At 36.3% G+C, this 72,089-nt stretch overlaps 1 protein-coding gene and 1 long non-coding RNA gene across 5 annotated transcripts; one reads left to right on the top strand and one right to left on the bottom strand.

Moving 5' to 3' along the window:
• The first annotated feature begins 12,193 nt into the window (after positions 1-12,193).
• On the top strand, positions 12,194-56,440 carry wnt7bb (wingless-type MMTV integration site family, member 7Bb). 2 transcript variants are annotated; one of them, XM_048158753.1, is made up of 4 exons: positions 12,194-12,612; positions 28,094-28,320; positions 48,716-48,987; positions 55,085-56,440. In XM_048158753.1, the coding sequence occupies exons 1-4, from the start codon at positions 12,542-12,544 to the stop codon at positions 55,562-55,564; spliced, it is 1,050 nt and encodes a 349-aa protein (XP_048014710.1). In that variant the 5' UTR covers positions 12,194-12,541; the 3' UTR covers positions 55,565-56,440. The 2 variants fall into 2 exon arrangements, with proteins under 2 accessions (XP_048014710.1, XP_048014709.1); XM_048158752.1 differs by lacking the exon at positions 12,194-12,612 and adding an exon at positions 16,232-16,577.
• LOC125247450 lies at positions 38,020-71,471 on the bottom strand. 3 transcript variants are annotated; one of them, XR_007180087.1, is made up of 3 exons: positions 71,421-71,471; positions 69,491-69,620; positions 38,020-38,627 (listed from the first exon to the last, which is right to left on the bottom strand). It is a non-coding gene; the product is annotated as an uncharacterized LOC125247450 (long non-coding RNA). The 3 variants fall into 3 exon arrangements; XR_007180089.1 differs by having other exon boundaries at positions 71,428-71,456; XR_007180088.1 differs by lacking the exon at positions 71,421-71,471 and adding an exon at positions 69,749-70,126.
• Positions 71,472-72,089: the final 618 nt, after the last annotated feature.

Here is a 72,089-nt window from a genome sequence, read left to right as displayed (position 1 = left end):
TAGTTGCCTGATCAGAAACATGGCGTAGCAGGCTTTTGGAGTCAGACCCTGATGCAAAGTGAACCTCATCTGCAAACAGAAAATTAGCTTCTGAGGGTTTTTACATGAGGGGAACATAGCTCCTTATTGACTTCTTTCGGATCCTTATCCAAGCGCTCAAAATGTGGCATTCAGGCTTTGGCGAGCAGCACCACAACCTCAAAAAAAGCCTGCTTTCCACTAAAGACATGTCCCAGCATTCAGACTCAAGGTAATCATGCTGAGAAAAGAAGCCAGACTGCGGATTCGGCCCGGTGTATCTGCATACACTGGTCCTGGATTGAAAACGAACATGACTCGGCATTCATTATCCATACCAAACTGTGCCTGAATGGAAGAGAGTTTGGGATTTATGTTGCTCCAGGTTGCTGATTTTATGTTGTGCAAGTCTAGTAAAGGTCGTCTTGATGGTCCAATTTGAGGTCAGTCAAGTCTAACCAAACGCTTTCCATTACAGTAGCGTTCATTGTCAAAGGTGGCTGACGGCACGGCAGCTGATGTAAGCGCTGCTTTTTTTGCAATTAGAAAATGAAACTAAATTTACACCTGGTCACTTCATGCGTTTTTATTGATCGGATAGCTATCCGATTTATTAAAACGGTTCCATTTACACTTGGCAACATAAATGTGTCTCCGGAAAAGGAATATTAATCCGATCTTCAAACGTTTATTTTTTAACATTTTGGGTTGAGTAAAATTTACATATGCGGTTTCACTTGAAATGGGTCTCGAAAAAGAGCCCTGCCCCCCGCCATCACGGAAATGATTGGGGGCTTGGGGCAAAAATACCACCCAAGGCCGACAGCCTAGTGGTTAATGCATCGAAATACAGCGCAAATGCGTTGACGGCGACCCAACTTCGATTCCCGTCTCGAGGTCCTTTGTCGTTCCTGCCCCCCACTCTCCGCCCAATGCTTTCCTGTGTGGTCTCCACTGTCCTCTCCGAATAAAGGCACAAAAAGCCCATCAATATAACTTAATAAAATAGAATATAACTTATAAAAATACACTTATAAAAACTCATACATCCCTGTATGAGTTTAATATTTATAACAGGATATAGAGTGATGTTTTCCCGAATATCAGCACAATTGCAAATGTGATTGATTTTATTGAACAGTTCAATAAACAAGAAGTTAATGTTTGGTGACTTTCATTTTAGACTTAGAACCTTGTCTGTTTTTGCTCTATTTCACAACAAATCCACAGTAGAATTAAAGCTGCAAGCAGCGATGAAAGGGCCCTCGCACCCGGTGGCCTTAGGAAAACAGTGAATAGTGGGCGACATGCAAGTAAGCGAGTAAATACAGAAGAAATATGGTGGTGCTTTGACTATTACTGAATATTGTCATGTAGATGTCTTCAGGCCAGGACTATTATCAAACGTGAAGTTTGGAGCAGATCGGACATTGTATGCCTGAGTTACAACAGCTTCGTCTTTCATGGTGAAACATCAGACTTTGTCAGGCCACCACGGACACGCCCTTTAGCAAAAACTCAAGATCTTCGCAATTTAACATCACTAAGTTCTTAAGATTAGCTTGACAACATATGATGTTGATCTGGTTAAATCACTATGAGGAGTTAATCACAGTGTAAAACGACATTTCCTGTTGCCCGCAGGTGGTGCTTTGACTATTACTGAATATTGTCATGTAGATGTCTTCAGGCCAGGACTCTTATCAAACATGTGAAGTTTGGGGCAGATAGGATATTGTATGCCTGAGTTACAACAACTTCTTGTTTCATGGCGAAACATCGAATTTTGTCAGGCCGCCACGGACACGCCCTTCAGCGAAAACTCTAGATCTTCGCAATTTAACGTCACAAAGGCCTTTAGATTAGACTGACCAAATATGACATTCTCTAGGAGGAGTTCATTAAAGTGCAACATCTGGAAATGGCAAAAACTGCAAAAATTTTGCAAAGAAAATTCTAAATATCTCAAATTCTAAATATCTCACTTTCTGTTGGGTTTTCAGATTTTGCACCCAGGACTTTTTGTAGGTATAGGGCTGTTACATCTGTCTACCGAATTTCATACTTGTTCATGAAACGCAGCGCAAAGGATGCTTAATTGAAATTTAGGTGGTTCTATCGAGCCATTTTACCACACCTAATTCTGAAACCCATATCAGACGTAAATTTTCACCACTTCTGACACATGTGAAAAAAGTTTCTTGAGTTTTCGAGTATGTTTAGGCCCTCAAAAAGAATAATTGACAGAGCAATTACAATAGGGTCCTCATACCATCGTTGCTCGGGCCCTGATAAGTCCACGTTTTGAAGGAATCATTTGACTGAATGATTGAATGACTCATTAAGACAATGATTTGCTGCCACCTACTGGCAGTTTTAGTTTCATTACATTTTTTCCCATCGTTTCAAAATCTGAAGATGTCAAATGAAGATAACGTTATGAGATCCCAAGGATAAACTTGTCAGAGCTTTTGCAGCAGTCCCTTATCGGAAAGCCAAGTTCAAAAGGTCAAAATCGGAGTAGCCTAAGTGTAAAACATTTCGTATTCATATTGTATTAAATCACTTATCTAATCCCTGTTCTCTAATTTTTATTTATTTGCTCTCATGGCCTGGTCATTATGGTGTCCACAGTGCTCTCTGAGGGGCTGAGAGAGTGACGAAGATTGAATGTTGACTTTGTTTTTTTTGTGATTGTAAAGCATGGATAGTGGCAGATAGAATGCGTTTATTAGACTATTTAGAATGAATAAGAGTCTGTGCCAATAGCCTCGTGGGCAGTGCGGCGACATATAGCGCAGTTGTGCATTCTGAGTTTGAGTCCCGGCTCGTGGACCTTTCCCGATCCCGTCCCCTCTCTCTCTCTCTCCAACTTTGCTTCCTCCAACTGTTTTATCAGGTGAAATTTGTTAGTCTGATAATTTAGTAAATTAATAGCACACTAGATTTGAGGAATCATTCATGCCTGCGGGACAAGTTACGCAATTATGTTTAAAACTTAAAGTTAGTTGTTCAGATCTTCAGCCCTAAATATGAGAATTATTAATAGCGATGCAGTTTTTGTTATAATTGTTTGCAGAACCTACGTCAGCAACTGTGTGCGTCCTGAAGCACATCATAGCTGTAGGAGGCCTGTAAGGGCTCAAGCCGCGGACAACCAGAGGCAAACCTAGACGCCTCTCTCGGGTTTGGCATGTCGGATAAATCTGTTTCCCTGGCCAGGAGAGGGGCTTCCAGCTGAACCAGCTCCTACACAAACACAACCTTGCCCACTGGCTGATTTTATTTAGCCATTGGTCAAGAGTACTTAATAATATTTAAAGAGACAGAAAGACGTTGCTTCGCCAAAACAGAAAAAGCTTAGTTCACTTCTCTGTCCTCCAGGATTTCCAGTAGAGAATGAGAGAAATGCAAGGAAACAGATTCTATTGGGAGCATTCAGCTGGTTATGAAGCTCAGAAGGAGAATGAGAATTACGTCAGGTTAGCGCAGATGGCGATCTAGTGGTCAAAAATCAGAGAGTCTAGTTACTGGCAATGACAGACTTAAATACCCAGAACTCCAGTATATGTGTGTTATTTTTCAGGCCTGTACTGGGTTATTATGACTAACCCGATTACAGATAAAAAATACATTTAACTCGAGAAGTTCTGGAGAAAGTATCAGTTACACTACAAAAAAAAAATTAAAATTTTTTAGTCTAAACATTCTTAAATCAACATACATTTACTTGTGATGCGAAATGACCAAATATATTAAGTCTTGTTTTCTGAAAAATTTATCAAAATTATGTGAGTTTATGCATAAAACAAGAAAAATATACCCCAGTGTTGTAAGAAAAATTAAAACTTAATTGTGAACAAGTTTATTTTTCTTACTTCACTAGCAGATATTGTTTCTTGTTTTCAGTTCTAGGCAGTTGCTAGGGAATTGATAGATGGTTGCTAGGGTGTTTCCATATTGGTGCTGGGGTGTTCTAAGTAGTTGCTAGAGAATTGCTAGATGGTTGCTAGGGTGTTGCTATATTGGTGCTGGGGTGTTCTGAGTAGTTGTTAGAGAATTGCTAGATGGTTGCTAGGGTGTTGCTATATTGGTGCTGGGGTGTTCTAAGTAGTTGTTAGAGAATTGCTAGATGGTTACTAGGGTGTTGCTATATTGGTGCTGGGGTGTTCTAAGTAGTTGTTAGAGAATTGCTAGATGGTTGCTAGGGTGTTGCTATATTGGTGCTGGGGTGTTCTAAGTAGTTATTAGTGAATTGCTTGATGGTCGCTAGGGTGTTGCTATATTGGTGCTAGGGTGTTCTGAGTAGTTGTTAGAGAATTGCTAGATGGTCGCTAGGGTGTTGCTATATTGGTGCTGGGGTGTTCTGAGTAGTTGTTAGAGAATTGCTAGATGGTCGCTAGGGTGTTGCTATATTGGTGCTGGGGTGTTCTGAGTAGTTGTTAGAGAATTGCTAGATGGTCGCTAGGGTGTTGCTACATTGGTGCTGGGGTGTTCTAAGTAGTCATTAGTGAATTGCTTGATGGTCGCTAGGGTGTTGCTATATTGGTGCTGGGGTGTTCTAAGTAGTTGTTAGAGAATTGCTAGATGGTTGCTAGGGTGTTGCTATATTGGTGCTGGGGTGTTCTAAGTAGTTGTTAGAGAATTGCTAGATGGTTGCTAGGGTGTTGCTATATTGGTGCTGGGGTGTTCTAAGTAGTTGTTAGAGAATTGTTAGATGGTTGCTATATTGGTGCTGGGGTGTTCTGAGTAGTTGTTAGAGAATTGCTTGATGGTTGCTAGGGTGTTACTACATTGGTGCTGTGGTGTTCTAAGTAGTTGTTAGAGAATTGCTAGATAGTTGCTAGGGTGTTGCTACATTGGTGCTGGGGTGTTCTAAGAAGTTGTTAGAGAATTGCTACTTGGTCACTAGGGTGTTGCTATATTGGTGCTGGAGTGTTCTGAGTAGTTGTTAGAGAATTGCTAGATGGTTGCTAGGGTGTTGCTATATTGGTGCTGGGGTGTTCTGAGTAGTTGTTAGAGAATTGCTAGATGGTTGCTAGGGTGTTGCTATATTGGTGCTGGGGTGTTCTAAGTAGTTGTTAGAGAATTGCTAGATGGTTACTAGGGTGTTGCTATATTGGTGCTGGGGTGTTCTAAGTAGTTGTTAGAGAATTGCTAGATGGTTGCTAGGGTGTTGCTATATTGGTGCTGGGGTGTTCTAAGTAGTTGTTAGAGAATTGCTAGATGGTTGCTAGGGTGTTGCTATATTGGTGCTGGGGTGTTCTAAGTAGTTTTTAGAGAATTGCTAGATGGACGCTAGGGTGTTGTTATATTGGTGCTGGGGTGTTCTAAGTAGTTATTAGTGAATTGCTTGATGGTCGCTAGGGTGTTGCTATATTGGTGCTGGGGTGTCCTGAGTAGTTGTTAGAGAATTGCTAGATGGTCGCTAGGGTGTTGCTATATTGGTGCTGGGGTGTTCTGAGTAGTTGTTAGAGAATTGCTAGATGGTCGCTAGGGTGTTGCTATATTGGTGCTGGGATGTTCTGAGTAGTTGTTAGAGAATTGCTAGATGGTCGCTAGGGTGTTGCTACATTGGTGCTGGGGTGTTCTAAGTAGTCATTAGTGAATTGCTTGATGGTCGCTAGGGTGTTGCTATATTGATGCTGGCGTGTTCTAATTAGTTCTTAGAGAATTGCTAAATGGTTGCTAGGGTGTTGCTATATTGGTGCTGGGGTGTTCTAAGTAGTTGTTAGAGAATTGCTAGATGGTTGCTAGGGTGTTGCTATATTGGTGCTGGGGTGTTCTAAGTAGTTGTTAGAGAATTGCTAGATGGTTGCTATATTGGTGCTGGGGTGTTCTGAGTAGTTGTTAGAGAATTGCTTGATGGTTGCTAGGGTGTTACTACATTGGTGCTGGGGTGTTCTAAGTAGTTGTTAGAGAATTGCTAGGTAGTTACTAGGGTGTTGCTACATTGGTGCTGGGGTGTTCTAAGAAGTTGTTAGAGAAATGCTACTTGGTCACTAGGGTGTTGCTATATTGGTGCTGGGCTGTTCTAAGTAGTTGTTAGAGAATTGCTAAATGGTTGCTAGGGTGTTGCTATATTGGTGATAGGAGTGTTCTAATTAGTTATTAGAGAATTGCTACATGGTCGCTAGGGTGTTGCTATATTGGTGCTGGGATGTTCTGAGTAGTTGTTAGAGAATTGCTAGATGGTTGCTAGGGTGTTGCTATATTGGTGCTGGAGTGTTCTAAGTAGTTGTTAGAGAATTGCTAAATGGTTGCTAGGGTGTTGCTATATTGGTGCTGGGGTGTTCTAAGCAGTTGTTAGAGAATTGCTAGATGGTTGCTAGGGTGTAGCTATATTGGTGCTGGGGTGTTCTAATTAGTTATTAGAGAATTGCCAAATGGTTGCTAAGGTGTTGCTATATTGATGCTGGGGTGTTCTAATTAGTTCTTAGAGAATTGCTAAATGGTCGCTAGGGTGTTGCTATATTGGTGCTGGGCTGTTCTAAGTAGTTGTTAGAGAATTGCTAAATGGTTGCTAGGGTGTTGCTATATTGGTGCTAGAGGTGTTCTAAGTAGTTGTTAGAGAATTGCTAGATAGTTGCTAGGGTGTTGCTACATTGGTGCTAGAGGTGTTCTAAGTAGTTGTTAGAGAATTGCTAGATAGTTGCTAGGGTGTTGCTACATTGGTGCTGGGGTGTTCTAAGAAGTTGTTAGAAAATTGCTACTTGGTCACTAGGGTGTTGCTATATTGGTGCTGGAGTGTTCTAAGTAGTTGTTAGAGAATTGCTAAATGGTTGCTAGGGTGTTGCTATATTGGTGCTGGGATGTTCTAAGTAGTTGTTAGAGAATTGCTAGATGGTTGCTAGGGTGTTGCTATATTGGTGCTGGGGTGTTCTAATTAGTTATTAGAGAATTGCTAAATGGTTGCTAAGGTGTTGCTATATTGGTGCTGAGGTGTTCTAAGTAGTTGTTAGAGAATTGCTAGATGGTTGCTAGGGTGACTGTGTTGTCACCTTGCGTTGGCTGCATCTGGGCCAAAAACCTGCACTTGAACACAACACATCTGACTGCCAACTAGCATGTTCGTTCTGCGCCTGGTGTGTAAGGAAATGACTGTCTATGTCAGCAGGTATCATTAGTGTATATATTCGCCAGTATATTCGTAAGCGCTTGCTTACCATTCTAAATATCAATCATTTGTGACTGGTCCTACTAGCACTGCAACGGCCGAGATTCGAACCCGGCATGGGAAGCAGCCGCACTAATAAGGACTCTAAAGACCGCAGCCTCTAGTGGAAGGCAGTAGCTAGTTCGCCTCTTGAGGCCAGGGGTGTGAGGTTTACCTGCACAGCTCTTTACTAGCCTGACAGACGTTGGCTGATGGCTGTCATTTTGGTGTGTGTCAGCCCTTTTAGGTAGTTGATAGGACATTGCTAGATGGTTTCTAAGGTTAATAGCTTATGTAATTTTGCTTCTCAACTAAATGCATTTTGATTTAGGAATGTTAAGATATTTGAACTGGAAAACCAGACAAAAACACAAAGTAAGAAAATCATTCCCATTCATCCTAATGGCAGTTGTTTGGTCACTGGTGAAGCATCTGTGTAATTGCAAAACAGCACTTTTGTGGCACATATACATGCTGAGGCTAACTGGAACAGTTAACCAGCCAAACCCTGACCTATAATGACAGTCTGGGGTAAATCACCATCTTTACTCCTCTGCTTTGCCCAAGTCAGTTGTGTCATCTGCCTGTGCTAGAAACACATAAATTATCTAAGACAAATGAAATGAGTCAAAGTGTGGTTTTCCACAGGACTTTTGTGTAAACTCAGCCATTAGCGTTTACAGTAAATAGAGGTTGATCATTTCACTGACTCGCACGGTTTGGTATTCAGGACAATTTTTATGCATCTTGTCGTTTATTAGTGGTGTATGTTACTCTTAACACTAAGTACACCGTAAAAATGATTTACATAAAAAAATTATGTAATTAAAATGTATTATTGGAGTACGTTTTACAAGAAAATACTCTTTCAGTCTTTCCAGGATGTTCTAGGGTATTGCTAGATGTACACATTTAAGTGTTTATTTGCAAAATCAAGCCCTGCCCTACATTTGTTCTTGTTTGGGAAGCCATTTTACTTGGATATTCGTCACAACAAAACACTAGTGCACCTTCCTTTTTCATGCTGACTTTATTATTTTGGCTTTGCTCTAAAACCTAGTTTCTACCTTCTAAGACTGCATCATAACTGGAATGGATCACAAGCATCAGAAATGAAACCTCTTAAGTGATCAATCTGGAACACTTTATAGGCCGCAAATTGTGCAAAACGCAGAGATTTGACCTTTGATTTCAATAGTTTGGTATTATAATGTTGCAAGGAATGCAATTCATATTCTAATAAGCAAAAAAATACAATATTGGGAAACCTGAATGAATTCGAGCGTGCTTTAAATTTCTGCCCACATTAAGGTTTTGAAACAGAGCCAGAGTATGAGAGTAAGTGCTAGTTAACCGTGTGTTTGTTTTTAATAGCTGTTTATGTTGCGTAGGGGAATTTCACATCTCGCAACTACCTACTTCGTTTCGGTGATACGATATTTTGATGAATTATACTTAAAATAAATTACTTAATGAATAGACAATTAGGTCCACTGCCTCACAAAGCTAGTGTAAGCTAAGCTAGCCATTCATGGAGAAGCAATCTGTGTGCATTCAACCTGTTTGTCTTACATGACATCATCCTTTGTCTTTTTTGAAGTTCGTTTGGAAACACATTTGACTCAAATAAAGCACAAAACCCGTCTGCACGCACACAAAGATGTGGCGTGAAAATGCACTGACACATGCCGTCCTGACAATTGGACTCCATAAAAGCAGCAGATTGGTTGTCCTTTAAACATTTTAATGAAGCTAAATCAAAAAATTATGGCCATGGTGACAAACAAGACCATGGTTTTATGCAGACGCTTCAAACACCGCCACGCCGCAACAATCACCCCCTGAGCAACTTTATATTGAGTTTCAATCCGTCAAGCGACCATCTGGTGTAACAGTGAGCTTGTTTTGAAGTGCGCTCTTAAAACTGTAAAAGAAGGGATGTCAAGGAACAAAGCATTTCTGTGGTTTGTTGGGTTTCTCTGTCAACAAAAATGAACCATCTGAACAGATGAGTGACATACTAGTGCCATTAACAGGAAGTACTGGAGAATCATTACTTCATAAGTGTGTGTGCGTCCATCTGTGTGCCGCCACGTTTACATTTGTAGGCCTCGGTTTTTGTCTCTTAACATCTCAATTGTTTCTCCTAGGAAGGTGATTCAAAGGGGAGCAAATGGAGATTTTAGCTCAGGTCAGATGTTTCTCATTTAAAATCAGCTGGACGGTTGTTACTGTGGGTCAGTGATGTGTTTTTAATGATATAAAAATATGCAATTTACTTATAAAGCCATTTCTTTTTTTTGGTCTAATTATATGCTGTGCACATCGGTAATGTCTTTGAATTACCATTATTTGAGAGCATTGCAATTAAAGGGACAGTTTACCCAAAAATGAAGATTATCCTATGATTTACTCACCCTCAAGCCATTCTAGGTGTACATAACTTCTTCTTTCAGAAGACTCTTTTTTTTTTTTTGGAGTTATATTAAAAAATCTCCTGGCTCTTCCATGCTTTATAATGGGAGTGAAAAGTAACTGAGATTTTGACGCCTAAAAAAGTGAATCATTCCATCATAAAAGTGATCCATACGACTCCAGAGGGTTAATAAAGGCCTTCTAAAGCGAAGCGATGGGTTTTTGAAAGAAAAATATCCATATTTATAACTTTATAAACTATAATCACTTGCTTCTGGTAACGGCCGTATGCGAGTCGAGTTATAAATATGGATATTTTTCTTACAAAAATCCATCGCTTCGCTTCAGAAGGTCTTTATTAACCTCTTGAAGCCGTATGGATTACTTTTAGGATGGATGAACTTGCTTTTTTTGGGCTTCAAAATCTTGAGCCCCATTCACTCCCATTATAAAGCTTGGAAGAGTTTGTGTTAGTCTAAATGTAGATAGTCTTATACCTAGGATGGTTTGAGGGCAAGTAAATCATGGGATAATATTCATTTTTGGGTGAACTATCCCTTTAATTTGATTGCAATTTTTCATATTGTTAGGCCTATCTAGTTCAGTTCATGTTGCCATTGCAAAAAATTATTTTCTTAATTAAAGCCTGTTCACACTAAGAATGATAACTATAACCATATCAATAACTATATTATACACACCAGCGGACGATATCACTCTGTTGATGGATTCTGATTGGCTGTCGATGTTTTTAGCATTCATCGGCTGGAAAAAAAACGGTTCTGAAAGTGATTCAAACAATATGATTCCTTTGTGCCGTTGGCGTTGCAGCTGTGATGTGGATTTAGAACATTTAGAAGGATTTTTAGAACTATATCGTTATCGTCCTTGGTGTGAACGGGCCTTTACTCAGTATTCTTGTCTTGTTTTCCATTACAAATATCTAAGCATTCTTAAATCAAGATGCCTTTACTTGAGATATTAAGTCTTGTTTTCTGAAAAATATATTAAAATCAAGTAACTTTACGCTTAAAAATAAAATGGGGTAAGAAAAGGCAAAATTTAAAGGGAAAACTAATTTTTCTGACCCCACTGGGAGACGTTTATTCTTGTTTTAAGCATAAACTCACTTAATTTTGATAAATTTTTTCAGAAAACCAGACTTAATGTCTTTAGTAAATTTAGCTTCTCAAGTAAAAGACGAAAATACTGAAGAAAATAATTTCTGTTCTAAGGCTTGTTCCTTAACATTGATTTTATTTAAAATAGTGCCCTCAAAGAAAACTGCATGACTACTAGAAATTCACTGCTTTGCTTAGATTACTGCATTACCACTAACCCCTAAATTTAGACTAAGTCATACATCTAAAAACTCCTGTTAACTGATTCAATTGTTGGTTACCAGGAGTTGTAGGTATGCCAGCTAGAATTAACCATCGACAGGCACTGCCATACCACACACACACACACACACAATACCACCCAAAACCATATGAACGCATGTAGAATAGAAAATATCTCGAGTTACCACAGCAACGTTTTTCTACTAAGAATGCAGAGTATTAATTATAAGCTTTAAAGTATTAGTTTCTCAGAATATGCTTATTAAATGTACTCCATATAATCCAGTGAAATCATATGTGTAATCCTGGGCGGTTGCAGTGAGATGTTTGCTCTTTACCACAAGGGGGAGTGTTGTTTTCTCATTGCTCAGATACAAACAGTCTCTAACAGAACCTGTACTGAAACTGCATGATAGTACATATGGAAAAGTGTATATTTTAGATGTTTGTTTTTAATCTAATCAACCTTTAGCTTTTGTGTAGTTCACTTATTTTAAATGCTCACTATTTGAAATATTTTTTTAAATGGAGAGCATGTGGAACTGCTGATATATTAAATCTATAACTGCTTAAGCTTTGCATATGCAAATATGCATCTTTTTTTTAAGCTCTTAAAAGCAGATTTTGTTGCTCATTTGTCTCCTAAAGTTCCTTAGAGGATTTAAATACAAACACAATTCAATCAGCTCAGTTGCTGATGTACAGTAAGTTTACAGAGCAATAAAATGAATGCATTTTGAAGACTTTTTGATCTTGAGAACATTGTTGAGATCTCTTCTGAAGCTCTAGAGGAGACACATGTGAGATTACTGAGGTCTTTTTATCAGGAGAAACATCTGAGATGCGGGAGACTTCAAGTCTTTTGCTACCCATTTAACTTGCAACAACTGCGATATTAAACATTTTATGGGAATGCATCCAAAAAACCAACCTCTGATTCAAATGCATTGCTTAATATGATGTTAGCACCCACAAAATATCTTTGAATGTGTAAAGGGATCAAATCAGCTAAGATAATCTCGTTCCCGCCTCCCCCAAGTCATGAAATATCAACCATGAAATGTATGCATGGAATGATCACTTGATTGTGCAACAGACTTACAGCCAATTTCATTATGAAAAGAGAGGGTTGAGCCTCGATGCCTTTCATTTGTGGTCTGTGCAGCCGAAGCACGTGTTTCATGCCTGTAAAATGCTCTCATCTGTGAGTGTAAAGCCGAAGGGGCGTGGATAAAGGCTTGTGTTACCTGCCCTAGACTTTCACCTGCGGAGAAATGGAAAGAATTTAACAAACCACCACCAGCAGCAGCAGTAGCAGTCGATGAGAGAGAGAGAGAGAGAGAGAGAGAGAGAGGAGGAGGAACTTGACGCTCACGGCAGGTTCACCTGAAAACATTCGACTCGCTCCTCCTTGAAAACACAGCGTTTGTAACCCTCAATTTGCTTTCAAACCCGAGAACGAGACGGCAAAGCATCCTCGATCTGAACCCTGACTATGGCTCTCAGATTTCTAACTTTACAGGGAATCAGAAAGACCCGTCGGAGAGACAGAAACAGCGTGTTTACCTGCGCAGGTGGAACGGAGTGATTTCTGCACTGACTGGACACCATGGTCAGACCCCTACGCTTGTGGATCTTTAACGTGCTCCTGTGTTTCGGCATCATTTATTCTAGGCTCGGGTGAGTGGAGGAGATGCATTATGCTACGTAAAATTAAATGCAATGCAAACGTACAGAACGTGCCTGGCATTGCTTGCCCTGAAACTTGATGTTTACATTTGGGTAGTTGATGCATAACATCAAAATCTACATGATTTTAAGTTCAAATTAAAGCACTTTTGAATCTATTTTGCCTTAGTTCTTTTTAAATGATCCTGAACTGTAAAAAAATAAATCAATAATTAATGTGGTTCATACAGCATAATATTTTGAGTTTCTGTCGATTGAACCATTGTATCAACTCAATTTTTAATTTCAATGAACTCAAAATTTTGAGGCAACAGGTAACTTTCTTTTTTAAGTTAAACCAACAATTCTTTTTTACAGCGTGCAGCGTGATAATGCATTTTTATTATCCCAATTAGTGTGAGATCATTAGCAAAATGCCATTTTTGGTGAATTATAGCATGATCTTGTCGACTTACCTCTGGTTTCTAATGGGAAAAAGTACATATATGCACTTTAATGCACATATTTATGCATTTTGCTCCAAAACACTAACCTTAAATTTACCAAACGTGACATTTTGATTCATTTTGGATCACGTTTGTTGAGTAAAATCATGGAGCTATAACTTTTTTTGTTGCGTCCTGTCCTGCGCTTTTTAATATATTCATTTGCATCGCATTTATTGCCATTATAAATACATGCAATTGATTTTCAGATCTGTACACCTGCTGCAGCTATTTGAGGAGTTTAAGGTCTTCTTTTGAGTGAATTTGATCTTTACAGCTATTTTTCCACCTTAGTAAACTAGTTTAAAGGAAGATTCATCTGTGGTTTACTCTCTTTCTCTTGCTTTCACCTCTCTATAGCCTCAGTAATAACAGCATGCCGAGTTGTATTTCCACATTCCTTTACCCTCGAGTTTTGCAAGACCTCACCTGAATTCTTTAGGGATTTGTTCGTATTCCAACAGAGGGTCGCCTGTCATCTAGTCTATTCATGATTTACTTTTATATTTAACTGCTGTACACTTGAGAAATTACACTCTCGGCAATGCAAAATGGAATTACTATATCATATCTAGATCTATGCCTTTCTGCATGCACAAACAGATGAAGGATCATAGCTTTATCCATCTTTTGAAGTGGAAATCCATTCATGCCGCTGTTATTTATCCAAAACAGGTGATTATACGCAGCTTACAGTGACTTATAAAATAGAAAACATCTTTTTTCTCCTCATTTTTGGACTCTTGCAAGCACATTTGTCATTATGTCAAAGCTCTAAGATTAATCATGCAATCTTAAGAAGACAGAAGATTGCTCCCAAGACCTCATATGACTGAAAGCATGCTTTGAGATCTTCAGATAATGTGGGGTCTCGTCAGGTCAAACCTGTTTTGTCACCCCTCAGGCTTGATATCTGTCACTATACCCCCTTCACCCTCTCTAAGATATACAGCACATGCAGGTACAAGCATTGCACTTCACTCAGCGCATTAATGAAGCCGACCTACAGATTTATGGGTTATCTTTGGACTAGTGCATGTTAAATTAACTGTACTCATTTTTTATCTTCTAAAAAGGTTCCTTAATGGTTCAATTAAGGACCTATAAACAAAAACATTTGGTAGCCTATTACCAAAAATGGTTCTGTTGTTGTTAAAAGTCACAATCTAGTGTGAAAGTAACAGTGAAAAGAATTTATGTTCTGAAGATTCTAACAGAAAGCTCTCGAGCTTCTGCTGTTGCTATGGTGACTAGGGATGGGCAGATCGATATGAAGTATCGATATTGACGCTGAGTATTGAAAGTATCAATACTCAAATTAAAATATCGATACTAAGGTGTGTTTTTTTTACCAGTTATTTTGTTTTTTTTAACAATAAATTGAATGCATACAATATGCATTGAATTGGACAAATAACCTATGCTAGCGAATAATTTGTAGTAGAAGTATTTTGCTGCGCATCTGAACACGCAAATGCTGTCAGAACCAATCAATCACAGAGAGTGTTCGCTCACTGCCGACACTACATTCAAACAGAGCTGCGTTTAGTATCGTATAACAGAAGACAGAAAAATATAATATTATTATTATTAGTTATTTCACAATAAACAAAATGAAATAGTTAGCCTACATAGTTTGAGCAATTACATTTATTTAAATTGAACATTAAAAGTTCATATTGATGTTCTGTCAGAATACAAATGTTTCATTTTATGGGTGCAACAGCCTGTCACCGGCAGTCCCTTCTGAAAATGAACCATTGCTACAGTGACCATAGATCAGCTAGGCTTATCTGTAGATTTTCCATGGTTTACCAAGTAAACATTTTAACCACGTGTAAACAAAAATCGAAAACAAAATAAGTGGTATCGCCCATCCCTAATGGCGACTTTCGCGGAAAGACCGCGATGACGCGTTTTAACGGTCATCAAAATCGTAAATCCTGCAGTTTTTTTATATTTTCATTTTTCCTTTTTTAAAAAAACATGAACAAATATTACACTACATTTAGTATTATATTACATTTTCATTAAATTACAAAAACTAGTTACTAGGGTGTTTCTAGTACGGTAAAAATTACATCTTTCTCTCTTCTGATTGCCGTTATCAATCGCTCTCTATTTTTTTTCCTCTTTTTGAAAGTTGTGAAAACACTATTATGGAGTTTTCTTTTGCTATTTGCGCAAATGGAAACACAAAAAATATGTCGTCTCTCATTCAACCACTATCAAATTTTCTGCTACTGAGAAACACGGAAATGTGAAAAGGCTATATTTCTGTCAAAAAAACCTACATATTTACTTGTATACACGTTTTATTATGTTTGAGTTACCACAAAAGATTATAGCAAGCTTCTGCTGTTGCTATGGTGACTTCCGCGGAAAGACTGTGATGACGCATTTTAACGGTCATCAATATCGTAAATCCTATCGTAAAATGTTTCTAATACTGTAAAAATGACATCTTTCTCTCTTCTGATTTGTTTTCCTCTTTTTGAAAGTTGTGAAAACACTATTAAGGAGTTTTATTTTGCTATTTGCGCAAACATATATTTAATGTCATCTCTCATTCAACTGCTATCAAATTTTCGGCTACTGTACACACAGAAATGTGAAAAGGGTCTATTTCTGTCAAAATAACCTACATATTTACTTGTATACACGTTTTAAGATTGTTGAGTTACCACAAAAAAAAAATGATAGCAAATAAGCATAGCTATTTTCACTTAGCATATAGCTAAATATTCACGAACACGTGTCACATCGCTAAATAGACAAACAACCGCTATCGTTTATCACATTATTATAGACGTTTACGTGTATTCTCCACTTAATATTTTGATTTGAAAGTCTTCTAAATTAAGTTTGGATAGTATGAGGGCTGCTAAAATACCTAACCGATTTCGCGCCCAAAATCCAGGAAGCATTCGCACGCTGCTAGATGTAAACAAAATGTATATTTTCGTTGAATACATATACGAAGGACTTTTGAGATAATATTTAAACATTTAAAGTGAAGCTGTGCATTAGGGAGCCTCGTTACCTCTCCAGCGGGCACGGACGCGATGTCAGTGTGGCCCCTTTATCCAAAAGTGGGCGGATGGTGGTGTGATGGTGCCGTCCTCTGCCCAATGGCAGCCCGGAGTCTCCGGAGAGGAGAGAGCCACTTCTGTTTCCATCCCCAAATCCCCCCCAAACCATCAGCCCGCTCCGACCGAACGAACTGCGCGATGACACAGCGCGTCTCCTCCGCACACACACGCGTCTGGGAGTTACGCGCGGCGTAAAGGAAGCTCCGTTACCGAACATCACGGACGCGCAACTGGAACTAAACGCGTTTCTTTCTCTCAGTCCGTCGGAAAAGCGTCCGTTCGCTCCATATGTCACCATGATCCTCTTCTCATCGCGCAGTGTGCTGCTGTCTGTCTATTATCCGCAGATCTTCCTCATCCTCACCAGCGGGAGCTACCTGTAAGTTTACAAACGTCTAAATCTGTTGATTTCATGTTCATACAAAACCAGTCTGAAGTTTGGACGCACTTTACTGTGTCTTACGATGGCTTCGGCATAGATGCTTTAAATTAGTTTCACAGACAATGCGTTGAATTCCTTAACAAAACTAGCATTTAAATGCATGTTATGAAGTGGATTAGTTGGACAGTTGATGGAAAACCTCACTAACAAGTGTCTAGCATGCATGGGAACTCCTCCAATGCTGTTTTAAAACGCATCCCTCACAAAATGCCAAAGGAACATGCATTCCAATTTGGAATTCCAAGATTCCAATTTGGAACTTTATGGAAAATTCGATTGTATAGACTCCATTCTATGAATCCCACTTATCTGAGGAAAAAAAATTCTTATTTGAGTCTTATTAACTATAATAGCTCAGTTTTGGAATTGCATGTTTTAGAAGAGCTTGAAACCATCAAGAACATTCATGCTAAAGAAATGACAATAAAGTTCTTTGGGATTGATATGGAGTGAGCTTCAATCGCTAATATATATTAGTCACTACATAATTCCCAAACTTCCATTTGTGTTATTTCAGAGTTTTACTATTATACTGTAATGTTGTAGACGTGTCCAAACCTTTGAGTGATTGTGTACAAGGATGGATTAATAAAACATTAACCTTTAGTATTGATCTGTAGGGAGACTTCTGCATCTGGAGGGGGTTTTTATTGAATGAACTCATGATAGATTGAGTAAATATGGTAGTTAATATTTAGATAAGCTTAATGAATGATGTGATGTTGATGGTGTTGAGACTCTTAGGAACCTCCACAAGCGTTCAAATGCAAGATTCGGACTGTATTTTGATAGATTGTTTGATCTTAGGGTGAAGATAAGTTCATGAAGCTACAATGTAAATACTGTTTGTTTTGTCAGGTGACCTTGAGATGTGCTTCATCTACGATTACAGATTATTTAATATGACTGCATTGGGTTACACCACTGGTAGTCATTTTTAGAGTCAGAACAGGTAGAATTATTTATGAAACATCGTTTGTTAAGAGGATATTGAAGTGCAAATCTGGTTCTGGTTGGGAAATGTAAGTGCTGTTCAGTGTTGAAGTTGAATGGAAGAGAATTTCATTTGGCCACTGAGTGGCAGAGAAGTTCAGTAAGATTCATATATAAACTGTGTGTGTTCAATTATGAGTTACTTTGGTTTTACAGACAGACGGCTTCTCAGTTTAACCTTCACCTGCTCTGAACACCGCCAGCATCCATCTTACACCTTTTGCATGCAAATGCAATTGATTACAATAATACTAATGAAGTTGTGGGGCTAGTTGTCACACTTGAGTGAATAGTTCATGTTTATTTCTGTCACAAACCTCAATGTCTTGACTATAAACAAGCAATTCTGTTATCGCTAGGGGCAAGTTGTCACAATATAAAGGGTATACTATTCATATAATAGGCTATTTAAAGACTTTTCAGCATAATGTAAACAGTAAATGCAAGTTAACATGCATGCATTTGACCAACACACTCTTAAAAATGCTGGGTTAAAAACAACCCAAGTTGGGTTGAAAATGGACAAACCCAGCAATTTTGCCGGTTGTTTTAACCCAGCGGTTGGGTTAAATGTTTGTCCAACGTGCCGGGCAGTTTTATTTAACACAACTATTGTTTAAAAATTACTGTATGTCTGGCTTAAAATGAACCCAAAAATTGGTTGGAAATTAAAAGTCAGACTTATAATTACTAGAGGCAACAATAATAACGTTGGTGAACATTTATTAATAAGCAATGAAATATTTATTGTTTAAATATTATTCATTAAACTTATTGTTCATTTATTAAACATACATGTTCATTTCCAACATACTTGCATACAATACAGTCATTTTTAAACAATAGTTGAGTTGAATAAAACTACCCAGCAGGTTGGGCAAACATTTAACCCAACTGCTGGGTTTGTCCATTTTCAACCCAACTTGAATTTTTTAGAGTGCAGATATTATTAATCAACAAATTAAATAAATGCATGTGACAAGTTGCCCTGAGCTGAATTTTAATACATTAAAAAATACCCTTGTACAACCTTTCAAATATATAGTTGTCTTTGTGGGTTTATTGTGTTAAACATACTGGAATTTTACTTTGGCAGACGTCATTCGCAAAAATAACAGAAAAGAAAAAGCATTGCTGGAGAAAACAAGTGGTCTTTTAAGAGATAAAGCCCTTATGACAACTTGTGCAAAATATGCATTTAAGTCCATGTAGTTAATTGATGTAAATAAAAAACGAACGTGAACATTGATCTTCTCCAAGTGAACTTCTGAGCAGCACGTTTGACTGACAGTGATGCATTTGTTCTGTCAAATTACTTTCTTCCGAAAGCCTTGTTGTGTCTCTTTGTTAAATGACCTCCAGACCAAGGTCTTAATTTAGCCGCTGGAGACCCCAAACTCAATTTTTAAAATAGATGTGGGTTTTTGTTGCCATTTAAGCGGGTGAGTCTATGTATAGCGTTGGTTTTCACATCACACACGACACTATTGTTTGCTTTTACATTTTAAACCGCCTTTATGCGGCACATTGCACATTTTGTGGAAATAATGGCTTTTAAAGGAGGTTAAAAAGGAAGTACGTGGCTCTCGCTAATAGTTATGGGCATGTTTGAGTTTTTTTGGAAGGCCGTGGTAAGAGCAAATGCATCAAGGAATCTCTCATCTACTTCATCTGGATGTTTTTAATAGTTTTATGAGGAAAATTTGGTGTGTGGAAAGGTCTTAAAATTTTACATTTGGTCCCCTCCAATTCTGCATTAATAGTTGCATACTGATATGTAAAATCAAACATCGCACTGCAAAAAGTGTTGTTCCTCAGTATGTTGTCTTGTTTTCCAGTACAAATATCGAGATACTTTTACTTGAGATGCTAAAAAATGACATAATATAGTTATTCTTGTTTTCTAAAAAAATATATTTAAAAATTTTTGCTGAAAATAAGAAAAATGTCTGACATTAGAGTCAATCAACGTTTTCCCTTTGAATTTAGTTGTAGTTTTTCTTTTTCCACTGGCAGATTTTTTTCTTCACCATTTTTCAGACTTAATATCTGAAGTCAGTAAATGTATCTTGATTTAAGAATGTTTAGATATTTGTACTGGAAAACAAGAATAACTTGGACTTTCCCAGATATTACAGTTTATTTTCAAACAAAACCCATAATTTAACCTCCTGAAACCACCCGCCATCGTAGCAGCATAAAAATTTAATCTCAGATAATAAAAAAGATCTTATTTTGTGAGAAATATCAATTCATTATGTCCCATTATTAGTATGAAAGATGCTTTGCTATTCTGAAAGAGACGTAGTTTTAATAAATTGCCATTTTAGACGTATAAATAGGCCCATAAAAGTCACATTTCCTCTTTTTTCTGAATGCTCGGAGATGTAGTCTGAGGTTTGAGAGTTTTCTGGTGCCAGTTCATCCATGTTGGTAGTTTAGAGTTTGTTTTAGCAGGATTTGTTTTAAGTAGAATGGACTGGGTGATAGCTGGAGCCAAGCGCACAGGGAACATTTATTTTCTTGTGTTTAAAAGTAGAGTGCATTTACTCATCCTGGGGATTATTTATTCCTCATTTACCAGGAAATCCTACTCATGTTTGAAATCTTCCTTGTGAGACAGAACTGATTTATTTTGTCATATTTTATATGGACCACAATTAAACTTACATTTGGGGCTATTTAAGTGTAGGGTCGTTTGGTAAAAACATGGTTATTTTCAGATGGGAAAATACCGTGCGTGTTTTGCTGGAGTTATTACCTGTGTGGTCAGAAAACACGAGGACTAGTTAAGAAGCCGTTAAACATGCAGCTAGCAGGTTGCAATTTGTATTTTAAGAGGTTGTGGTTGATGCGCAACTTCATATTTCACTCTTAAACAATCATTTTAAAAGTATTCCTCATTTCAGAGCTATAAGTGAATGCGTCAGATAATTTGAGAAATTCATTTTGAGATTTCTGACTTTTGATTGCAGACTTTGAGACATTGTTGACATCTATTATGGAGCTCCAGGTCAAACAGGTCTTTATTTCTCAGAAGACAAGCAAAAATGCAGTTTTATTGATGTTAATTTGAGATATTAAATCTCAATGTTTGACTTTTCTTCAGGTCATTGCGTTGCACTTTACATCACAATAACCTGCTCTGAAGGATACGGTCTATATTCAACTTGTTTAATCAAAGACATCACTTGTTTAACCAGAAACAACGTCATTTGGTACTTTATGACTGTGGATGAGCAGGACAGCCATAATAAGAGGTTTTAAATGAAAGCCAAATAAATATAAAAAAAAAAGGGTGGAGCATTTCATTTGTTTCTAGAGCAGCATGTTCTGCGGCCCAAAATCTGATTTATGGAGCTATGGGAAAAAACATTTGCAGATGAAACTATGTGATGACTATATCATATCATATCATTAGTTTTGCAAATCGTGTAGTCATCATACTAAATGCACATGGCAAAAAATACGTTTTATGTGTGTGTGTATGCGTATGTGTATTTTGGCATTTGTGTTTTGCACATTATAGCTCATTATGTGGTTTCCAGGGTGTTGTTATGCAGTTGCTAAGGTGTTTTGTAGCTTGTTATATGATTACTAGGGTGTTGTTATGCAGTTACTAAGGTGTTTTGAGTGTTTTGTGGCTCGTTATGTGGTTTTGGGTGTTGTTATTCAGTTGTTAAGGTGCTTTGAGTGTTTTGTATCTCATTATGTGGTTGCCAGGGTGTTGCTATGCAGTTGCTAAGGTGTTTTGAGTGTTTTGTGGCTCGTTATGTAGGTGCCAGGGTGTTGTTATGCAATTGCTAAATTGAAAGTATTTTAAAATGTAATTTATTCCTGTGATCAAAGCTGTCTTCATTGTCACATGATCCTTTGGAAATCATTCTAATATGCTGATATGTTGTGGGTGTTGTTATTCAGTTGTTAAGGTGCTTTGAGTGTTTTGTATCTCATTATGTGGTTGCCAGGGTGTTGCTATGCAGTTGCTAAGGTGTTTTGAGTGTTTTGTGGCTTGTTATGTGGTTGCAGGTGTTGTTATGCAGTTGTTAAGGTGTTTTGAGTGTTTTGTATCTCGTTATGTGGTTGCCAGGGTGTTGCTAAGGTGCTTTGAGTGTTTTGTAGCTCGATATGTGGTTGCTAGGCTATTATGCAGATGCTACGGTATTTTTAAGTTCATTATGTGGTTGCCAGGATGTTGTTATGCAGTTACGAAGGTGCTTTGAGGCTTGTTATGTGGTTGCTAGGGTGTTGTTATGCAGTTGCGAAGGTGTTTTGTAGCTCATTGTCTGGTTGCCAGGGTGTTGTTATGCAGTTGCGATGGTGTTTTGTGTGTTTTGTAGCTCATTATCTGGTTGCCAGGGTGTTGTTATGCAGTTGCAAAGGTGTTTTGTGTGTTTTGTAGCTCGTTATCTGGTTGCCAGGGTGTTGTTATGTAGTTGCAAAGGTGCTTTGAGTGTTTTGTATTTTGTTATGTGGTTGCCAGGGTGAGGTTATACAGTTGCTAAGGTGTTTTGATTGTTTTGTATTTTGTTATGTGGTTGCCAGGGTGTTGTTATGCAGTTGCGAAGGTGCTTTGAGTGTTTTGTATTTTGTTATGTGGTTGCCAGGGTGAGGTTATACAGTTGCTAAGGTGTTTTGATTGTTTTGTATTTTGTTATGTGGTTGCCAGGGTGTTGTTATGCAGTTGCGAAGGTGCTTTGAGTGTTTTGTATCTCATTATGTGGTTGCCAGGGTGTTGTTATGCAGTTGCAAAGGTGCTTTGAGTGTTTTATAGCTCGTTATGTAGGTGCCAGGGTGTTGTTATGCAATTGCTAAATTGAAAGTATTTTAAAATGTAATTTATTCCTGTGATCAAAGCTGAATTTTCAGCATCAATTACTCCAGTCTTCATTGTCACATGATCCTTCGGAAATCATTCTAATATGCTGATATGCTGAATACAGTCGCACTGCTTCATATTTCGATTAATGAAGGGCGACAGAATATTTGGCAACATTATAAATATAAATGTCTGTATTGTCACTTTTGATCACTTTAAATGCATCCTTACTGAATGAAAAATGACCCCAAACCCCAGTATTGTAACTATATTTAAATCAATATTTATCTCACTTTGTCTGCCATTTAGAAGCATTTTGCATTGCATTCTGAGATTACCAAGTATGGGACGTGGGGCGCTGCCTTTAGAATTTGGCCAAAATTAGGTACGTTTTTGAACGTGCCTATGATGCTCTCTAGGTAGGCAGCTCACTAGGTTTGGAACAGATCTATGGATTGGCAGGGAAACTTCATAGTCCTCATAGCGGCTCACCTAATGCCCAAACACACGGGTTTGGAAGGCTTTGGAGGCGCTGCATTGTGCCGCTATTTTAACGTGTGGTCGAGTGTTAGTTTGTGTTCGCAGAGGGGTTTAAATAAACACACACTTTTAGCTCCTCGCCCCTCGATTATATGCAGAAACAGGAGATGTTTCTTAAACACAGAGCGAGAGGGGTCCCTCACACATGTGCTTTTGTATTTAAGAGTAATTCTTAAGCCTTTGTGGACATGGAAACACAACCAGAAAAGAATCAAACCAGCCGTATCCGATTTCCAATGAACATTCCTCGTCTTTGTTCCGCACTGTTTGATCTATTTTGACATGGAATCCATAAGTCGCAGCTATTCTCCCAGCAGCGACACCGACCCGTCCACTCCTGCGTGCCTTTTTTTTTTTGCTGACACACGCATTGCTTGTTGCAACTCGCCTCGCTTGCGGTGGAGTCCTCTGCGGCCCGTGACGTCATTCTTCAAAGTTGGCATGCGTCTTGCCGAGTTTTTACAGCGCTCGTCTCTGACATGTTTGAAAGGCACATATCTGAACGAGTTTCAGTGCTCGTAAACATAGAAGCCCGCTTGTTTAGCCGCGCGGGTTCATGCGAACACAGAGTGGTGAAAATACTCAGCATGCATTTTAAGAGCGCTGTATCAACACGAAAAGCCTTATGATGACAGAGATGTGTGCGTTTGGAACATGACCCACTTTGTGTGGTCACAGTTGCATGAAAATATGACTTGAATCAAAAAAGGGGCATGAAAAATCTGATCTTTATAACCAGTAACACATTGTTCTCTTCTGTTCTGTTATGTGTATAGAATTCCAGTTCTGTTCTTTTCTATTCTATTCAGTTGTGTTTTATTGTGTTCAGTGGTGGTTCTATTTTATTTTATTTAATGTCATGTTCAGTGGTGGTGTTCAATTCTATTCTGTTTTCTTCAATTATATTCTGTTCCATTTTATTCTATCATGACTCATATCATATTCAGTTATGCCGTTCTGGTCTGTTTAATTCTATTCAGATTTATTAATTCACATACATTTATGGTTTTCTTTGTCTTGTTCTGCTTTACTGTTACGTCTTGGTCCATTCTATTTTAATTCTATTCTAAATTACAGTTATGGATTTGCATATTCACTTCTGCATATTCAATTCTATTCTTACATTCTGCTCACTTTTGTTCATTTATGCTGTTCTGGTCTATTCAATTCTATTGTATTTTATTCATTCATGTTCAGTTGTTTTTTTCTATTCTATTTGTTTTTGTTCTGTTCTGCTCTACAGTTATGTGCTGGTTTATTCTGTTATGATTCTATTTTATGTTACAGTTATGCTTTTGCATATTCACTTCTGTTCAGTTCTATTCGGTTTTGTTCAATCACATTCTACTCATTTTAATTCTGTCTTGTTTGATTATGCTGTTGTGGTCTATTCAATTCTATTTTATTCATTCACGTTCAAATGTTTTTTTTCTATTCAATTTGTTTTTGTCTAATTTTGCTTTACAGTTATGTCTTGGTCTATTCTATTCTGTCTTGTTGACTATTCTATATTGAAGTTTTTTGTTGGCCTATTCACTTCTGTTCAATTCTATTTTGTTTTGTTCAATCACATTCTACTCATTTTTATTCTGTCTTGTCGATTACGCTGTTGTGGTCTATTCAATTCTATTTTATTCATTCACGTTCAGTTGTTTTTTTCTATTCTATTTGTTTTTGTCTAATTTTGCTTTACAGTTATGTCTTGGTCTATTCTATTCTGTCCTGCTGATTCTATTCTATATTAAAAAATTTGTTTGCCTATTCACTTCTGTTCTATTCTGTTTTGTTCAATCACATTCTACTTATTTTTATTCTGTCATGTTCGATTATGCTGTTCTGGTCTATTCAATTCTATTGATTCTATACTATGTTACAGTTATGCTTTTGCATATTCACTTCTGTTCAATTCTATTCTGTTTTGTTCAATCACATTCTACTCATTTTTATTCTGTCTTGTTCGATTATGCTGTTGTGGTCTATTCAATTCTATTTTATTCATTCACGTTCAGTTGTTTTTTTCTATTTGTTTTTGTCTAATTTTGCTTTACATTTATGTCTTGGTCTATTCTATTCTGTCCTGTTGATTCTATTCTATATTAAATTTTTTCGTTGGCCTATTCACTTCTGTTTAATTCTATTCTATTTTGTTAAATTACATTCTACTCACTTTTATTGAATGTCAAGTTCAGTTATTGCTGTTCTGGTCTATTCAATTCTATTGATTCTATACTATGTTACAGTTATGCTTTTGCATATTCACTTCTGTTCAATTCTATTCTGTTTTGTTCAATCACAGTCTACTCATTTTTATTCTGTCTTGTTTGATTATGCTGTTGTGGTCTATTCAATTCTATTTTATTCATTCATGTTCAGTTGTTTTTTTTCTATTTGTTTTTGTCTAATTTTGCTTTACAGTTATGTCTTGGTCTATTCTATTCTGTCCTGTTGATTCTATTCTATATTAAAGGTTTTCGTTGGCCTATTCACTTGTTTAATTCTATTCTATTTTGTTAAATTACATTCTACTCACTTTTATTGAATGTCAAGTTCAGTTATTGCTGTTCTGGTCTATTCAATTCTATTGATTCTATACTATGTTACAGTTATGCTTTTGCACATTCACTTCTGTTCAATTATATTCTGTTTTGTTCAATTACATTCTGCTGTGTTCAATTATGCTGTTCTAGGTAGCGTTTCCCAAAAGCATTGTAAGCCTAAGTTGATCGTAGCTCCATTGGTGCCAATGGTTCTACGATCAGCTTAGGCTTATGATGCCTTTGGGAAACTCAGCCCAGGTATATTCAATTCTATTTTATTCATTCACATTCAGTTATGTTTTTCTCTTCTATTCTATTTGTTTTTGTCCCATTTTGCTGTACGTTTATGTCTTGGTCTATTCTTTTCTATTCTGTTGATTCTATTTCAAAATTTTCCGTTGGCCTATTCACTTCTGTTCAGTTCTATTCTATTTTGTTCTGTTTCATTTTACATTCTACTCAATTTTATTCAATGTCATGTTCAGTGGTGGTGTTCGATTCGATTCTGTTTTGTTCAATTATATTCTGTTCAGTTTTTATATTATTTTGATGATTCATGTCATGTCATGTCATCTATGCTGTTCTGATCTGTTTAATTCTATTCGATTTTATTCATTCACACAGTTATGGTTTTCTTTTCTGTTCTAATTGTCTTTGTCCTGTTCTGCTCAACTGTTACGTCTTGGATTATTCTATTTTGATTCTATTCTAAATCTATATACTAAATATTCTAATATGCATTACTTTAGAATATCTATTCTAAAGTAATGCATTTGAATATTCACTTCTGTTCAATTCTATTCTTACATTCTCCTCACTTTTATTCTGTCATGTTCATTTATGCCATTATATTCAATTCTATTGTATTTTATTCATTCACATTCAGCTATATTTTTCTTTGTCTACTCTAATTGTTTTTGTCCTATTCTGCTCTACAGTCATGTCTTGGTCTATTCTATTCTGATTCTATTCTATTCTATTCTATTCTGTAACTGTTCCATTCTGTTCTGTTTTGTTCAATTACATTCTGCTCACTTTTATTCTGTCATGTTCAATTATGCTGTTCTGGTCAATTCAGTTATATTGTATTCATTCACATTCAGTTATGTTTTTCTTGTCTATTCTATTTGTTTTTGTCCTATTTTGGAGTATGGTTATGTCTCTGTCAATTCTATTCTGTCTTATTGATTCTATTCTATTCTAAAGTTTTTTGTTGGCCTATTCACTTCTGCTCAATTGTGTTCTATTTTGATCAGTTAAATTCTACTCACTTTTATTAAATGTCAAGTTAAGTTATTGCTGTTCTGATCTTTTCAGTTCTCTTGTATTTTTTCATTCACGTTCAGTTGTTTTTTTCTATTCTGTTTGTTTTTGTACTATTCTGCTCTTCAGTTATGTCTTGGTTTATTCTATTCTGTTACAGTTATGCTTTTGTATATCCACTTCTGTTCAATTCTATTCTGTTTTGTTCAATTACGTTCTGCTATGTTCAGTTATGCTGTTCTTGTCTATTCAATTCTATTTTATTTGTTAACATTCAGTTATGTTTTCTTTTCTGTTCTATTTGTTTTGGTCCCATTTTGCTGTATGTTTATGTCTTGGTCTATTCACTTCTGTTCAATTCTATTCTGTTTTGTTCAGTCACATTCTTTTATTAAATCTCTTGTTCAGCTATTGCTGTTCTGGTCTATTTTATTCATTCATGTTCAGTTGCTTTTGTCCTATTCTGCTCTATAGTTATGTCTTGGTCTATTCTATTCTGATTCTATACTATGTTACAGTTATGCTTTTGCATATTGACTTGTGTTCAATTCTATTTTGTAATGTTCCTTTACATTCTACTCACTTTTATTCTATCATGTTCAGTTATGCTGTGCTAGTCTTTTCAATTCTATTTTATTCATTCATATTCAGTTACGTTTTCTTTTTCTGTTCTATTTGTTTTTTGCCCTATTTTGTCCTGTTGATTCTATTCAAAATTAAAGTTTTTCATTGGCCTATTCACTTCTGTTCAATTCTATTCTATTTTGATCAATTACATTCGAATCACTTCTATTCTATGTTATGCTGTTCTGATATCTTCAGTTCTATTTTATTCATTATTGTTCAGATATGTTTTTTTATGTCTGTTTTATTAATTTTTGTTCTTGTGTTGTTATATGCTATTCTAATAGAATCTATTCTTTGTAGTGGTCGGATCTTTTAATACCTGTTTTTGCTTGTGGATTAATTGATTGGATGGTTGTGGTTTGCTATTGGTGGATCTCATGTGAGTGACAGGTTGCCCCATCAGAGAAGAGAGGAGATGTAACTGCAAGAGGGAGAAGTTATTTTGATTAAAGATTACGAGGCACAAAAAATAAGATGTGCACGGATAAATCATTTATAATAAATACTGCAATATTCCATAATAAAATAAGAATTGTCAATTTTATTTTCTTGGCGACTTTAAGGCTGGTGTGTGTTTACGTTGTAAGCCAACCATCAACACTGTGATGCAAGTATCTCATCAATGTCCATCCCCTTTCTTTACTGTTTGGTTTTGTGTCTCTTCTCTCCCACAGGGCTCTTTCCTCTGTGGTGGCCCTTGGTGCGAACATCATCTGCAATAAAATCCCCGGTCTCGCACCCCGCCAGCGTGCCATCTGCCAGAGCCGGCCCGACGCTATCATCGTGATCGGAGAGGGGGCACAGCTGGGCATTAACGAATGCCAGTACCAGTTTCGATACGGCCGCTGGAACTGCTCGGCGCTGGGTGAACGCACGGTCTTCGGACAGGAGCTGCGAGTAGGTCAGTGGTTGTCGCAGGTCTTTGTCACGCTTGGTTTGTTTTCGGGGTGGTGTGGACCAAGATCTGCATTCAAACAATATTAGCTCTGAGACTTGCAAATATCTGTTAGCATTCCAATTCATGTCAGTGATGGGTGCTTTAACCTCAGGTTGATCCTGAAACTGTCATTTTGTGAATTTCACAAGACAATTCATGGATAATTCATCTCAAAATCAAGAAGAAATTATATTTTGCATGATTTTTGGACCATTAAGATCTTATGCATTTTGACATTATTTTCATTTCCAGATTCTCATTACTGAGTCAAGTTATGTCATACTTAAACATATTTCCTAGTCCCGGTTAAAAGCCTAGCAGCAGCATTTTGAACCAGCTGCAGATGTAAAAGTGATGCATGAGAACCACCATAACACCGTGTCCTAACCAGACGCGACGCGATAAGATTCCAGCAACAAACAATTTGTCTGTCCACACCAGACGCAACGCGACTATGAGACCAAAAATAATCAGAACAGTGTGTGGGCGGACTCTCTCGGCAAGCTCCCGCCACTCGCAACGAAATGGATGAGTACATAATCAAATACATGAATATTTCACCATTTTAACATGATTAAAAATACTGAGTTACTGAAACAGTCTTTGTCATAGAATACACTTGTCTGTTCACGATGAGTTGGCAGTTTGAACGTTCTTGTTTCCTTTTATTTATTTTGAAGATCTGAGGTGAATTGTCCATCGTTGCTTTAAGGCTATAAAAAACACACAAAATGATATTCAAACTCACATTAGAAGGTTTTAACATTAAATAAAGCACATAAACAGTACCTGAGATTATCAATACCATACTTTATGTTGTTGTTCCAGCCGCAACGTCGCAGGAAAATAGAAACTAAAATAGAATCATTGTGTGTCGTGGCTAGTTAGGACAAAAACTCTGATTAAAGGGATAGTTCACCCAAAAATGAAAATTTGTTTATCTGCTTACTCCCAGGGCATCCAAGATGTAGGTGTCTTTGTTTCTTCAGTAGAACACAAATGATGATTTTTAACTCCAACCGTTGCCGTCTGTCAGTCGTATAATGTGGGTCAATGGGAACTCGATCAATAAGAGTCAAAAAAACATGCACAGACAAATCCAAATTAAACCCTGCGGCTCGTGACGACACATTGATGTCCTAAGACACGAAACGATCGGTTTGTGTGAGAAACCCAACAGTATTTATATCATTTTTTTACCTCTAAAACACCACTATGTCCAACTGCGTTCAGCATCCAGTTAGTGAGGTCAAAAAACGCGTTCTGATGACGGAAGTGATCTCTTGCACTTTGCTTCAATGAGTGCGAGACATCACTTCCGTTGTCAGAGCGCGATCAGACCTCACTAACCAAGTGCTGAACGCAGTTGGACATAGTGGTGTTTTAGAGGTAAAAAAATGATATAAATACTGTTGGGTTTCTCACACAAACCGATCGTTTCATGTCTTAGGACATCAATGTGTCGTCACGATCCGCAGGGTTTAATTTGGACTTGTCTGTGCATGTTTTTTTTTACTCTTATTGATAGAGTTACCATTGACTCGCATTATTTGACTGACAGACAGCAATGGTTGGAGTTAAAAATCATCATTTGTGTTCAACTGAAGAAACAAAGTCACCTACATCTTGGAAACCCTGGGGGTAAGCAGATGAACATCAAATTTTCATTTTTGGGTGAACTATCCCTTTAACTCTGATTTTATCTTGTGTCGTGGCGTCGCGTCACGTCTGGTTAGGACACAGTGTAATACAATGAATTATAATAGTCCAATCTGGACATAATAAAAGCATGCACAACAACTTCCAAATCATTAAAAGACAAAAAAGGTTTCAATTTCGCTATACTCCTTAATTGGAAAAAAACATCTTTAACCACAGAATTGATATGCTTATCAAATTTTAACTTTGCATAAAAAAGAACTCCAAGACTCTTTATGTACCTTGGATTTAAAAAGGCCTAACTTGATTAATTATATGTTTGGAAGAACTTGGAGGGCCAAACACTGTTACTTCTGCCTTAGATTCATTCAGGTGAATGAATTCCACTCCTTAATATCATTAAAACAATCAAATAGAGACTGTAAGGCCGAATTATCCCCCATTTTTATAGGTAGTTCAAGCTGAGTATCATTAAGATCATGAAGATGATAATATACATTATGTTTCTGACAAATATCAGCCAATGGAAGCTTGTAAATAGAAAACAAGACTGGACCCAATATCGATTCTTGGGGAACCCCACATTTAATTAGAGCAGAAGAGGATCAAAAAATTTCCTAATTTCACAGAAAAAATTTGTTCCAGAAAGATATGAAATAAACCAATTAAGAGCATTTCCTTGAATCCCTGCCCACAGTCTTAAACGCTCCAAAAGTAAATCATGCACTATAGTGTCAAATCAATTAAAACTAAGAATTGCACATTTTTCTGAATCATGAGCCAAAAACATAAAATATATATAAACTTTTATTTTAATGATTTGACAGCACTACTATTAATATATAATATTTTGTATAATGTAAAAAAAAAAAAATAGTAAAAAGAATGTAATACAATGTATTTTTGCATTAAAATGTATTTTAGTCAGTATAAATTAAACTCAGAAGAAGAAATACGACCATGATGTATAAATATGTGTAGGAAAAGACGTTGAGATTTTAAATTGTTACAGTGTTACAGTTGGGAAAATGTGCTCAATTTTTCATGAACTGCAAAAAATCTTAATGGTCTTAAAATTCTTTATGCAAAACATTTCTTTCCTTTGATTTTGAGGGGGGATTGTGACTAATGGGATGAATATGATCAGCTAAATGCTGATTTGCTGTAAATGTAGATGTTGTTGAAGTATTTTGGGATGCCTGTAGCATGTTTTGTGGCTTCAGTCCTGCATGAACTAGAAACAATGTTGTGAAGATAAGCGTCTAGTATAAATGCTGCATTGATTACAGGGGATTCATTCTTTTACTGTGACAAAAACTCTGAACTCAGAAACAGGCAAGTGTGCTGATATGAAAGAAGGCTGTCTTTGTGCTGTGGGCAAACCCTGGTTACACACAACACGGTTTGCATGCACACACTTGACCCTCGAAGGCTTGCGAAAGCATGTTTGTGTTGCTGTGATTAATATAGTGCTGATTCACCTCTATTCATTTGATTACACATTGACCGCATAGGTTAAAAAGATGCTATCAGCTACGGCTTAAGGCACAAAAATTTGAGCATACTAACTATTTCTGCAATATATAGTATGCGATTGTGTGCATGCAGAATTAGTTTTGCACTGGAGTTTAATACTGTTAGTGAGCAATTCTGATGCTAGCTTTAGAAAACACCACCAAACGTGAAATTGTGAATGCATTGGCCATCTTGGCAACATGTTGAAGACTCGACCACAATAGTTCTGTTGCTCTCTTTTTCACACACACTCTCTCTCTCTCTCTCTCTCTCTGTTGTGTTTATACAGTCGAAATGAGCTACAACCAGGCAAACATTTGCATTTTCATGGCTTTTGTGTGAAGAGGCATTCCTGAGTGGGTTGCAGGGTGCTTTGCTCTTTTACACTGTCGTTTATACATTTCCCCTCATTTGAAAGTGTTTTGTCGCTGTTAAACTGTGGTCAGACTGACTTCACTCCAAACGCTCTGTAAACTTCCATCACTTCAGCCCCACAAAACGCATCCCAGTTCGTTTGAAATTTTACACTCCTGTGGTGAATCTTTGAACTTTGCCTGAAGGGTTTGTTTACTCTTGTCCAAAATATGAACTGATGGAATTCTCATTTATGAACTACTTTTATTGGATTTTGCAGTGCGTCCTCTAGTCTAAAGCAAGGTCATAACCATGTCTTGAACATTGAGGGGGAATTTGTTTTTATAGTTCAATGCAAAAGGAGATATTTTCTTTAAATAATTCTCTGTTTAAGGACTACAACAAATCGCTGGTAGGAGCTTCTTCCCGGTTTGTGACATCACTAACCATACAATTTACATAAACCCCGCCCCCGAGAACACACAACAAAGGGGGCGGGGCCATGTTGGGCTGCTTTAGAGAAGAGGAAGAGTTGTTGTAGTCGAGTGTTGTTCATGCCGTCATTTTACGCCGGACTGCTTCACAAACGAGGGTCAATTCAACACAAAAGATGAACATGACGGCACATGCTAGTGGATGAGTTGAATCAACTCCACAGCAACTACATAAATTTATCCACTAACCATTCAGAAACGTTTAAAAGTTGTAACTTCTTCCTGAGTCTCTCCATCAGTGTCGACTCCGGTTTGAACAATGTAAGGCTGAACACTGTCGTCATTTTGGCTGCGTGAGATTCTCCAGCTTTGTTGTTGTTGAGCTGTTAAAGCTCCGCCCTCTTCTGGAAAGGGGGCGGGGAGCAGCAGCTCATTTGCATTTAAAGGGACACACACAAAAACGGCGTGTTTTTGCTCACACCCAAATAGGGGCAAATTTGACAAGCTATAATAAATGATCTGTGGGGGATTTTGAGCTGAAACTTCACAGACACATTCTGGAGACACCAGAGACTTATATTACATCTTGTGAAAAGGGGCATTATAAGTCCGCTTTAAAGAAATAAATAATTAAAGGATTAAAAGGGATTTAAGGGAAAGAAGGTCTAACTGTAGCCTACAGTTGTGAAGTAGTCCATTTAAACTCTTTGAGAATAATATTTTATTTAAAAATATGCACATTATGTGTAAGTCTTATATATGTCAAAAATGTAAATTGTCTTGTCACATTCAGTAATGAATGACATCATTTAACGAACGCATATTTTCAAATCAAAATGGAGAAATTCCATTAAAAAAGTTGAGTAGTTTGCATCACGGGGTCTTTAAACATATCCATTGTAAAACAGTTGTCAAATATTAAATGTTTAGCTGCTTATATCTTACCACACACACTCTCTTTCAATGTAAAAACTAAAAGCGTTTGTGTCATCTTCAGTGACAATTAAGCCCCGCCTTCTTCAATCTGATTGGCCATCTTGACAATGACGAGCGCTGTTAGAGCGCTGACCAGCCTAAAAATGTAACTTTTTAAACCGTCTGTCATCCTAACAACAAACAGAGCGGTGCGTAATGGAGAGCAGGTGGTTACGGCCCTGTTCTCAAGCAGCGATGCATGCAGTAAAATGTTAAATTGTGTTGTTTTCATTGTCCTGAATCCATATTTTAAGCCTGCACAACAAAACAAAATCTTAATAATAACTTCTCCTAGCTTTTGTAAAACGTTTGTAAATGACTGAAAAGTTGTTCTCAGTGATGCAAAAAATATTTAGTGAGGTTAACTCAAGACTTATAGTTTTCCTATAAGTCTTGAGTTTGCTCTGCCTTTGTATGTTAGGCAGGCCACCTCTTTATCTGTTTTTAAAACCCTTCTCAAAACCCATCTGTTTCTTTGGCTTTTGATTCCTAGTAAGTTGTCGATTTTATGTATTTATTTTGTTATTTAAATGCTTTTATTGTGTGGTTATTACTTATTTATGTTTTATTTTTTTCTGTACAGCACTTTGGTCAACCTTGGTTGTTGTAAAGTGCTTAATAAATAAAGTTGGTATGGTATGGTATGGTAATTGGTGCAGCTATTATATCACAAATCGTTTTAAATGTCTTTTTCCGTAGAACCTAAATGTATTAAGTTGAGTGAATAAAAATGCTATTGGAAATTGGTACTAAGTAATATTAGGTTATGACTGGAAACTACGAGTCAAAAACTGAAAACTGAGACAATTTTAACATAAATAAATGTAATGCAATGTTTACAAAACAGTATTTCACTAACCTGTCAAAACATGTTGATCAAAATTTCTCTTAAATGGATAGTTTCCAAAAAAATTATAATTCTGTCATTATTTTATTCCATATTATGCTCATGACATTTCTTCATATATTTATGATACAATTATTTTATCCATTAAATGCAAAATAATTAGATTTTGTTTTTTGCAACATGGTGTCGATTTGAACATTATAATGGCTATTTTTTGTGTAGAATTCTTCAGTGTTTTTTTTAGTGTAATTTTTAATCAAAATGTTTTTTTTTTCAACTGACATCATGAAACCCTCCTACTTTAAACCCCTCCCCTCAACCACTTGACATCATTCTTGTATGCCACACCCACTTTTCACAGTCCAATCCATTTTTGATTGATTAAATCAAATCCCATTGTACGCTTTGATTACCCTTTTTTACTTGAACATGTGCAGCTGCAGTAAAATCAGCTGAGTTTTTATGTTGACTTTGGTGCATTTATTAATGTTTTGCATGTCTCTGTATTTATTTTATCATGATTTTACGCTTTATTGATTATGTAAATGGCCAGCAGAACTTGACAATAAACTCTTAAAAATGAAGGTTACAGCCTGAGAATGTCCTAAAATGTAAAAGACAGCTATATCATAGTGTTTGAATGAACCCGGAAACCAATATACTGAACAGTTTCGCAGCTTGAGAACCCTTTACAGACAAAATGGTTCTTTACTGAAGCTCAAGTGCTGCTAAAAAAAAAAAAAAAACGTTTTTAAGAGTGTAGAGCATCTCTGAACTAACGGAGGTCTTTGAAATGTTAGTAACGTCATGCATATGTGGCTCATCTGGTTCTGTGCGTGGAGCCTGTGAAGTGTCCGTTTGTGTTGCAGTCGAAGCAACAGTTCAGCCGAAACTGAAAATGACAGCAGTTTCAATGGTTATATTGTGTTGTGACAGTTTTTCGACGTTGTCTGCTTGCGACGTGGAGCGATTTTGCAAGTAAAAGCCCTCTGAGAGCTGATTTTGTATGGTCTGTTGGTAAACGACATTTAGGAATCGCTCTGTGTCTGAGGATGAAGTCGATTCCAGGAATATCTCAATCCATTCATAATGGCTGTATGAAACGCCTCATACACTGAGACTCCAGGACTTTTTCTAATTGTAAATCCTCCAGATTGTAACCACTAAATTGTTCCTGCTCGTAAGGAGCGTCGGGGCGGCCGCTAGATTCCGTTGTTTTCGAAGAGATGATGATCAACAGACCGCAGAGTTAATTCTCTCTCTCTCTCTCTGGTCAGTTTGGGTACGTTTGGCTCTTCTCTGCGGCGCACATTAATAGCTGGGTTATTGAGCGCCCGAAGAATTGACTTAAGGAAGGATTCGGTTTCAGTCAAAGGGAAAGGGCCAAAGTGGATCCTCAATTTCAAAAACGGTCTGTAAAGAAATGTGGGGCTGGCAGGGCACATGTACACTGAGAATGACAGAGATGGGTCCAAAACCCATGAGCTGCCTATCTAGGCGTCATAGTCCAACGTGAAGTAGAAGACGTATACTAATGAAGCACTGCATTTGTCCTTCATAGAGGAGACCGTTCCAGAATGCATTGCAACGTGCTCAGTGAAAAAAAAAAAATTCAATATATTTTAGAAAAAACCATTTTATTGTATTTTTATAATTATTATTTTTATGTTTTTTAAAAGTACATTTCATTCAATACAAAAACTAGAATTGTATATAATTATATACTGATAATAATATTATAAATTAATAATAATAATGATTTCTAAATTCTCTAAACAAATTCTATAGTAATGAAATTTAAAAAAAATTAAACATTTATAACTTTATATAGTATTTTATTTATTATATACATTTTATATTTTTTAAATTTATTTTACAATATATTTTTTATTAAAAACACAATTATTTTAAATTTATTTTTATAGATTAATTATTATATATATATTATTTATATATATCATAAATGTGTTAATTTAATACAAATAGTATAAAACAAATTCTATAGTGTAATATGCTATATTAAAATAAATGTAAACATTTATAAATTTATTATATATTATAATATTTTTATCTATTTTATATTATATATTTTATATTTTTATTAAAACACACACACACATATATATATATATATTAGTATAAAAATAAATTCTGTAATAATGCTATATTAAAATAAATGTAAACATTTATAATTTTATTTATTATACATTATATTTATTATGATATATATGTTTATATGTGTGTATATATATATATATATATATATAATTACTTCACATTTATTTTTATAGATTAATTTATATATATAATTATATATTATAAATATATTCAGTCAATACAAAATATATAATTAATAATTAAAAAATATAATTAATATATGATAATAATAAATATATATAATTTCTAAACGAATAACAATAATTTATATATATTAAAATTATATATATAATTATATACAATTTTATTTCTTTATAATTTTTTTATTCATATATATATATATATATAATATATAAAGTATATTTGATTAAGTACCAAAAAGTTGCTTGAAAAGTGAACTATTTTTCATCTTATTAATAATCTTGTAGAGAATGTTTCTTTAATTGTACATGCAATTGTATTTATCCAAGATCACAAAAGTTGTTTTAAAACGAAGAAACTGATAATATCTGTTAGTTTTTAGTGGAATTAAGTGTCTGTTGAGTGTGTGTACACAGTGTGTGTGTGTGTGTGTGTGTGTGTGAAGGTGCTGACAGAATGAAGCGCTCGCTCTCTCACACACCTTTTCCTCTCACGGCGTGTGTGTCATCCAGGTGATTCATGGCGTTCGTGTGAAAGGAGTTTGTCGGCAGTTTCAGAGAAATATTAGCAGAGTTCGACCTCTCTTGCCCTTCCTCGTTTCACAAGACGCTTTGCTCTCGGGCAGGTGAGCCTCTTAACCGCATGAAGAATTCCCAGTCATTCCCCAAACCACACTAAAAGCCCCGGAGAAGATTAATACGGCTGCCGGAATCCAAAGGAGCGCCGTCAGAGCGTGCCGATGGCAGCAGACGATTTACACTCGCTTTCTTCTTCCGTATCCGAGTCGCTGCAGGTCACAGACGGAACCTACAGCCAACGTTCATGACTCAGAAGTTGCTCTTTTATGGAGTTCTCAGTTATGTTTCATTGACGTATTAATGTTTTCTCAGATGATTCTATAACAACAGACACAAATGAGTCAATCACTGTCATCAAAGGGACATTTTTGATTGATAACTAGATAGTACAACTAGATCTCTTTTATTGAATCCGAAAGGTTTTAATTATATTTCGCTCCATATAAAGGTATTTTAAAGTGTCAAAAGGTCAAACTGGACTCCAACACAGCCATTTAATTTGTGATTAAAATATCTTAAAATGTAATAAATGTATATATTTTTTTATTCTGGCATGATTTTATAACATCATATCTCAACATAGTGCAAAATGGTATTAAAATTATGTGTAGAAGTCGTTGCTTTGTTATGAGAAAGAATGTCCGGAAAAATTAATTTCATTGATGTCATTCGGAGTAACCAATATAAAGGATCAAGTCATGTGCTCAATATCATGTGACAGGATGTGACATCATTCAGACATCTGCAAAGGACCACATAGTCATGAAGCAAAGTAACTAAATTTGATAAATTCATTTTTTTGCTCATACGCATGTCCCGAAACATCAGGTCATTCGGTGCAACCGCTATAAAACATGGAAAATGTTGTAATATTTAAAAAATTTGTACTAAATATAAAATGTTTGATTGTTCTTTTAGATATCAGCCTGTTAGCATTGTTTGAAAATATTGTCATTCGGTGAAACTGAAATTTTGGTTAAACCGAATGACTTTTTTGGTGACAAATTTATCCATCTTGTAATAAATCATAAAAGAAGTGTTAATTAATTTAGAAAACCACATAATCTCATTGTTACATTTTTCAAAATTTTAAATTAATAGGCAATAAATCCAGTAAGATTATGAATGTGGAGCAGCTGAGATCAGTTCAGATGAGGAATATTTGAGTTCATATTGAGATCTTTTCGAGGAGAAACATGTGAGAAGATCTCATCTTGTTTTAAGGATGATTAGATGTTTCACTAAACAACAAAAGAACTGGATTGGAGAGTGATCCGTCTCCATCTCATGAGTTACAATTACGCAATTATTTTATTTGCTCATTAAGGTTCGTCTAAATAATTTCAGGCCTCAGCGTTCTTTTTTAATTTTGCCTGAATTTCAGTATTGTGTATCAGACCACAGCGTTGTTCTGGACGGTCTGTGTGTGTTTCCAAAGTAAACTCATGCCTGAGATCCTTCATGAATCACTCGTGTTCGTCGTGTTCAGAGTATGAAGCTCTGGTGGATGTTTCTCGGCTGCTCGTTGTTGTTCGATCGCCAGCGCATGAGATGAGTTCTGGTTAAACGGACGTCTTTCTCTCTCTTCATTTGTGGTGAAATCATATCCTCCTGGAACACACAAGGCAGAATTTTGCAAAATCTGAACCTAATTGCAAATTACTCTCCAGTGAAGCCCAACAATATACTGAGACAGACTTTTACAGAGAAGCAAACCATGAGGTCTGATTTATGACAGAACATGCAATATTCTCTAGAATGCTTTTTGATTTCATGAAACAGCATTTGAGCCTCTTCCACAAAATAACATGTAGACACCGAGTCGCTGTTGTATCCTAGAATTTGCATAAATCTTCGATTAGATTTAATGCATCAGCACCTCATAATGTGAATCACATGTGCTTTTATATATATATATTATAAATATTATGTATTATATAATATTATGTAACACTTATTTTATGTATACTATTTAAAAATTAATTCTTATAATTTTAAAATAATAATATAAAAATAATTTAAAATGATTTCTTATTTTATATATATATATATAATTTTGTTATATTATTTTTATTTTATATTATATATATGACGTGATATGCAATTTTTTAAAGTTAAAACAAAGATTATTGTAGTACATTTTACAAGAAAATATATATACTTTTCATATAATATAAAAAATGTATATAAAATTAATTATTTTAAAATATATATATACAGTATGTATGTATTATATTTATATATAATATATATGTATATATATTTAATGTTAATATTTAATGTAATACTTATGTATGTATACTATTTAAAATCTAATTCTTATCATTCTAATTTAAAATTATTATATATATTTTAATTATAATTTTGTTTATTTTTATTATATATGACGACATGCACTTAAACATTTTAAGTTATAATATATATCATTTGTATATAGTAATATTAAAATTTACATAAAAATTATTTTAATATATATACAGTATATAATGTAATGACATGTTTTTATATAAATTCTGTATTTATATATGTATATATATTTAATGTTAATATTTAATATAATGTTTTATGTATACTATTTAAAATCAAATTCTTATATAATTATTTTTAAAATAATAATATAAAAATTAAACATTCATTTTATATATATATATATATATATATATATATATATATATATATATATATATATGTATGTATAATTTTCATTATAATTTTTTAAAACTTTTTATAGTATTTTTTATGATGTGACATGCACTTTTGTACACTGTATTTTTTTCTTTGTTAAAACAAAGATTATTGTTGTAAGTTTTACAAGAAAATACAGTTTCAGTCATTCTACTTCAGAATTTCATGGTTAATTAATGTGTTACTTGTCTTTTAATTGTAATTGATTGTGAAATTCACTAGCAATTTCTGAGTGAAAAACACCTTTTTTCCCAGTGTAGCAGAATGAGAAGGAAGCGTTCTTCAAAGTTATCACAAGGAAATCTCAAGCACATGCATTTAAGCATGACATCCAACTCCTAAACTTCTTACATGGAATTTAATGTCAGGAGCTCCCTGGAATCATAAGCTTGCATTAAATTATGGAACATGTCGTGAGTTGCAGCCAATCCTCCTGCTTTTTCTAGCATGCAGCAGTTGTTAAAGGGTCGACGTCTCGACAGGTGTTCACGGCTGATACTCGACCGTCTGTCATTGATGAAGTGCAGATTAGTCAAATCACCCTGAAGCCACAGGAAAGAGATAGACATCTCCTCTGGAGGGATTCCTGTTAAAGGAATGAGTGGGATGGCCAGTATATCCGTATGGAAATGTGTTTAGTGCAGGTCAGGGATTAGATGTTCTCATCAGGGATTGAGTGAGAGCAGAAATGAAAGAGAAGCAGGAAAATAATGAAGAGATAAGAGGTCAGCTATTTTATGTTGTACCATTTGAACTCATAAATGTTTTAAATGAATGAATATGGGTAGTTGACAAATGGATATTTTATAACTGTATAGTTATTTTAAATATTTATTTATTCTTTTAAATTTATATATTTTCCCCCCTTTGTTATGACAGGAAAGCGGAGCAGAGACAGGGCATGATAGGAGAGACATTTTATATATTTTAATTTTAATAGTCAGATATATATTAATTAAAAAATTTTATGCATATTATTTATGGTATTAATATTTTTTATTTATTTTTATTGATGATATTTATATATTTATGTATATAATATTACATTTATAATATAATAAATACAAATTATAAGAAACAACAATAAAAGTATAAATAGTATACATAAACAAGTATAATAATAAAAACAATATTTTTTTTCATACTTTTTATTTTATGTATACTTTTATTGTTTCTTATAATTTTTATTTATTTTTAATTGTTTATTTATATGTATAATGTATGTATATATAATATATTTATAATATAATAAATATAAATTAAATAAAAAATATAAGAAACAACAAAAGTATAAATAGTATACATAAACATATATAATAATAAAAACATAATTTTGTTTAGTATTTATGGTTTAATATGTATTTAATGTATACTACTGTATTTATACTTTTATTGTCTTATAATTTTTATTTATTTTTAATTTATTGTTTATGTGAATATATAATGTATGTATATATTATATAATATATTAATAATATTTACATTTATAATATAATCAATTAAAAGAAATTAAAAGAAAAGTATAAATAGTATACATAAACATATATAATAAAAACGATATATATTTTTATTAAATATTTATATTGTGTAATATTTATTTATTATGTATACTATTTCTATTATTTTATCATTGTTTCATTTTTTATTTATTTTTAAAATGTGTTTTTATTACCTATTTAAAAAACAATTTTATATGGTAGATTATATATATATATATATATATATATATATATATATACAAATTTATTTTTATATTGTGTTTTTGTGTGAGTGTGTGTGTTGAAGTGGCGCAGGGCCTGTGTGTGTGTGTGAATAGAAGACAGTGCTGATTCAGCAAAACCTCTTCCTGTGTGGATGATGGAAACAGGATGTGAGAACATCCGATGAAAGCTCTGTCTGTCACTATCAGATCATCATCGCTCTTTTCTGATTGGACGCGGGCGGAACCGGACAGGTGGACAGACTTTAACTCTTATCATGGACACTTTAAATATAAAGAGCTTAGATTTCCATGTGTTCTGAACACGCGTGATAAACGATCTGTGGTTGGCTCTTTGATGTCTGATCTTAAAGATTGTTCACATCTGAGCGCTTCTGAACAATAGAGCAGGAGTGAGAGCTTATCTGGATAGAGTCGTGATTAAAGAGCTGCTTTACATACAACAAGAATGATCTAGAAACACAGATGCTCACAATGCAAAACTGCTGTCAGTGCTGGAGAACACTTTGTGAACTTGCTCAAATCCTTTTACATTCAGTCAGAAGTCATTGATTGACAACATTATGATTGTAAACTGTCATGTGGTAGTGTGTGTCAAACCAGAACTGCCCATGTTTCCCAGCCTGTGTGTGTGAGTCTGTGTGCATGTGTGAGTGAGAGTGTGAGTTTGTGTGTGAGTGAATTTGAACAAATGTGTGTGAGTGTTTGAGTGTGAGTGGATGTGTGTGTGTGTGTGTGAATGTGAGTGTGCGAGCTTGCGTGAGTGTGTGTGCAAGCCTGTGAGTGCGTGTGAGCATGAGTGTGTGTGCGAGCCTGCGAGTGTGTGCAAGCGTGAGCATGTGCAAGCGCGTGAGTGCGTGTGCGAGCATGAGTGTGTGTGCAAGCGTGTGAGTGCATGTGCGAGCATGAGTGTGTGTGTGCAAGCGTGTGAGTACGTGCGAGCATGAGTGTGTGTGCAAGCGTGTGCGAGCATGAGTGTGTGTGCAAGCGTGTGCGAACATGAGTGTGTGTGTAAGCGTGTGAGTGCGTGTGCGAGCATGAGTGTGTGTGCAAGCGTGTGCGAGCATGAGTGTGTGTGCAAGCGTGTGCGAGCATGAGTGTGTGTGCAAGCGTGTGCGAATATGAGTGTGTGTAAGCGTGTGAGTGCGTGTGCGAGCATGAGTGTGTGTGCAAGCGTGTGAGTGCATGTGCAAGCATGAGTGTGTGTGCAAGAGTGTGTGAGCATGAGTGTGTGTGCAAGCGTGTGCGAGCATGAGTGTGTGTGTGCAAGCGTGTGCGAACATGAGTGTGTGCAAGCGTGTGCGAGCATGAGTGTGTGTGTAAGCGTGTGAGTGCGTGTGCGAGCATGAGTGTGTGTGCAAGCGTGTGAGTGCATGTGCGAGCATGAGTGTGTGTGCAAGAGTGTGTGAGCATGAGTGTGTGTGCAAGCGTGTGCGAGCATGAGTGTGTGTGTGCAAGCGTGTGCGAACATGAGTGTGTGCAAGCGTGTGCGAGCATGAGTGTGTGTGTAAGCGTGTGAGTGCGTGTGCGAGCATGAGTGTGTGTGCAAGCGTGTGCGAGCGTGAGTGTGTGTGTAAGCGTGAGTGTGTGTGCAAGCGTGTGCGAGCATGAGTGTGTGTGTAAGCGTGTGAGTGCGTGTGCGAGCATGAGTGTGTGTGCAAGAGTGTGTGAGCATGAGTGTGTGTGCAAGCGTGTGCGAGCATGAGTGTGTGTGTGCAAGCGTGTGCGAACATGAGTGTGTGCAAGCGTGTGCGAGCATGAGTGTGTGTGCAAGCGTGTGCGAGCATGAGTGTGTGTAAGCGTGTGCGAGCATGAGTGTGTGTGTAAGCATGAGTGTGTGTGCAAGCGTGTGCGAGCATGAGTGTGTGTGTAAGCGTGTGTGTAAGCATGTGAGTGCGTGTGCGAGCATGAGTGTGTGTGCAAGCGTGTGCGAACATGAGTGTGTGTGCAAGCGTGTGCGAGCATGAGTGTGTGTGTAAGCGTGTGAGTGCGTGTGCAAGCATGAGTGTGTGTGCAAGCGTGTGCGAGCATGAGTGTGTGTGTAAGCGTGAGTGTGTGTGCAAGCGTGTGCGAGCATGAGTGTGTGTGTAAGCGTGAGTGTGTGTGCAAGCGTGTGCGAGCATGAGTGTGTGTGTAAGCGTGTGTGTAAGCATGTGAGTGCGTGTGCGAGCATGAGTGTGTGTGCAAGCGTGTGCGAACATGAGTGTGTGTGCAAGCGTGTGCGAGCATGAGTTTGTGTGCAAGCGTGTGCGAGCATGAGTTTGTGTGCAAGCGTGTGCGAGCATGAGTGTGTGTGTAAGCGTGTGAGCTTGTGCGAGCGTGTGCAAGCATGAGTGCAAGCCTGTGAGTGTGTGTGAGCGTGAGCATGTGCGAGCGTGAGTGTGTGCAAGCGTGTATGTGCGAGCATGAGTGTGTGTGTGTAAGCGTGAGTGTGTGTGTGTGCAAGCCCGTGAGTGTGTGTGAGCATGAGCATGTGCGAGCGTGAGTGTGTGCAAGCATGTGAGTGTGTGTGCGAGCATGAGTGTGTGCGCAAGCCTGCGAGTGTGTGCAAGAGTGAGCATGTGCAAGCGCGTGAGTGCGTGTGCGAGCATGAGTGTGTGTGTAAGCGTGTGAGCTTGTGCGAGCGTGTGCAAGCCTGTGTGTGTGCAAGCGTGTGTGTGCACGAGCATGAGTGTGTGTGTGTGCAAGTGTGTGCGAGCATGAGTGTGTGTGCAAGCCTGTGAGAGCGTGAGCATGTGCGAGCGTGAGTGTGTGCAAGCATGTGTGTGTGTGTGTGAGCATGAGTGTGTGTGGATGTGTGTGTGTAAGCATGTGAGTGCGTGTGAGCGTTAGCGAGCATGAGTGTATGTGGACGTGTGTGTGTGCGAGCATGAGTGTGTGTGTAAGCGTGTGTGAGCGTTTGAGAGCATGAGTGTGTGTGGACGTGTGTGAGTGTGTGCGCATGTGCGAGCACGAGTGTGTGTGCAAGCGTGTGAGTGCATGTGAGCACGAGTGTGTATGAGCATGTGGGTTTGTGTGTATTGAGCATGTGAGTGTAGTTTTTTTATTTGTTTTCAATTATCTATTTTTTTTTTAAATATTATATATTATAAGAAATAATGCCAAAACATGATATTTGCAGTAATGTTCAGTTGAGAACAGTGTAATGAGTTTGATCCAGAGGTCGTTAGTTTGAACTCTTCTCGATGCTCTCTCTGACCTCAGATGATTGGCAGGTTGAAGCAGTGGTCAGATTTAGCGCGTCCTTCAAGCTCTCTGCATCCCTTCGGCAGCATGAATGGAGCAGTCGGTGCTGCCCAGGCCATCCCAGGGTTCAGCGGGATTGTTTGTCCGCTCTGAGGTTGTAAATCTCCTCAGCCGTGTCAAACGTGATTTGTTTAGTGGTTTGCTCTCGTCCGTCCGAGCCAAAGCGGTCGCAGTCTTCCGCCCACCGTCTCTACGTAAGGTCAGCGGATATCTACGTAAAACGAGGGTAAACAGAGACAGAGTGCTGCTCTTCCACAGCGATCTTGGATTCTGTCGCAGACACTTGCCACTAAACTCTATTAGACATCTGTTTTAATATTCCTCTGTTCTTCCCTTCCAAGTTCTTTGAGGGTTTTCTGGTCAGTCCAGTTTTCCACTGGCAGGGTTCGAGGCTATCCCAGGGTGCTTCTAGCTGGAGTGGAGTCAGGGCTTTGGTTCTGGCCTCCTCAGATGTGCTTTATTCACTTTGGCGTTTGTGAGTATATGGCCCTCGCGCACCGTTAACCCGATGTGGACAGCGGCCTGATTGGGTACCGTCTGCGCGATGGATGGGAAAGATTGTGAGGCAGGGCAAGACTATATTTTAGGAAAATTCTGGAAATTGAAAGCGGGACGTTTTGTTTGTGAGCTTGCTTTTGAAGGGGTAGAGTAGTGTTGTGCTCATCGGGCACATGGTGAGATTATTTGTTTATTTATTCATGTACAATTTTTTTAAAATTATATTACTATTGCATATTACTTTTAGATTATTATACTATTTTAAATATTATATTATTTTTCTATTATAGTTATATTTTGTGTGTATACTGTATGTATGTGTGTGTAGTGATTCCAAGCTTTATAATGGCAGTGAATGGGGGATTTTTGTAAGAAAAATATACATATTTAAAACTTTACAAATTAAAATAATATGGTCATTCACTGGAATCTAGTTATTTGAATTTAAAAACTTTTAAATATGGATATTTTTCTTACAAAAACGTATCGCTTCACTTCAGAAGGCCTTTATTAAACCCCTGGAGCCGTATGGATTATTTTTATGATGGATGGATGAATTTTTTTGGCCTTCAAAATCTATATTTATAAATTTTTAAATACTTCTCCGATTGTGTTCATCTGAAAGAAGATAGTCATATACACCTAGGATGGCTTTAGGGTGAGTAAATCATGGGATAATTTTCATTTTTGGATGAACTATCCCTTGCATCTACTGTCACAGTTTCTCTCTGTATAATTTACTCTCATTAATGGGGGGGGTGACAGTTCATCAGCAGCCATTTTCTCTATGAAGAGAGTGTGTGTGTGTGTGTGTGTGTGTGTGTGTGTGTGTGTGTGTGTGTGTGTGTGCGCTGCACGCTGGTCCATGGCAGCCACTTTTCTTCTTGGCAATGATCTTTTTTTTCTGCTTTTGCCATTACACTGGCACTGTGTGTATATGTGTGTTTGAGTCAGAGATTTGAACATGCCAGTGTGTGTGTGTGTGTGTGTGCAAGTCTTTTCTGCCATCACAAGTTGGCTGGTTTATAGCAGTCTATAGATATACAAAGATGGTGCACTCATATTACATATGAATGGGTGAAACTGTAATGTGCAATATGACGGAATAAGTCCCACCTTCTAAATAAAAGAGCCAATCGGTGAATGGTTAAGTCATCGCATTACTGCAGATGCTGAAAAATACACTTTTTAATGCTATTTGAGCATAAGAAACAACGTTTATTGGATAGATTTTGACAGATTTTGTCATTCAAGTAGATAGGACTTTTGGTCTTGGATGCCTGAAACAGACTCTGTTTATATTCACCAATGATTGGTTATATTTAATAAACAAAATTGATTATTATGGTCTACATATGACATTTTGCACAAACGAATTTTGATGGATGAATCTCATCCAAAATGATATTTTAGAACCATTTTTTTTTTCATTGTAACATTTATTTTCATGCCACTTTTAACATTTCTCCTCCAATTCCCATTCCCATTAGTGAGCAGTGTTTGGCTCTTCTGAGATGATCAAAGTTTGCTTTTATCAGTGAATTCATTTCCCAGATTGTTCAGCTGATATGCTGCGTTTGCTCCACGCGTCATGTGAAATAAAGCTCCAGATGTGTGTGTGGAGCAGTGGAGGGCCAGATCGACCTCGCAGTGTTTCATGTGGTGGGTTTGTAAGGTGCTCTGGCAGGAGAATTCAGCACTTTGGACAGCACCTTGGCTTTGCTTTCTCACACTCTGAGAATCCTCCAGCTCAACATCTGCGGCCGCTGTTCAACAGCTGCAGTCGTCTCGCCAAAGGTGTACAGAAACACTATTCAGAGGCCGGGATGAAACCTCATCACATATCTTTCATCTTTGGAAGCTAATCATGAATTCTCAGTTTGAAATTACTTCATGTTTTTATATTCCATACACTACAGTCCATTCTCATTTTTATTCATTATGTAAAGATACCGAATCATGTTTTCTTTATGATATCGAATATCTGAACACATCAACTGATTTTGTTGCTCATGTTAATTATGTTAATTATGAGTAAACATGAGTGGTGTTTGCACATGCAAAGGTTGCTGGCATTATATTAGGTGTTTTGACGGGTTGCTAGGGTGTTGCTATGCAGTTGCTAAGGTGTTCTAATTGTTATTTAGCACAGTGCGATGTTTTGCTAGGGTGTAGAGGTGGTATAATTGTTTTTAGCACAATGTTATGTGGTTGCTAGGGTGTTGCTATGCTGTTTCTTCTGTGTTCTATTTTGTTGTTTTTTTAGAACAATGTTGTGTGGTTGCTAGGCTGTTGCAATGCAGTTGCTAGGGTGTTCTTTTATTGGTTTTTAGCAGTTTTGTGATCGCCTGGGTGTTCTGGCTGATTGCTAAGGTGTTGCCATGCAGTTGCTAAGGTGTCCTAATTGTTTCTCAGCACATTGTTATGTGGTTGTTAGGGTGCTGCAATGCTGTTTCTTCTGCATTCAATTTTTTTTTAGAACAATGTTAGGTGACTGCCAGGGTGTTCTGACTGGTTGCTTAGATGTTGCTATGCAGTTGCCAATGTGTTCTTTTTTGTTTGTTTTTTAGCACAGTTTTGTGATTACCAGGGCATTCTGTCTGGTTGCTACGATGTTGCTCTGTAGTTACTAAGGTGTTCTTTTTTTATTGGTTTTTAGCAGTTATGTGATTGCACAATGTTATGTGATTGAACAATGTTATGTGGTTGCTAGGCTGTTGCTATACAGTTGCTAAGGTGTTCTTTTATTGGTTTTTAGCAGTTTTGTGATCGCCTGAGTGTTCTGGCTGGTTGCTAAGGTGTTGCTATGCAGTTGCTAAGGTGTTCTAATCAGTTTTTAGCACAATGTTATGTGGTTGCCCAGTGTATTTTGGCTGGTTTTGGGTGTTGCTATGCTGTTTTATGTGAGTTCTAATTTGTTTTTTTAAACAATGTTATTTGGTTGCTAGGCTGTTGCTATGGTGTTTTAATTTGTTTTAGTACAATGTTATGTGATTACCAGGGTGTTCTGTCTGGTTGCTAGGATGTTGCTATGCAGTTACTAAGGTGTTTTTGTATTGGATTTTAGCAGTTTATGTAATTGTCTGGGTGTTCTGTTTTTGCTGGTTGCTAGGGGGTTCTAATCAGTGTTTGGCACAATATTATGTGGTTGCCCAGTGTATTTTAGCTGGTTGCTAGGCTGTTGCTAAGGTGTTCTAATTTGTTTTTAGTACATACAATGTTATGTGATTGCTAAGGTGTTTTGGCTGGTTGCTAGGGTGTTGCTACGCTGTTTTTTCTTCGTCCAGCATGTGAAAATCACTTAGTAACTTAGTAAAGTAACAGCATGCCTCTCCTCAGCAAGACACACGATATGATGGTTTAATATACAGATATACTTGGGTTTGCTTAAATCTCTAAGCCGTCCTATGAGCAACAGTAAAAGTGATGCTAGCTTTACTCCTACCACTATTTACCACAAAATATTGATTTTGCTAGTTTGTGCCTGCAAATGTGTCGGTGTTCGAGTCCTGTTGAGCAGATAACACAGCTTGTTCCCTCTTCCCCCCAGGCAGCAGGGAGGCGGCATTCACCTACGCCATCACCGCCGCTGGGGTCGCCCACGCCGTGACGGCCGCATGCAGCCAGGGAAACATGAGCCACTGCGGCTGCGACAGGGAGAAACAGGGCTACTACAACCAGGAGGAGGGCTGGAAATGGGGCGGATGCTCAGCGGACATCAAATATGGCATCGAGTTCTCCCGAAAGTTTGTGGACGCCCGGGAGATAAAAAAAAATGCCAGACGGCTGATGAACCTTCATAACAACGAAGCTGGGCGAAAGGTGATGCTTTATTCATAACATTTTGATTCAACATTTAGCGACCTTGTTTCTGCAAGACCATTCATCCAATGTTTTGTTTGACTGGATGGTTGGGAAAATTGTCCAGACAATGCTTCTTAATCTGTTTAGATTTCAGAAGCTTTTCTAAAAACTTTGAAGCTCCAAAGAGTTTTTTGGCCAACATTGACTTGAAGAAACAAATTAAATCTTTGGGGAAAAGTTCTCATTTGTTATTTCTCAAGAGCATTTTAATTTGACAATTTACCAACATTGGTCGTGGTCGTCTTGCAGAAACATTTATCCATTTTGTTTGACTGCACGGTTGGGAAAATCTTCCAGACAATGCGGATTAATCTGGTTTAGATGTCAGAGGCTTTAGCTTGGAAGCACTTTTTGGCCGACATTTAGTTGAAGAAACAAATAACGAATTCTTTCGGAAAAAAAAAAAAAAATTATCCATTAATTCTTGTTGAAAAGACAAATGCGTTTAGAGCGTTTTAGCAATTGGCATGTGGCGTGATTCGTCTTCACAGTCCTCCAGTACAGTTCACTCGGGTGTAGTTCGTTCTTCCTATATAAAATCAAAGATGTATATGTATATGTTCGTATATGTTTCGGATGGCAAGCCGTGGATTCGTTCGCCAGACGAGTGCTTGAACAGTTAGCCATTTTCAGCAACTCGTTTTGCTTCAGCCAATTACTGTGTGCTTTCTCGGTTCGCGCCTTGATGCCGGTTCAAGCTCGGTTTGGCCGCTCGCCGCTTTGGCCATGTTTGTTTGTTTGATAGCTGTTAGTCATCCAAGAACACAAAACAACATGCACTGAAACAGCAGAACCGCATGCACTCCGGTGACAAATGGATCTAATTAATAACACAAGGCTTTATGGTGTGAGCGAGCCTGAGCCGAGCCGGGATTGAGCCCCAGGTCCGCGGTTGCCAGTTGGAGCCCGTCCAATCCCATCGCGGGCCGCTGTATGGAATCATCAAGTCTAAAGCCTGTAACAGGATATTATTGCGAGTCTTTCTGCAGCACTGAAAACACAACCCTCGCTCCATTGAGTCAGGCTTTTATAGAGGACCCACAATGGCATTCATGGAGCCATAGCATCATAGGGTAAGGGGGGACGGGATGTACCATATGACTCTGGATGGGGGAAGATGGAAGTTGCTGCTCTGGAATTTCAATTGCTATCATACGTGTATGTGGTTGGAGCGAGCCGGGGCCAAAACTGGTCCACATTAGCGTTGTGGATGTAAGCGTATCCAGGCAAATGTAAACAGCGCTGCGGGCCTTCGGACGTCTTGTGAAGTAACACATCGTTCATTTTGAAACGCCGTTGCCTGCGGGCACACATTGGCTCGGTGTATGTTGAATCAACATTAGTCATGAACGTATTTCTCTGCAGATTCAACATTGATGTATTGAAGCCACGTGGAACTGATTTCAATAGTGTTACGGGTGTTAAGATAATCAATGTTTTACAAGGGGACGATAAGTTAATTGGTTAAGTAATGGCTGAAAATCCAGTTTATGAATCCCATTTTATGAAATAAAATTACTGCTTGGCAGAATTGATGAAACATTCTACTCTGTGTTAAAGGTCATAAAACCTGCCCTGCTTAGAATATATATAGTATATTACAAGATATATATTTTTTATGTTTATATTTTACATTATTGTGTAAAATAACATATATATATATATATATATATATATATATATATATATATATATATACTATTTTATTTAAAAAATTTTATATATTATTTAAAATTAAATTTACATATATTACATATACTAAATATATATATATATATATATATACTATTTTATTTAAAATTTTTATATATTATTTAAAATTAAATTTACATATATTACATATACTAAAAATAATAATATAATTATATATATGCATATATATATACTATTTATTTTAAATTTTTATATATTATTTAAAATTAAATTTACATATATTACATATACTAAAAATAATAATGTAATTAATTATATAACTATATGTACTGTAAATAAATAAATAAATATATATATATATATATATATATATATATATATATATATACACACTATATTTTTCATTTTTATGTATTTTTTAAAATTGAATTTACACACACACACACACACACACACATATATATATATATATATTTTTTTTTTTTAAATTATATTTATATATTTTTCAGAAACATGATTATATAGTGAAATAAAAAAATGAAATAAAAAGTACTAAAAATAAAAAGTTATATATAACTTTTAAATATACTGTATATATATGTACTGTGTGTGTGTGTGTGTGTGTGTGTGTGTGTATATATATATATATATATATATATATATGTATAATGTATAATGTAAAAAAATGTATAATGTAAAATGAAAAGAATTATGCATATGTATCATTTTCATATAACATAAATATATATTATATATATGCCTTAAAATGCTGTCTATATTGGCAGCTCACTAGGTTTTGGAACAAGTCCATTTTTAAATTGTAAAATCATATTGCAAAAACATATTTATTCAGTTCATTTTTAGCATAATTCAATCAGTGCCCAATTAGGAACCATTTTTTATTTAAAATGGAAACCTGGCAGCATTCATATGAGTCATAGGGAAAGGCTAGGAAGTACAAAACTTGAATGCAGACGTTTATAAATGTCTTGCCAGAACAATCCGTCCGACCTCTTTTGTTATTGCACAGAACCGGTTGAAATGGAGAGCTCCCAATCGGCTTTTACTGTCAATGTCCTTGCGTGGGTCAGGATGGTTTTGTGGGATTGATCGATTAGTTTACATGTGTTTTCCAGGGAAATGATAATTGCTTCTGGTGAGGAGTTGTGCCAGACAGAGAAAAGGGTCTGGAAAAAGTCTTTCATCGTTTCATACAGTATTGATATCCAGTGTAAATCTAAAAATAAAACATTTCCTTTTCTTTGCAATGTACTGTACATGCAGATACGTTTTTGCTTGGTGATTTCAACCCTTTCTCCATGGGTTTCTTATGCTATCCGTTTGCTGATGGTCGTCGTTGCAGAAGATCTGCAATGCATTAAAAAGCTCAATAATCCACTTCTAACGTGGAGTATCATGGTGTTTGGTTGTAGGAGATTTATATTTATTTTTCCTGCTACAGATGTGGTGTGCAGGAAGGTAGAGAGAATTACAGAGTAGGTTTGATGGGTAACTGGCAGAGAGCTGCTCGTACGGATCAGCGGCGAGCCGTCTGAAGTCTCCAGCAGTATTAATGTAGCACATTAGATCGTCGGTATGCCAGCGTATGGTTTTTCCACTGCATGTACATCGCTTGTTCTCCAAACAGCTCAATGCAAACCATAAAAAGGCTGACTTCCGAAAGCTGTTAGTATGTGCTGTGTTTGAGTGTTCAGAATAGCATACTATTTCTGAAGTATGCAGAACGTGCACCGTTTGTGAATTTTCTGTATGCTTGGAATACGTGAGAGATACTGTGTTCCACAATGCAGTGCAGTCGACTTGAACGAACTGTAGAAAATGGTCATTTAAGCCCTTCTTGACACAAAATTAGTTTAAAAATGCAAAAGAATTGTTTTATGTTCAAGATGTGGCTGTCACTTAACACATTGAACACTGCATTATTTATACAGTGTTTTATTTACATTGGCTCTTAAAGTGACAGCAGCCTATAAATACCTGCTGCTGAGGCATTAATGTTAATCAAACAACAAAACACAGCTTTAACAAAGATTAATCTAGATTTAATTTGAGTGTTATTTTACATTTAGGTCTAATTATTTCATGTCTGTACCTGAATACACTACAGTTAGACCTTACTTTATTTGTAACTTAATGTACTATAATGTACTATATATATATATATATATATATATATATATATATATATATATATATATATGTTATTTGCTTGCATTTTTTAAATTCAGTTTCATTAAAATGATTGAATTTCATTAGAAATACAATTATGCAAAAATAAGCTAATTTAAAATAATAATAAATAATTTTTAAAAAGTATAAAACTAAAAAAATTAACAAGACACTGACTAACACATGGAACATATATATTAAATAATACATATTGCAGACTATAATATAAAATATTATACTTTATTATAAAATGTTACTTAAAAGTTTTATTATATAATAAAGCATTGTATGAAATATTATATATATTTAAATCTTTTAAAACAAAAACTAAATGAAAAATAACATGACACTAACACATGGAACATATATATTATATTACATCACATTATATCAAAAATGAAACAATAATACATATGCTATATTATACAATATATAACTATTTTTTAACATTAGGCTATATAGCTATTATTCCATTTCAGATATTATATTATATTATATCAAATATGATTTAATAATGTAAATGCATATAATAAAATATTGTATTTTATAATAAAATATTACTTATTATAGTTTTATTACATAAAGTATTATACAATACATAACTATTTTTTAACATTAGGCTGTATAGCTATTATTCCATTTCGGATATTATATTATATTATATTATATTATATCAAATATGATTTAATAATGTAAATGCATATAATAAAATATTGTATTTTATAATAAAATATTACTTATTATAGTATTATGACATAAAGTATTATACAATATATAACTATTTTTTAACATTAGGCTGTATAGCTATTATTCCATTTCGGATATTATATTATATAATATTATATTATATTATATTATATCAAATATGATTTAATAATGTAAATGCATATAATAAAATATTGTATTTTATAATAAAATATTACTTATTATAGTATTATGACATAAAGTATTATTATTATTTATTTATTTATTTATTTAATATGGACATAGCAATAACATTGGACAAACCAGATGCATTGTTTAAAGTGTTATAGCACATATGCTAATTTTCAACACCTGTCCATAGGGACTTTTTTAACAGAAAAAAAAACAAAAAAAACCACATTATTAAACAAAACACGGCACAGTTTACACATGAGAACAACTTTGGCCCGATTTAAGCCACTTTTTGAGCTCTCTGGTGAAGATATTAATATTGCTCTGTAATTTGAATCCTGTGGGGAGAGAGTTCTATAGTGTCGCCCCTCTAAAAGAGAAGCTAGACTGTCCAAAAGATGTTCTAAACTTCGGGAGCACACAATCCCCACTAACTGAGGCTCTGGTGGAAGGTCTAAAAGAGCCCCGACGCCTCTCCATGAGGCCAGAGATCAGTGGTGACACACAGTTGTTCAAACATTTAAAAGTCAATTTCAAAATACTAAAATTTACAAAATTTTCAAAGGTAAAAAGCTTATGCTTTTGTATGATATCACAATGATGCCATCTCATTGGTTTTTTGTCATTATACAATATATAACTATTTTTTAACATTAGGCTGTATAGCTATTATTCCATTTCGGATATTATATTATATTATATTATCAAATATGATTTAATAATGTAAATGCATATAATAAAATATTATATTTTATTTTTATTACTTATTATAGTATTATGACAAAGTATTATACAATATATAACTATTTTTTAACATTAGGCTGTATAGTTGTTATTCCATTCCAATGTTATATTAATTATATTATATTATAATGCATATTACAATGCATATTATATTTTATAAAATATTACTTAAATATTATATTATAGTAGTATTACATAAAATAATTTTCAAAAATATTAGGCTGTATAGCTATAATTCCATTGTGAATATGCTTAAGACACAAAGAAAATGTGCATGCAAAGACTCTTTTCTTTGATTTGAATTAAAATGTGTATTTTTTCTCAAATATCTCAGGCATGTTTGCATCCATGAGAGCTGTTTAACTTTACATTACAGACAAAACGAAGAAGTTCTGTGTTATTTAAGATGATGTACAAAACACTGGTTCATAAAAATGCAACCAGCTCAGCTCAAGTTTTGTCACCCTCAAATTTGCATCATGTGACTCCAGAAGAGTTTTATGCTGTTGTTTGCCTTTTTATATGTTGTGACACAATCAGTGTTTGTAAATGACACTTTCACCGAGACTCGTGCTGTTGTGATTCTCCGCAGGTTCTGGAAGAGCGAATGAAGCTGGAGTGTAAATGTCACGGCGTGTCGGGCTCCTGCACCACCAAAACATGTTGGACCACGTTACCGAAGTTCCGCGAGATCGGCTACGTCCTGAAGGACAAGTACAACAAAGCGGTGCACGTGGAGGCGGTGCGCGCCAACCGCCTGCGGCAGCCCACCTTCCTCAAGGTGAAGAAGACGCACGGTTACCAGAAGCCCTTAGAGTCGGACTTGGTCTACATCGAGCGCTCGCCCAATTACTGCGAAGAGGACGCCAAAACGGGCAGCGTGGGGACGCAGGGGCGCCTGTGCAACCGGACGTCGCCGCACACGGACGGCTGTGACCTCATGTGCTGTGGGCGGGGCTACAACACGCATCAGTACACCAAGGTGTGGCAATGCAACTGTAAATTCCAGTGGTGCTGTTTTGTGAAATGCAACACCTGTAGCGAGAGGACGGAGGTTTTTACCTGCAAATGAACGGACGGGAGGAAGCCAGTTTTGCACAGCAGAATGTATATTTGCTTTAACACAGAGTTAAAATACTAAACTCTATCAGTAGGTACGAGCCCAGAAGTACATGCACTGACTCACGCTGAAGGACTGCAGGATACCAGTGCATTCTGGGATTTGTAGTGTGCTCGTTTCGCTCATCTAGGGATTCGGCATAAGACATTGTCTCGTCTGGAGACGCCGCGTTGGGCGGCACAAAGGAACTCGTTGAGTTGTGTTTAAGGAGCTCAGTGCAAATCGAGGATGTATAAAAGCCTCCTAAATGCCAACTGGAACCTGGTAGAGTATGTTAGTTATCCAGTCACACTGGATCTGTCTGTTTGAACACTGAAAATAAATTATTATATATATTATATGTTATAGTCTCCTAAGGAACCGAAGTGCTAACGGGTAGAAATGTCTTATTTTGTACTAAGTGAAAAAAAAGAGAAATGGAAACAAAGACTTTGTAGAAACTCGTGACTAAAGATGTCTTACAGAGGGAAGCGAAAAGGCCCCGCATTTTCCGACAGAAACGTTTAATGGCTAATGATGTGTTGACTTCCGAAACCACTGTCATTTTTTTTTTTTTTTTTTTTTTTTTTGCTCGGCTGATGCATGTTAACATCGGTTCATCTTTGCTGAAATCTAGCCGTAGTTCTCATTAAGGTATGCGATAGACATCTGGGACACTTTTTTCTTTTTCCAACTTAGCTAAACCAGTGTCTATGATTCAAAGATCCTTCCTCAGTTCATGAAATGTGGAACGAGTATATTTCTGGATATGTTACAGAGTGCTGCACTGATATTTTTTCTATTCAGATAAGATGCAATTAAAAGTAAAATAAATATCAAGTTGACTGACATTTGCGATCTTATTGCAGGGGAAAATTAACACTTCTGTAGTCTGGGTTATGAAACGCTGTTACTCTGAATTGTACAATCGTACAAAAATTTAACAAAAATGAAAAAAAAAAAAAAAAAAAAAATTATGTAATCTAAATTATATGATAGAAAAATTACAAAAGTTATTATATATAATATTAATAAATAAATAACTACATAATTATATTAATGTATTATATTATATATAATACATATATATTATATAAAATATATTATAAAATAAAAATTACAAAATGTATATTAATATATAATAATTTAATATAATAATATAATTATATGTATTATATTTAATTATTTATTATATATTAATATAATATTATATATATATATCAATAATAATTTGTATATAATATAAATTATATAAAATATATTATAAAAATTACAAAAGCTATTATATAATATTAATAAATAAATAATTATATATAATTATATTCATGTATTATATATAACTCATACATTACATAAGAGTTACAAAAGGTATATTAATATATAATAAATAATTAAATATAATACAGCATTATATTAATATATTATATAATTAATATATTAAAATATATGAATTACATAATATATTAATATAATTATATGTATTATATTAATATTTATATATATATATATATATATATATATATATATATATATATATATATATATATAGGTTTCTCCATTTTAAAAGTTGACAAATCTATTTTTCTATGCTAAGTATGCATAATTATATGATTAATTGCATTTTATTTTTTGCATTTAGCATTGTTCTTTCCCTTGTGGTTGATTGCTTCTAAATTAATCCATTTATGAAAAGATGTCGACTGAGTTTGGACCCAAACATTGGTGTTTTCAAGTGCACATAACAATCCCAACTCCAGTTTCCTGTATTTCAGAAGCCTGAAAAACCATTAAACACACATCACCTCTCAACATAATGAATGTTAAACCCGAAAAGAATAGACTCGTCGCCATTTCCCCATTATAAATGACAAGATGAATTGCACTGGTGGCTTTTTATGCTTGTTTCCTGGCCATGTCAGCGACAGCTTTCCACTTCCATGTCTTCGAACCCCATTTGGGAATGTTGCCTAAAATGAGGCAGTGATATTCACTGTGACTCATATTTGAGGCCGCGCTCCCAAAGGCCGGAAATTGTGCCCCTATTGCGCAGTTCCAGTCACTCTTAATCTTAATAGGGCATGAGGAGGAAACATACATCATTAGATATCATAGTTAAATCAAGCGAGCAGCTCGCTGATCCAGCCTTTCTTTACATTTCTGAGGAAAACACATGTTTATAATATCTTGCGGTCCATTCGCTTGATTGTGGCATGTGTGGAGTTATCTTTGGAATTAAAGGGGAAAAAAAACAGAGTTTAGGTTGATTCGGTCTCGAACTGCGGTAGATATGTTGCTCTTTCATAGCGTTTCAGTCATGTTTCTCCTAAAATGTATAGACTTTAGAGATGTAAAATTAAATTGGGATCTACGTTGACTGACATTTGTGATGTTAATGCAGGGAAAAATAACTCTTCTGAAAGGCTTTAAAGGCAAAACATTATACAATACATATTATGTGCTATATAATATATGGAATATTATATAATAAAATATTTTTTAAATTGTTATATAATAGGGCTGGGTTGAAAATATTTTACTGAATTCTCAATTTGAAGAAGCAATATTGATTCTTAAATTCCAAGAATTGATCTTTTAGTCTATGTTGTTTACAGTTGATGAATGTGCGTTGTTACTTCTGATATGAAACAAAGTCTCAGCTTTCAAATTCTATCCATTTTATTATGAAATTCAATCAATAAATATCGTCGTATGTGGCGTGACAGATCGCTGTAGTGCCTCAGTTCAAGCGGTACGTGAACCGTTCATTTCTTCTGCTTTACTACTAGTTATAGCATGAAATAAACGTGAATGAACATCAGAAGGTATGTTGAAAGATACAGTACAACTTACTGAAATGTAATCATGTAATCGCTCCATCAGTGTTTCAACCTCGGAAAGACGTCAATAAAAAAACTTCTAAACGTCAAAAACCTTGTTAGTCCGCTAGAAAAATTAACTGTTGAGAGAAGTATTTTGCTAAATATATGCACTAAATTGCATATTCATTGTATTTTTACTTAATCTGTTATTCAATATTTAATGTATGTTTGAATAAATACGTCATATGTTCATGACAGCCACTATTCAAATGTTTATATACAAGTAGAAACATAATTATGTCATTAAAAATGTATTATTATAATGTTGTTATTATTATAAAAACTTCCTAACTCTAATATTACAGTAATGTACCAACTGGGGTTCCTTGTATAGTTTACAGCATTAGTTGAGAGATTTTTTTTCCTTGAGGAAATCGAAATTGTGAAATTTGTGTCAATGCCCAGCCCTATTATATAATATATATGCCTGGTTTCACAGACAAGTTTTTTTCTAAGGCACATTTTTTTTAAAAAGCAACGTAAAATGACCCTAATGCCAGATATTTTTATATATATTTCATATAAATGGACACTAAACAAATCTCCACCGATTTCAACTTAAAAATTTAATGCAGCAACTGAACTTAAGTTTTTAAGTATAATCAAATTTGCGCTACAAGTCATTTCAACTTAAATTATATTAAATGGACTTAAAAAAATTGAGTTAAATCTCATCAACTAAAAAAGTTTAAATTGCTTAAACTATTTTGATTAGGTTATATATATATTTTTGACAGTGAAGTGGTTTCTCCTCCATTTGAAAACCTGATAAATCAATGTATTTTTGACTGCAGACTTTGGCATCTTAGCAATATAAGGTCTTTTTCTCAGGAGAAACATCTGAGAAGCCAGATACTGGTGGTAAACTTGGAAAAACTGAACATAATTCACATTTTAGGTCAATCTACACTATCCTCATTCTAGTTTCCAATGAATATTGTCTCGAAAGTGTCAAAGTAATTTCTTGACCTTACTGTATGTTTAACTGAAATATGCTTTATAGAATATATACCCAAGCTGAACTGCTCTTTTGTCGGTACGGCAGTATTTTGGAGTTGGAGGGAAAGCCCTGGGACCGCCATGCCCTCGGCTGAAAGGCATTACAGACAGGCAGCAAAGCAGAAGTAAGATGTGTTTTGTTAGTCGTCTGAAGCCCTGGGGCCCGGAACCATCTAAGCTCCATCACTATACCCCGGATTGCCCAAAATAAATCCACCTGTTTCTGGCAAACATTTTGTCATTAAAAAATATGAGAGAGAAAAACAGAGTCCGCAGTGTGTGTGCTCTCCTCTAAAGCGGCTTTTGTTCTGGTGTCAAGATCGTTTGTTCAATGCGAGTTGAACAAATGCCGGCGGCCTTATTCACACAGAAACGACCGATCGAGAGCAGCGCTAGACAGCAACGGACACTATCTCACGCGGGTGAGAGAGAACAACTGTGTTTAATAGATTGCTGTTTGTTTAACTTCCTAACAGTGATTAGTGACTAATAAAACACACAATGAAGACTGTTCCCTAATTTTATTGCTCAAATGTTGCTCTTTTATAGAGTTCCCACTTATGATTGAGTCTCAAATATTTATCCTAAAAGTCTAGAGTTATAAAATGAATGTGGAACAGCTCAGACTGAATCCACATGAATTCATGAGATCTTTGACTTTTGATTGCAGGTAATGGTGTAGTCCACTTATTTCATGCTATTTCAAAGCAGCACGCGCTGAGCATTGTGGGGGATTTCACGGGACCTACCGGGTGGAGACACAAATCTCAGACTAGCAATCAGTTAGCGCGGGATGAGCTTATGGATAGCGTGCAGCTGTGAGTGGGAGAGACATGACAGTCGTAAAGAATAAATTATCTTTCAGAAAAACGAGGAGAAGGAATGGAAGGAGGGTGGAGGGTGAAGACAAAAGAGTAACGGGATGCTTTCAACTGACGTTTGAGATCTTCCAGAACGCGCGGTGGAGATAGAAGGGAACTGCTGTCCTGCACACACCGTCATCCATTACAACGCTCTGCAGGACCTTCCCAGCAATGCAGCCGGACGCAGCTGGAGGAGTGATAACGTTTGTTACTGTGCATCTGATGGGTGATAGAGTGAAGCATTGGTGTACTACTGTTAGTGATGCTCCTGAATCTGAGCATCAGTTTTGGCAGCTTGTAACGTGACTTCAGTGTGAAAACACAGAAATGTTTTATGTCTGTTAGTCTTGTTTTCATACTAGGGGAGTGAAAGATAGCGGACCACCCCACCCTGAGACGAACCGACTCCCAACAGCCTGCTCAGACCTCAGAGATGAGTAATAGCACACTGACACAAGTTTTATGAAAACTAAATATAAATGCAATTTATATGTATATAAAATTAACAAGTTAACGCATGCAATTAATTTTTTCAGTTTAACACGTTAGAAATATTTAACGCAATTAACACATAAATGAGTTAAATAAAGTCTTAAATGAACGTAAAAGTTGTGAACGCGTCATGTGCGGCAGGTCTTAAAGCTTTAATAAAAAATAATAAAAATTGAATTTATAAATTATGCAGTGAAGACTGTGAAATGTTTGATAACTTTATTCAATTTCTGGATATTTCCTAAATGTTCGATTAGATATTTAAAATATACTGTCTTTATGTTGTTTCTGCATTCATTTGAAGATTAAATGTGAAATTATTACATAAATATATTAAAAACTTTAATGTTAGGTGTGATTAATCGTGATTAATTACAGAAAAATTGCAATTAATTAGTTAATTTCTGTAATCAACTGACAGCACTGTGTGTATATATATATATATAATTGAGTCAATGACGTGAAGGGTCATTTTTTTGTCCAAAGGTCTTAATAATAATAAAAACCAAAGATATGACATCCAATGTATGTACAACTAGATCTCTTTTATTGAATCCAAAAGGTTTTAATTATATTTTGCTCCATATGAAGGTATTTTAAAGTGTCAAAAGGTCATTCGGTTTAACTGGACTCCAATACAGCCATTTCATTTGTGATTAAAATATCTTAAAATGTAATAAATGTATATATTTTTTTATTCTGGCATGATTTTATAACATCATATATCAACATAGTGCAAAATGGTATTAAAATTATGTGTAGAAGTCGTTGCTTTGTTATGAGAAAGAATGAATTTCATTGATGTCATTTGGAGTAACCAATATAAAGGGGCCATTTTGGATCAAGTCATGCGGTCAGTATCATGTGACAGGATGTGACATCATTCAGACACCTGCAAAGGACCACATGGTCATGAAGCAAAGTAACTCTCTCTTTGAAAAATTCCTGTTTTCACTTGATCATACGCATGTCCCGAAACATCAGGTCATTCGGTGCAACCGCTATAAAACATGGAAAATGTTGTAATATTTTAAAAACTTGTACTAAATATAAAATGTTTGATTGTTCTTTTAGATATCAGCCTGTTAGCATTGTTTGAAAATAGCGTCATTCGGTGTAACCAAAAGTGTCATTCAGTGAAACCAAAATTTTGGTTAAACCGAATGACTTTTTGGGTGACAAATTTATCCATCTTGTAATAAATCAATTTTATAATTGATTATAAAAATTCCTATTTACTGTGAAGTGATGCATTCTTGTACATTTGTTCTCAGTGCTGTTTGTAGGGCCCTTCAGACCGAACACAGAATCTCACACGAGATGTCCGAGCATCAGTGTGGGGTGACTGGATCATGCCCGCAGATTTCTAAACAGCACTGTGATTTCTCACCAGCGGCGTTTGCGTCATGATGATTAATGGTCGCGGCAGTTAATGCTCAGTGAGATATTGGCAGGAGACGTCGTGAAAAGCGCCGTTCATATTTGTCTTGCTGTTGATGTCACACATCATTGCGGCTGGATTGGAATTATTATGTCGAAGCTGTTACGAAACAATGAGAATTTGAGCTGCTGAGCTGTTTAAAACTTTTCAACACATACTAATGGATATTCAATATTCCTGCCTCTGGATCTAAGTCAGTGAGCCACAGCAGTCGGAAGTGACATCAATGTATTGTGAACACATTCCCAAAGTTATGGAGACTACGGACTACATCTGCCATGTTGGCATTGACCTTTGACCTGTATGTAGTTGCGATAGAAGTATTTAGTGTATTTAAACAGAGAGTTTCTATATTTTTAAAGTACTGATGATGAGAGTCAATTTATTTCTGAAATTGCTAAAAAAAAAAACCTATTTAATAGATAATAGATAATTTAGTGTTTATGGACAAAGTCTGTTTCTCTAAATAAACAAAATATTGTCCATCTGAATGATGAAAAGGCTCTCATATGAAGTTCATGCCATAACGCTCTATAGCCGTTCGCCCAGATGTAAACGCGGCAGATTTTCACTCCAGAGACAAATGAGCCGCTTTGTCTGTTGAGTAGCGCAGCTCATCATCTCCTTTATGTTATTTTGACTACTTGTCTCATTGAGAGACAATCACTGTGAGGTTCTCTGTCATCTGGTTGATATTAGTGGTGAGGAACACATGGTGGATTCAAAGGAACAGACCCCGCTGAGCTCATCTACTGCTGGGTACTGGACGGCCCGAGGAGGAGGAACCCACGACGTGTCCTGCTACGATCTTCAACACGCAACAACAGAATGATGAATGTCAACCCCCCAGAAGAAGAGTCAGGGCGTTCTTGCATTCATAAAAGCTGGATGCAATGCAAAAAATATTTTCTTAGTCAGGATTTTTGTCTTGTTCTCCAGTACTAATGTCTAAACATCCTTAAAATGAGATTTACTTTGGACACAGAATTGCATGAGAAATTAATTGTTTTCATGTTTATTTTTATGATCCCCTTGGCTGTTAACATAAATCTTACATAAAATTTTGTGAACCTTGTTTGTCATGTAAATTTATGTTTCAGGGATGTCATTACTGCAATGCAAAACAATAATCTTGCAATGCAAAACAATAATTTTTTGTTTTTTGTTTTTTGGCAGTGTAAGCGCAACGGAATTGCATGAGTTTCCAGATGTGTTATTCAAAGTGTACGTGACTAACTAACCAGATGTGATAAGATTCCAGCGACAAGCAATATCTGTACAAGCACTACAATGAGACACGACAAAATTAATCAAAATTCACAGCCAATCAGAAGAGCGTGTGGGCGGAGTCTCTCTGCAAGCACATTGCACCCACAACCAAATGGATAAGTACATTATCAAATTCATAAATATGACACCATTTTAACATTATTAAAAATACAAACTGAGTGACTGAAGCAATCATAAACATAGAATACACTTGATTGCTCACACTGAGTTGACAGTTTAAACATTCTTGTGAATTATCCACTGACGCTCCCTGAAGTCGCTCTTCATTTGCATAAAGTTAAATATATCTCAACTATGTCACATTTGAGTTATTTTAAAATAAATTAAATACGAAATTTTGTCTTGACAACTAGTTGAAATATACGGAGCAGGTCTCAGGTGTGAATGGGGAGCAAGCGTGTTAAATTTGGTGTTATCGCTCTCACTCTCTCATACTGGTCACTGGAAGTTCAACATGGCACCTCATGGCAAAGAACCCTCTGAGGACCTTAAAAAAAGAATTGTTGCTCTACATAAAGATGGCGTAGGCTATAAGAAGATTGCCAAGACCCTGAAACTGAGCTGCAGCACGGTGGCCAAGATCGTACAGCAGTTTAAAAGGACAGGTTCCACTCAGAACAGGCCTCGCCATGGTCGACCAAAGAAGTTGAGTGCATGTGCTCAGCGTCAGGGTTTTTTTTGGGGAAATAGACGTATGAGTGCTGGCAGCATTGCTGCAGAGGTTGAAGGGGTGGGGGGTCAGCCTGTCAGTGCTCAGACCATACGCCGCACACTGCATCAAATTGGTCTGCATGGCTGTCCTCCCAGAAGGAAGCCTCTTCTAAAGATGAAGCACAAGAAAGCCCGCAAACAGTTTGCTGAAGACAAGAAGACTAAGGACATGGATTACTGGAACCATGTCCTGTGGTCTGATGAGACCAAGATAAACTTATTTGGTTCAGATGGTGTCAAGCGTGTGAGGAGTACAAAGACAAGTGTGTCCTGTCTACAGTCAAGCATGGTGGTGGGAGTGTCACGGTCTGGGGCTGCATGAGTGCTGCCGGCACTGGGGAGATACAGTTCATTGAGGGAACCATGAATGAGCAGAGCATGATCCCCTCCCTTCGGAGACTGGGCTGCAGGGCAGTATTCCAACATGATAACGACCCCAAACACACCTCCAAGATGACCACTGCCTTGCTAAAGAAGCTGAGGGTACCTAAACCCTATTGAGCATCTGTGGGGCATTCTCAAACTGAAGGTGGAGGAGCGCAAGGTCTCTAACATCCACCGTGATGTCCTCATGGAGGAGTGGAAGAGGACTCCAGTGGCAACCTGTGAAGCTCTGGTGAACTCCATGCCCAAGAGGGTTAAGGCAGTGCTGGAAATATTGACACTTTGGGCCCAATTTGGACATTTTCACTTAGGGGTGTATTCACTTTTGTGGCCAGCGGTTTAGACATTAATGGCTGTGTGTTGAGTTATTTTGAGGGGACAGCAAATGTACAGCTTGTATAACAGCTTGTATAACAGTGTAAACTCACTACTTTACATTGTAGCAAAGTGTCATTTCTTCAGTGTTGTCACATGAAAAGATTTTGAAAAAAATATTTACAAAAATGTGAGGGGTGTACTCACTTCTGTGAGATACTGTATATATCGTGGCCACGAATTAAGAATTTGTTCCCTCGTTTTGAATTAACTAAAACAAGGGAACAAATTATTATATCGTACACACGACTAACAGATTATATAGTGCGCACAATGTAGTAAAATAAGGGAATGAATTATTATAATGTGCGCACAATTAAGTAAAACAAGGGAACACATTTTTATATTGTGCGCACATTTTAGTAAAACAAGGGAACATATATCGTGCTCACAATTTTGTAAAAGGAGGGAACAAATTATATTACGCGCACAATTTAGTAAAACAATGGAACAAATTATTATTTCATGCGCACAATTTATTTAGAACGAGGGAACAAATTAGTAAAACGTGATGACGTATTAGTAAGTTGTGGGAACCTTTTTGTTAATTCGTGGCCACGATATATACTAGGGTAACCATACGTCCTCTTTTTCCCGGACATGTCCAGGCCAGGATTTCAAAATTGCCTAAAATGTCCTAGTTTTGGCTTTGTTTTCATACTTGCTGAAAGTAATGACTGAAAAGTAATTTGGCCAATAGCATGCAGGTACAGTGTACATAATCGACCGATCGTGGCTTGCGAGAAGGCGGGATCTACAGAGAACAGACAAAGCATTGCAAATACGACAACATTTTAATGCATGGGGACTGTCAACAGGAACAGTGGCGTGCACAGACCTCCGCGTAGAAATCACGTTCCGGGGGCACCTCGATACGACCGAAAAGGGCACTTTCACTTTCACGATTAAAGGGGCAGGGGCTCAAGCCATTTTAGGCTATTTAGAAATCCTGGCCTGGACATGGGACATGGGTCTGGGAAAGAGAGGACGTATGGTCCTCTCATATACATATACAATGTCATGTGCAGGGCTCCGTAGAAAATGGAAATGTTTTTCTTGTTTTGTTTTTAGTTTTAGTTAACTAGAATACTGAAAACTACTAAAATAGTACATTGAGTATTATGGAAGTATGCTGATCCTAATGTTGCCGTATTCTTTTAAAGTTGATGACTTGAGAAGGCGCAAGAGATGACTAGGTGGTTTAAAGGGAGGCCACAAAAACACAGTTCATCACATAAAAACCCCTTAATCCAAATCATCTTTACTGCAGCGCATGTCGAAGACGCTTAATAATTCTTATAAAACCCGATTACATCGTCTCTTTCTGGTGGGGAACAGCATTTTTGCGCAAACAACTCAACTAGATAACCATAACCATCCATTAGGGTCCGACGGACTCTGGGAAACATTAGATTTACGGCAGATCTTGCCCCTGCGAGAAGTTTAATAACTGCACTTTAATAAGTTTCTGTTCTGGACAATAACAGTAAACCGTAAATAATGTCAGATCAACAGATAGGGCCGTGGATATGCGCGCTGGGAGGGGGAGAGATGAGGCCGCCGAGCACTAAATAATTATCCTGCGCTTGGCCAGCGCGTGTATTTATGTTGGCGTGGACGAGGCCGCGGCGCTCGTAAAACTGGAGTAGGGTTAATGGGTGAACAGCACCGCCCTCCAACCTCACACCGCGAGCGGCAGCATCAGCAGTCTGAGAGGGCGGGACGCGTGTGCGTGCGTGTCTCCTTCTCTGTGCGCTTGACGCGGCTCTGATGAACGTGATGCTCTGTGAGGCCATCAGGACCATCTGAAAATGTCAGATGAGTTTCTTTTCACTTTTATATTTTAATATATATTTTAATCCCCATTTAGTTTTAATTAATGTTTGTTTAAATACATTTATTTAATTTATTTTTTAATTTATAAATGTATATATTTTTATTTTTTCCACCTTAGCTAAGCTAAATATATTTTCTATTTTTATTTACAACATCTCGATTTTGTCTGAAGTTATTTATTTAAATACATTTATTTTTATTTAAATATATGTGTGTGTGTGTGTGTGTGTGTGTGTCCTGCATTTATTTATTAATGTTATTTACTAATATTATTTATTAAATATTTGTTTTTATTTATGTAGTTTTTTTATTTATAAATGCATTTTTTATTTGTCATTGTTTTTCCCACCCTGTATGTATCATAAAAAAATGTTAATAAAATATAAATAAAAAAATTCATTCCAGAGCTTTTTTACACTATTTTTGTCATAAATATATATTTTTTTTTTTTTTTTAAAAAAGAATAAATTTGTCTAAAACATTGCAGGCTTTGTAGATGATAATTGTACGTAAATTTGTAAACTGTAAAATGTATAAAATTCATCAAGATTGTGAACAAGTCAACAGAACTGATATATTGTATGTAAATTGGGTTCTATACAGTAAAGTATCAATACAAATAGTAATATGTAGAGTACTGACAAAAGTAGTTCAATCGAATTAAAAATTATTTTACCTAATATCTGTTGTGCATTTTTATCCATATACAAGTATCACAGTGTTTGCATGATAAGTTTCACTATTTTTCACAAGTATTCACTATTTTTGTGATGCACATATATAAAACGTTCATTTGTGAGTGGTAAAGGAGCTGCCGTAGAAGTATGGCAGAAGAAAATGTTAGCTTTACAATATAATTGTTCATAGAAAAAAAAAAAACAAGCAAAATGAACGAATCTTAACTGATTCTTTTTACTGAAGCGGTCAAAAAGACTCAGTTTGAATCAGTATAATGACTCACTCTGTGATTGAATCAGTTGGAGCGGTTCTCTTTTTATTCAAGTACTAAAAGACTCATTAGAGTTCCAATGCATACTTAGAAGGCAGTTGTCTATGTATGCAGTATACTGCGCTACTGAGACATGCTGCGTCCGAAATCGCATACTATATAGCCTAGTAGGTACTACATTTGGTTTGAAACTTACTTCGCGACCGTTAAAAAAAACCATGATGTTTCAATAACGTTTTTGTGCTAATGGTTTAAGAACATTATTAAAGACCAGGCAACTTTGAACGAACGCTCTATTAATGTTTTGCTCATAACTTTGAGAGAACCTTGCCAGAACATTCCCAGTTAACTGGGTTGCTGTAAGAGTCCAGCATCTGCTCATATAACTCATACTCATGTTTCTCAGTATAAAGAATGACATTTTCTCAGCTTTAAATGCACACGCAAACACGTCTTTGAAGAGAAATCTGTTTTAAGTCTGACCACCGGCTTCTGATTTGTAATGTTTGTGAAGCTGTTTGCACACAAATAGTTACCATGGGTTTACAAAGCAATAATTTACAGCGCAATACTCGACTGTTGTTTGACTTACAGGCGCTTTGTTTTCAAACAACAGGGCGCCATTATAAGCCGACTTCAAACACGGATAGTCGTGTCCAAACATCTTCTCATTAAGGCTGGAAACACACGGAGGCTGTGCGTCCCGACTCATTCAGGCCCCCGAATGCCACGATCCCAATGTCATTGATAAAACATCAATGTGCAGCGCAGCTGAGACCACAAAACTCGATACTTCATAGACAAAATCCCCAGACATTTGGAAAATATTTGCATTTTCAACATCTTGGTTAGCTCACACAGCACGCGAGCTGTTGTCGAGACAAAAAATAGAAGAGGGAAAAAACAGAGAAAAATTGTTTGGCAAATGGGAAGGAACATCATTTTGTAAAGAATTTAAAGTTGTGGATTCGTTACAGATGTAGACACACGGGTTGGTTGGACGTTTCTTTCTCCTTCAATGTGCATCTGTGGGATTTTTTCACCTGTTTCATCATCTACTGTGGCAGGTTAAACTTTTAAGACTTAATGTTTGTGGTCTGATCAAAGTAAACCCCGAAGATCACAAAAGTACCACCATAAAACTAAAATAATCTCCCACAATAGCCTTTGATAGATCATGACCTTTGAATCGGACATGTCCTGTCATTTGCCCTGCATGCTGATAAAAAGCTGAGTAAATGTCTAATTATAATTTCTTATAATTAACTTTTCTGTTTCACTGGTCCAAAGTAAACTCTGGGCCTGATATTTCGGTTCTTTATGGAGTCTCATTATCATAAAATCCATGAATAGATGACTGCATTAGGGGAAGACACATACTGGGTCCCGCAGGAGCTGTAAAATACATTTTTAGCCAGAAGCAGCTGCTCGCCACATCTTCACATTTCATCGGACGATGGTGTAAAAGCATGTGGCCCTGCTGTACACACCCAGCTAACGTTCTCAGAACGTTCTGGATAGGTTCTCTCAAAGTTATGAACAAAAATTCCTCCAGTAACGTTAACAGAATGTCACTACATTTGAATTTACTTCACGACCGTTAAAAAAGTGTGTTCTGAATAGTATGAATGTAATCCAGATGCACTACATATGCCATGTTGTTGCTGTCATGTGACCTACCAAGTCAGTTGAGTCGCTTCACTGCCATTCAAAAATCTCCTCCCGTGGCCTCATGGGATAGTAAAGTGTCAGAATCTCGCCAGAAGTAGCAGGTCATCCGGGGACTTTCGCATACTGTTTTAAAGTCCCCCTGAAATAAAAAAATAAGTTTTTTAGCTTTTAGTATGAATATGTATGATTTAATGTTATGAATAAGCTGGTGCGCTCCAAAACAATGACAAAATTCACATTTAGGAGATATAAGCATTCAAAACGTACAGTCTCTCACTTCCGCTAAAATGGATCACGAATTTTCATGACATCACATCGCACTTCAGCTTCTCATCAAATCTTCGGTCCAATCAAACGCTCTATAGAATCTGAAGCCCCGCCTCCTCCGACACTCTTACAGACGCTGAAGCCTCGGCTGAAATCGGTCATTTGCTCACACATTTACTAGTTTCTACATGGTGAATGGCACATAGTGCACTATATAGAGTATAGGGAACGATTCAATCAGTGTAAATATGCTTAAATAAGTCCGTTTTCGCGTTAGGGTCACATGAACCGCCGTAACACGAGCAGTGGTCCAGAGACACGAGACGAGAGCACAGAGTGAATCATATGCGCGAGTCGGCACAGACCACAAAAGGTATCGGACCCATTTAAATTCTGCACAGAATGCTGTATATAAGCGATATAAAGGACATTACGAGGAGAAACGGTTAGAGATTAGAAGGAAACTGAGGTTTTATAGAGTCTAATGGCTCTGGCCGAGCTTTAACATAAACGAAACGCTATTGGCTATTTAAAAAATGGGCGGGGCTCTTCGATATATCGCCCTGTCTTCCTGTTTCAGTTGAAATTTACCCTTCGCAAAGACCCGCCACCCTTAGTTACTGTTGATTTGTCCGACAAGCCGCTGTCACGCCACACAGAGTGAAAAATACATCGCGGAGCAAAGAGGACACTGACATCACGTCTACAGTCAAGACAGAGCAGATTACTTATGATATTAAACAAAGCCCCATCTTTCAAATTGTGTAATTTTTAAAGAAACTAGAACAATAAAAAACATTTTGTGGCTCTTTAATGTGTCGTGACAGATCGCTGTAGCGCATCAGCTCAAACGGCTCGTGAACCGATCATCTCTTCCTACTAGTTTCATTTATAGCATCAAATAAACATGAATGAACATCAGAAAGAATGTTGTTTAAAACGCAGAAAGATGTAAATATACACCATTTTTCAAGTTCAAGTCCACCGAGGTTAATCTTCTAACTCCTGAATGCTTTGTCGGACAAAATGGCGGATTCGGCGTTCTGATTGGTTAGATTGCTTGTCAATCAAACTCCCAGCGAAGGGTCAATTACGTCAACGCATTGAATAATGCTGCGCATTCCACCACTCTTCAGTGGGCCTTTAAGAATTCGGACATTCTACTCTTTTGGCGTACTGTTTCGCATAGGCTACTATATAGTAGGGACGTATTCGATTTGGGACGCAGCTCTAGTTTTTAATACTATTCTCAAAACATTTGCACAAAAACATTATTTATACATTGTTCATGAAACATATAACGTTAGTTGGGTGGTCATCTAATGTTTTCAGAATATTCAGAGAACATTCAAAAGTAACTTTCTCATAATATTTGAGAATGATCAAACTGAATGTTCATGTTTCCTTAATGTTCACATAATAAAAAAAATAAATAAATGAAAAATAAACAAATGGACGTTTTGAATGTTCAGATAACTATCCGAAATATCGTAAGTACGTTAGCAAAATGTTTGTGTAGATCCGTTAATATTAATTCCTTTGTTTCATCGCATACTGAACTCTATACTTTAATTTCAAAACGGCGAAATTTTACAAAGTCGAGTAGTTTGCAAGTAACTGTTGGTCATTTCTATCAAAAAAGCTGTTATGTATTAAATGTTTAGCTACTTACATCTTACCTCACACGCTTGTACCGTTAAATAGGAAGCGTCGCGCTGAAATTCATGTTTAACGGCTCTGAGTGTGTGAACAGTAAAGCCCCGCCTTCTTTGATTTGATTGGCCATCTCAAACATTTTAACATTGACGAGCGGGAAAACTGAACTTTTAAAACTTTTTGTCATCCTAACAGCAGAGCAGCATCAAAAATATTAAACATGAAATATGACTTTCAAATACGAAATTATGAAAAACTATCATAAAAAATACATTTTTCAAATAAATAAAAATGTAAATAAAGAGTATAATACTGATAAAATACTTCTTTGTATTTTATAAAACAATAAAAATATATAAAACACACAATTTCAGTATTTATTTTCTGACAATGATTTGAAATTACTGTATCCAGATAACTGTCCCTCATTTGTCCCTAATTAAAGTTTTTTCAGAAGTTCGAAAAAAGTGCAGGAGATGTTAGCGAAGAGCTTGAGACGACAAATGTGACATACACAATGAAACATCAAGGTAAAAATCAGTTTTTGCAAAATTTGAAAGTGAAAATTTGGTTTAGTTTTATTTAAAATACGAAATTAGCATTAGCATGACAAAGGAGTTGGCCATAAATGTCAACAATCATGATTTGAAATTATGATTCGGGAAATACACATATAAACACTCAT

Source organism: Megalobrama amblycephala, linkage group LG15 (genome assembly GCF_018812025.1).
Source record: "Megalobrama amblycephala isolate DHTTF-2021 linkage group LG15, ASM1881202v1, whole genome shotgun sequence".
Taxonomy (NCBI): Eukaryota; Metazoa; Chordata; class Actinopteri; order Cypriniformes; family Xenocyprididae; genus Megalobrama; species Megalobrama amblycephala.
This window is presented reverse-complemented; position numbering and strand designations above follow the sequence as displayed.

What these genes read in the sequence shown, in the direction of transcription:
- wnt7bb (XM_048158752.1), top strand. Translation starts at nt 16,495, where the DNA reads ATGATCCTCTTCTCATCGCGCAGTGTGCTGCTGTCTGTCTATTATCCG. An exon ending in CGGACAGGAGCTGCGAGTAG is followed by an intron (nt 28,321 to 48,715) that starts GTCAGTGGTTGT and finishes TCTTCCCCCCAG; the next exon opens with GCAGCAGGGAGGCGGCATTC. An exon ending in ACAACGAAGCTGGGCGAAAG is followed by an intron (nt 48,988 to 55,084) that starts GTGATGCTTTAT and finishes GATTCTCCGCAG; the next exon opens with GTTCTGGAAGAGCGAATGAA.